This window comes from Lactuca saligna, chromosome 1 (assembly GCF_052625555.1).
Source record: "Lactuca saligna cultivar CGN05327 chromosome 1, ASM5262555v1, whole genome shotgun sequence".
NCBI classification, from domain to species: Eukaryota; Viridiplantae; Streptophyta; class Magnoliopsida; order Asterales; family Asteraceae; genus Lactuca; species Lactuca saligna.
Window position 1 is genome coordinate 14,899,428 of NC_136417.1, and position 71,860 is coordinate 14,971,287.

At 35.3% G+C, this 71,860-nt stretch overlaps 5 protein-coding genes and 3 non-coding genes across 16 annotated transcripts; 2 read left to right on the forward strand and 6 right to left on the reverse strand.

Moving 5' to 3' along the window:
• Positions 1–20,371: 20,371 nt before the first annotated feature.
• On the forward strand, positions 20,372–24,136 carry LOC145014991 (uncharacterized). Of its 2 annotated transcripts, none has more exons than XM_078973531.1 (6): positions 20,372–20,543; positions 21,527–22,760; positions 22,848–22,926; positions 23,048–23,469; positions 23,583–23,681; positions 23,817–24,136. In XM_078973531.1, the coding sequence occupies exons 2-6, from the start codon at positions 21,585–21,587 to the stop codon at positions 24,012–24,014; spliced, it is 1,974 nt and encodes a 657-aa protein (XP_078829657.1). In that variant the 5' UTR covers positions 20,372–20,543; positions 21,527–21,584; the 3' UTR covers positions 24,015–24,136. The 2 variants fall into 2 exon arrangements, with proteins under 2 accessions (XP_078829657.1, XP_078829597.1); XM_078973471.1 differs by having other exon boundaries at positions 21,532–22,760.
• A 557-nt stretch (positions 24,137–24,693) lies between these two features.
• Positions 24,694–24,890, reverse strand: LOC145027872 (U2 spliceosomal RNA). Its single transcript, XR_013675635.1, has one exon. It is a non-coding gene; the product is annotated as a U2 spliceosomal RNA (small nuclear RNA).
• A 3,128-nt stretch (positions 24,891–28,018) lies between these two features.
• On the reverse strand, positions 28,019–28,217 carry LOC145027873 (U2 spliceosomal RNA). Its single transcript, XR_013675636.1, has one exon. It is a non-coding gene; the product is annotated as a U2 spliceosomal RNA (small nuclear RNA).
• A 6,276-nt stretch (positions 28,218–34,493) lies between these two features.
• On the reverse strand, positions 34,494–34,691 carry LOC145027875 (U2 spliceosomal RNA). The gene has a single exon (XR_013675638.1). It is a non-coding gene; the product is annotated as a U2 spliceosomal RNA (small nuclear RNA).
• Positions 34,692–52,542: 17,851 nt separating this feature from the next.
• Positions 52,543–54,151, reverse strand: LOC145002880 (uncharacterized). The gene is made up of 5 exons (XM_078962066.1): positions 53,742–54,151; positions 53,426–53,612; positions 53,033–53,275; positions 52,698–52,947; positions 52,543–52,604 (listed from the first exon to the last, which is right to left on the reverse strand). Exons 1-5 carry the CDS (start codon positions 54,149–54,151, stop codon positions 52,543–52,545), a joined length of 1,152 nt encoding a protein of 383 aa, XP_078818192.1.
• A 3,047-nt stretch (positions 54,152–57,198) lies between these two features.
• Positions 57,199–60,776, forward strand: LOC145015142 (Sec14p-like phosphatidylinositol transfer family protein). Of its 6 annotated transcripts, XM_078973750.1 has the most exons (8): positions 57,348–57,548; positions 57,771–57,870; positions 58,441–58,503; positions 58,670–58,765; positions 59,053–59,229; positions 59,666–59,764; positions 59,983–60,228; positions 60,312–60,776. In XM_078973750.1, the coding sequence occupies exons 4-8, from the start codon at positions 58,688–58,690 to the stop codon at positions 60,597–60,599; spliced, it is 888 nt and encodes a 295-aa protein (XP_078829876.1). In that variant the 5' UTR covers positions 57,348–57,548; positions 57,771–57,870; positions 58,441–58,503; positions 58,670–58,687; the 3' UTR covers positions 60,600–60,776. The 6 variants fall into 6 exon arrangements, with proteins under 6 accessions (XP_078829750.1, XP_078829876.1, XP_078830009.1 ...); XM_078973624.1 differs by lacking the exon at positions 58,441–58,503 and having other exon boundaries at positions 57,199–57,548; XM_078973883.1 differs by lacking the exon at positions 57,771–57,870.
• A 146-nt stretch (positions 60,777–60,922) lies between these two features.
• Positions 60,923–63,721, reverse strand: LOC145015534 (Erythronate-4-phosphate dehydrogenase family protein). Of its 2 annotated transcripts, none has more exons than XM_078974091.1 (4): positions 63,335–63,721; positions 63,113–63,188; positions 61,594–62,318; positions 60,923–61,375 (listed from the first exon to the last, which is right to left on the reverse strand). In XM_078974091.1, exons 3-4 carry the CDS (start codon positions 62,281–62,283, stop codon positions 61,133–61,135), a joined length of 933 nt encoding a protein of 310 aa, XP_078830217.1. In that variant the 5' UTR covers positions 62,284–62,318; positions 63,113–63,188; positions 63,335–63,721; the 3' UTR covers positions 60,923–61,132. The 2 variants fall into 2 exon arrangements, with proteins under 2 accessions (XP_078830217.1, XP_078830164.1); XM_078974038.1 differs by having other exon boundaries at positions 63,113–63,247.
• Positions 63,722–65,630: 1,909 nt separating this feature from the next.
• Positions 65,631–69,183, reverse strand: LOC145015687 (flavodoxin family protein / radical SAM domain-containing protein). 2 transcript variants are annotated; one of them, XR_013666020.1, is made up of 9 exons: positions 68,208–69,183; positions 67,811–67,926; positions 67,521–67,696; positions 67,155–67,432; positions 66,753–66,910; positions 66,407–66,617; positions 66,134–66,289; positions 65,892–66,004; positions 65,631–65,808 (listed from the first exon to the last, which is right to left on the reverse strand). XR_013666020.1 is itself a non-coding variant. In XM_078974195.1 (8 exons), exons 1-7 carry the CDS (start codon positions 69,105–69,107, stop codon positions 66,149–66,151), a joined length of 1,980 nt encoding a protein of 659 aa, XP_078830321.1. In that variant the 5' UTR covers positions 69,108–69,183; the 3' UTR covers positions 65,631–66,004; positions 66,134–66,148. The 2 variants fall into 2 exon arrangements, 1 of the variants encoding a protein (XP_078830321.1); XM_078974195.1 differs by having other exon boundaries at positions 65,631–66,004.
• Between the last annotated feature and the right edge of the window lie 2,677 nt (positions 69,184–71,860).

Here is a 71,860-nt window from a genome sequence, read left to right on the forward strand (position 1 = left end):
CGAAAGCCTCGCAACCCCAAACCTTGATATGTGCCAACAAGGGAGCTTTCCCTGTCCACATCTCGTGAGGTGTTTTGGCAACCTTCTTAGTAGGGACTCGGTTAAGGATATGGGCGGCAGTCTCTAAGGCATACCCCCAAAAGAAGATAGGTAGTGAAGCACGACTCATCATAGAGCGAACCATATCCAATAAGGTTCGATTACGCCTTTCTGCCACACCATTCAACTGCGGTGTCCTAGGAGGCGTCAATTGCGAAACTATTCCACACTCCTTGAGATAATCGTGGAATTCAAGACTTAGGTACTCTCCTCCTCGATCGGATCGAAGCATCTTGATTTTCCTGCCCAATTGATTCTCCACTTCATTCTTGAACTCTTTGAACTTTTCAAGGGTGTCTGACTTTTTCTTGATTAAGTAGATATACCCATATCTACTATAGTCATCGGTAAAAGTCACATAGAAGCGGTTCCCATCCTTCGTGGTTGATCTAAAGGGTCCACATACATCAGTATGTATTAGGTCCAATAGTCCCTCACCCCTTTCACAAGTATTCGTGAAGGGTGACTTAGTCATCTTTCCAAGTAAACAAGACTCGCATGTGTCATCTTCCTTAAGGTCGAATGACTCCAACTCTCCATCCTTTTGGAGTTGGGCTATGCGTTTCTTGTTGACATGTCCAAGACGGCAATGCCACAAGGATGATTTATCCATACTAGTGGAAGAATCAATATTCAAAACATCATTTCCTAAGTTATCAACAATCATAACAGTTTCATATATTCCATTACATGGTATAACTTCAAAGTAAAAGACACCATTTAGATAAGCCAAAATAGAACCATTCTCATTATTAAAAGAAAATCTAAATCCTTGTCTATATAAACCATGAAATGAAATGATGTTTCTAGCCATTTATGGCGAATAGCAACAATTGTTCAAATCTAAAACCAAACTATTCCTAAGCACTAAAGAATACACTCCAATCTTGGTCACAGGCGACGATCTTCTGTTCCCCATGATTAGATTGATCCTTCCTTGCTCTACATCCCTACTTCTTCTTAGTCCCTGCACATTAGAACAAATGTGATAACCACAACCGGTATCAAGAACCCAAGAAATAGCATGATTAGAATCGTTAGATTTGATTGTGTATATACCTGCGAAAGATGGCTTGATCTTTCCTTCTTTGATCGCTTGCAGGTAATCCGGGCAGCTTCTCCTCCAATGTCCTATCTGTTGGGTTTTATACAAACAATCCTATGTGTGCATGCAACCCTAGTATTGGATCTATGTTTTCACTATTAGTTATACAGCTTTATGAACACAAAAAGAAACCTAGCATGCTACTATAATTTTCGAAATTCATATATAAAGCTAGAATACATACCTTTTGTTGTTATATAGCAATAACAACTAGTTCCTTGAATTTCCTTAGCTCTTGAAAGCAAGTACCACAAGTGTAGTACCTCTAATGGAGTCACAAACACCATATGCAACTTGGATGAAGAGGAGAAGTAAAGGAGGCACCAAAAACGGCTGGAAACCCTAATGGAAGTGTTCTCCACGTTTTTGGGGCCTAAGGGGTCCTTTATATACTAGTGTGGGCTTCTAGGGTTTCAGTCAAAACCCTAATGGACAGCTTAAACTCTAAGCAGCCCATGGAACCTTCTGGACAAGGCTATGGACGAAAATATGATGGGCTTCCATCACAATTTCGTTCACTCCTTATTCCTATAGCATTCCTTAGCCCAATAACTCAATTATCCAATAATTGCAGTCCAGTCCCCTATATTTAATTAATCTCTTTTAGCCACAAAATTAATTCTTAATTAATTCTTGACTAATATTAATTAAACAATATGATTTCTCCTTTAATATATTATTCTCATAATATATTAATAAATCATATTTAAACCTTTCTCTCCTTAAATCATCCTACATATTGCTATGGTGAAGGCAACCCAAAAGGACCATGCTCATAATCGGGTCAAGTACATACCAAAATAGTTATGGACTTAGACACTAATCCAACAGTCTCCCACTTGGATAAGTCTAATAACTATTTTCCGTATGACTTCAGAACCTGATCAGCAATCGTAGCTTTCAGAAGCCGCTGTCAACTCTGATCTTATCAGATAACGTGTCCTTTAGATAAGGGATTATATATTCCTCCATTCTCAAGATATCGTATAGACAAAAGACATGAATTTCAATCATTCTCTCTATACTATTTCTCGACTTCCGATTCATGACGACTGATAACAGACTACAATTGAACACATCAACTTAGTCTTGGCTTGGCCAAGCGCTTAGGTGTCATCACTAAATCATCGAGAGGCCCACATATATCGCTTTTATCCCACTTTGGGTAAAAGGAATGGATAAACTTCGACTTAAATGCTCGCTTGCATTTACTGATCGAATCACACACAACAATAAGTTTTATAACACCAAGTTACTGGTGCGTTTATTTATTATCAATGTGTAACCGATTAACAAATAACAACTCACACGTCTCGGTTTCAAGAATATACAATATTATCGTCTCACTAATCACTCGTGATAAATCCATGAAGTGATCCAAGTGAGCGTGGGTTTAATCCAATACTTTAATCTTATCAAAGCACTCACGAACTTTGCAGCAAACTTGTGCCATGTCTAAACACTTCAGACAATCTACAGACAGATTCATGACAGTCTTTATTCATACCTACTCCCAACGTATGACCAACTGTGGATGTTTGAATAACCTAGTTATTCTGGAAGTCAAAACATGCAAATTGAAACATGACAACAATACTTAATCCTATATGGCCTCAAACTTGTGAGAGTAAATAAAACCCTTCTATTTATCCACCATATTGATTACTCATTATTTATCATTTAATGTTTCGGATAATCAACTCATTACTTGAATTATACCAACAATTGTCCCATGCTCTAAACATGCACACTTTGTTTCCTATGGTCCATGCTTTGCGAAATAGATCACCTGAAAACTTTTCCAATGATGCTCATTTCACAATTCGTTAATCCTAATTATTAGTGTAAGAACACAAGGTTCTTGCCACTACTAGAATATGCTAGATTCTAACATTTTATGCAACGATCCCTTTGCAAAATCATAGCACAAAAGTCACCAAGACGTAGCTAATGAAATTACAAAGTACTTTCTTAGAAATTGTTACAAGACAATTCCATAGATGTGAAGTCTCACATTCAAAGTACATTCCTTTGAACATCCTTCTTGCATAAAAGTTTCTAATCTAGGCATAGACTCTCAATATCCAACTCCCAATATGGAAACATTTCCACATTTGCCATATGACAACTCATTCTTAATAGAATCTTATCTATTCATAATAATGTCGATATGGTCCATCCAATACCATACTTCCAACTACTTACAAGCGATCAATCCTCAGCGAACTTTGGATCGTCCTTTGATAGTTGTTAAATTCTTTCAGTCAAAACCAATTCTATTCCTTTTTCCCTCTTAATGCGCTAGACATTTGGAAAATTTTAGAATGGTAAAATACTATAGCATTTACAATCGATCCTATACCCGAAGCGTATGGGACACGATGCATAATGTCTTACATAAAGATATGATACTTTACTAATCTTTTGCCATAATATTTTATGTGTCATGTTCTTACAATTCGAACTATGAAGAGGGATGCCGTAATCATAATCGAATTTTAAGAACACACAATGTATCCTTTGACTGAAAATATTAAAATTTCTTAATCTAAGCTTTAGATTTTGAAATGGAGTATAATATTCTCTCCCTTAATTATAGCAAAACAACTTTTCAACCCATGCAACTTTGCAAATGGAATCTTTGTTTTTCTATAATTAATATTGCTAACTTGCAATACTCGCCATAACAATCATACAAGCATAACACTTATGCTCCCACTATCATGATGATTATCATATAAGCATAACATTTATGCTCCCACTAGCTTTGACATGTATTCAAAAAACAAATGAACTTCCAGAAAACAATGCCTATTGAATCTCTGAAATTCATATTTCTAATACCAGATGCTTCGATAAGCCTTTATCTAAGCTTCTTAACCTTATACACCTTTGCCTTAGATAGCTCATATGTGTGTTTAAACAATTCATAACTTATGTTACTAAGTTCCAAATGTTGAAACTAATTGCGAAATCTCACAATTCGAACTATGGAAAGGGATGCCATAACCATAATCGAATTTGAGAATACAATTTTCACAATTGCTATCTTCTTAAAATCTCTCTTAGTGAAAGCATTTCCTCACAGTCATTTTCATGAAGGAGGGAATCTTATGACACTTAGATTTTATGGTGTATGAGTTCCTATCCATGTGAATTTGCCAAAAACAAGGTTTGCGACAAATCCAAACTCATATGGACTGAACTTTCTTAATCTTGATTTCTTGCCCTATGGTAACACGAGTGCCCACCATGCCTTCCAAGTAGTTTAGTAACTTGTCCTTACATATCAATTTACTTTCCATCGACTAAGGCTTTAGTGTATATTCAAATGAGAACTCATAGAACTCATATACACAATTAACTCAATTGGAATGGCACAGAAACAAAACAATGTCAGCACGATAGGTTGTAAACCTCAAGTCGTGTGCTAGTGATGATCGATAAGGTTTATTCTTGATTTGTTCTTGAAACTTTTCAAGACCATTAAGACTCCCACTGACTTCTTGACATATAAGATTCTCTTGTCAAGAAACAAATATTCAAGAGTTAGTGAAGCATTTATCAAGACAAAACACTTCACACAATTGGTCCTAGTTGGTCTTTGTCTTATCCAAGACAGCACAACTTACCAATTTCAAATGTGCAAGAATAAGAAAACTTTTCCAAATTCCACATTTGATGAGTGTTATAAACCTACTTAAGACTTTTCACTCAATGTCACAATCTTGACTCTAAGACTTGATATTGGAACGAAGTATGATTGACTTCTTGATTTAACCATTTCTACAATACTTGATTCCTCTTCTTAGACATGCAATTGCACTAAGACTCACTTAGAGGATCTATTGAGACATGGTTCTTAATCTTTAAGACTTATCATAAAACACAATAAAAGGTACTCTCCCTTCTTCCTAGAAAAGAAAAACTTTTATCTTTCTGCCTACTCGATTCTTCTTTATTCGTTCTACTATTCATTGAAACTCTTTCAATCAATCTCAGAATTACACTTAATCTTATAAGTATAATCACATTTACTAAACTTTAGTAAATCATGACGAATATCTTTGTCACTCTTGTGGTGGACTTGATCAACGCACAACCTAGTGTACTTGATCTCCTAGTCCTTCAACTGACATTTTGCCAAAGAATTAGTCTAAGTTTCCCAAATGTGAAAGTTTTTCCATTCATCATACAATACACATTGCATGATTCCAAGTTTCTGTCCAATTGAAACTTGGGCGATGAGAAACTCTCCTTACTTGGTAAACTCTTGACACTTCCACAAATAATACAATTAAGAATCAAATCCATTATTTCTAATAATAGAAACATTCAAACATCAATTTTTTCATACATGCCATCGCAAGGATAAACAAATAAGATAAAATCAAAATTTATTTTATTGCGGAAAAATTTGTCCTTACAATGTAATTCAATTGAAAAACTATGTTATTACATTTTCTTAACAATCTATTCTAACTCCAAGTAGTAGCTCAAGAATCCTTTCTTCAAGTAATGCGATCGACATCCATTTCTTCATGATTAGATTCAGCTCACTTCTTTTCTCAAGCTTCCTCTCTTTTCCTCGATCCTTCAAAACATCAAAATGTAATCTTATCACATCATGTATTAAGAATCTAGAATAGGAACTTAAAAGAGTTAGTTAATGGATTTTACCTGAAGCAGAGCCATACGTCTTGACTCTCCCATCTCTTAGATCTCTCAGGTAATTAGGGCAGCTTCGTCTCCAATGCCCCTTCTCTTGGCAATAAAAGCAAATAGACTCCTTTGGCACAACACATCGGACAATCACAGACTTAGTTCTTTCTGGACTTCCAATGTTGCCAGTGTCCATTAAAGTTTGGGAGTTTGATTCACTAGACAAATTTGCTTGACCAGCACGCCAAATCATTGCTGATTCAGCAGCTATAAGCAAACAGGTGAGATCAATTAGGGTCACGTCGTGGTCCATCATATAGTACTCTCTAACGAACTCACTATATGATTCAGGAAGTGACTGAAGAACCCAGTCAACAGCCAACTCACTTGAAATCTCGACACCCAACATGTTTAACCTATCAATGTATGACTTCATCTCTAAGACGTGCGCACACACAGGTTTCCCATCTTCGTGTTTACTTGCCAAAAGGGCTTGAGTGAGCTTGAACTTTTCAAGCCTTTGAACTTGTGGGTCAGGGAGAATAATTGGAGGAGGTGGAGGAAGTGAAGCATGACTCTCATTTCCTTGATCGTATCTCGGAACGTCATCTTCATTTGGAAAGCTTGTTCCAAAGAATTTGGGAAGACCATTGTAAGATTCAGACATCTACAAAACGGGAGAAAATTCAAGTTAAGTCGATTAGAATTCTTGATGCAACACCCAAATGAAACATCAAGCTAGGATCCAACACAATACTCTACAACCTAGAAGAGGGATGCTGTAATCTAGTTGCAGAATATTTGAAGGTAGGTAAATGACGATTTACCAATTTCCACCATGAAAAACGAAAAAGAAGTTTAAGTTTTAAATGAATTGAAACTCCTAGATCTTTTGAGACTCATTGAACTCTTCAATGGCATGTTTAATCTCGATTATGCCCTACTATTCGTGACTGGGATGCCGAGGATCACAAACAAGGTGTGAATAACCATACGAATCACGTGGTGCACCCAATGCTACTATCACCTAATCAATGTGCCGGTTAGCCACACACGCTCCATTGATCTATGACAAACATCGAGTCACCCTTCGCTACCAATGTCATCCCCAAATTAGTGTGCCGGTTAACCACACACGCTCCACTAACGTTTGACAAGGGTACGAAGTGTAATTCCATGGGTTAGCATACAATTTCACATTTTGCCTAAAGCAACTATGATTTGGGAATTTGAAAAAGCATTTAGTTACTTTGTACTTCATTATACTTATAATGGAAGGTTTATGTCCTATCCTACCCGTTCGGCTAACGACCCTCCACTAGTCAAGAGTGCGGTGGGTAAGAGTGGATACCCATTCAATCGCCATTTTATAGGCAATTTCCTTAAACACCCCTTATAGACTAGTTTCGTGAATGAGGCCTACTAACGATAAGACTGACCTTTTAGTTATACATATATAATATTAAACTTTTAATGTTATATATAGTATAAGGGTGTATTTTACACTTTTAAAATACTAGGTGGTTTAAATTATACTTTTAATTAACCAAAATCATTATGGATTTATTAAATCTATTTTAATTATACACTTAATTAATTTAATAAAACCATAAGGGTTTAATTTGAACTTTTCAAAATCAGGGTTTTGGAATTTAGACTTTCAAAATTAACTTTTAATCAACAATTTAAATTCCAAAACTTGAGGGCAAGTTTTGAAACTCTTCAAAACAATTAGGTTTTAATCACACTTAAAATTTTCGAATTTAAGACATTTAAATTAAAATTTTAAATATTAAAACTCTTGATTTAATAATTACCATAAATTAAACAATTAATTTAAATTATTAAATCACAAGGGATTATCTAGATCATGAGGATAATTAACAATTATACATCTAAGATATCCTAATCCCTTGAATCCCTCTCTAAATCTCGAAAATAAGGGATGGGATAATTCAAGATCTTTAATTACCATATTTAACAATTAAAAGATAATTACAAGATATGGGATTATCCAAATCCCTAAAATTTAGGATCTAACCTTGGGGAAGGAGGTAATTTCGAAATCCAAGGGTTGGATAACCCTAGATTTCAAAATCTTGGAGGCTAAGGAAAGGATTTGGGAAACCCTAGCAAAAATCGCCATCTAGGGTTTTGCAACCCTAATTGCGAAAATTACCTAGCCTTTAGGGTTTATTAGCCATAAACCATAATATGTCAAGTTCACAAATTTGAATAAAATCTAATTGAAAACAAGAACCAATGGCTCTGATACCACTGTTGGGTTTTATACAAACAATCCTATGTGTGCATGCAACCCTAGTATTGGATCTATGTTTTCACTATTAGTTATACAGCTTTATGAACACAAAAAGAAACCTAGCATGCTACTATAATTTTCGAAATTCATATATAAAGCTAGAATACATACCTTTTGTTGTTATATAGCAATAACAACTAGTTCCTTGAATTTCCTTAGCTCTTGAAAGCAAGTACCACAAGTGTAGTACCTCTAATGGAGTCACAAACACCATATGCAACTTGGATGAAGAGGAGAAGTAAAGGAGGCACCAAAAACGGCTGGAAACCCTAATGGAAGTGTTCTCCACGTTTTTGGGGCCTAAGGGGTCCTTTATATACTAGTGTGGGCTTCTAGGGTTTCAGTCAAAACCCTAATGGACAGCTTAAACTCTAAGCAGCCCATGGAACCTTCTGGACAAGGCTATGGACGAAAATATGATGGGCTTCCATCACAATTTCGTTCACTCCTTATTCCTATAGCATTCCTTAGCCCAATAACTCAATTATCCAATAATTGCAGTCCAGTCCCCTATATTTAATTAATCTCTTTTAGCCACAAAATTAATTCTTAATTAATTCTTGACTAATATTAATTAAACAATATGATTTCTCCTTTAATATATTATTCTCATAATATATTAATAAATCATATTTAAACCTTTCTCTCCTTAAATCATCCTACATATTGCTATGGTGAAGGCAACCCAAAAGGACCATGCTCATAATCGGGTCAAGTACATACCAAAATAGTTATGGACTTAGACACTAATCTAACACTATCTTGTGGCAGTGGTGGCACTCTGCCTCCTTTGGGTTGGAGCAAGGCTTAGCGGGATCAACTTTGGTCCCACTAGAAGAGGCACCATCTCGGGCTTTCACCTTGCGATAGTTATTCGATGAAGCTTTCCTCTTCTTTCCCTTCCCTTGACCAATAGCCAAGACAGGAGCAGCAGACGGATTGGGAGTAGGTGCAACAGACTTGTCCTTGAAGTTGCTCTCAGCGACCCTCAAGAGACCTTGGAGTTTGCTTAGGGTGACCTCCTCTTTGTTCATGTGGTAGGTCATCCTAAATTGATTGTACATCGGAGGCAAAGAGTGAAGCACCATGTCGATCGCCAAGTCTTCACCAAAGTCAACATTTAACTTGCGAAGGCGGTCGACATACCTTTGCATCTTTTGCAGGTGCACAGTAAGAGATTCTCCATGACCCATCTTAGCGGAGATCATGTTAGTGAAAATCTCATAACGCTCTTGTCTCGCGTTTTGGTGGTATCTCTCCAACAAGTCTTGATGCATCTCGTATGGATACATGTCCTCGTAGGACTTTTGGAATTCGGAGTTCATGGTGGCGATCATGATGCAATGTACATTCGTTGCATCTCGCTCATGAGTTTCAAAGGCGGTGATTTCTTCGGGAGTAGCAACTTCGGGGTTGATTTTCTCATACTCCTTATCCTCATAGCGACCAATGGTGCGAATGTATCTTATCCATTCGCTAAAGTTCGTTCCATCGAAGGTGACCTTTTGGCAAAGGCTCATCAACGTGAAAGAACTAGCAGCAGCGTTGTTTGCGTTCGACATCTTCAATTAGAAAAAGGACAAAGATAGATTAGAACAATAATCCCTAATTATCACCCAATAAGAAAATTAGGGCTAGGATCCAACAATAACATTTACATACTAGAAAAGGGATGCCGTAATCTAACATGCAAATAAATTGAAGGTAAGTGAATGACGATTCACTAATTCTCCATTACAAAACTTAAACTATTAGTCCTAAGTGTTTTTGAGAATTCCTAGGTTCGGATGAGATTCATTGAACTATTCAATGGCATGTTTAAATCTCGATATGGCCCTCTTGTTTGTGACTGGGATGCCGAGGATCACAAAGCGGGTGTGAATTACCATGCAAATTCACATGGTGCCTTCATTGTAACGATCACCTATTCGATGTGCCGGTAAACCACACACGCTCCATCGAACTATGATAAACAATGAATCACCCCTTGCCACCTTAGCTTAGAACCAATTAGTGTGCCGGTAAACCACACACGCTCCACTAACTTCTTAGCAAGGTGCAAAGTGTAACTTCATGGGATTGCATCAATTCACTTTTCCTAAAGTAACTAAGATCGGGAAATTTTTTAAAACATGTAGTTACTTTGTATTTCTTATTATACTTTTAATGAGAAGATGAGGTTGCCCTATCCTACCCGTTCGGCTAACGACCCTCCACCAATCAAGCAAGCGGTGGGTGTGAGTGTACACCCATTAAGCACCATTTTATAGGCCGCAACCTTATACCCACATTATAGATCGGCTTCGTGAATGAGGCCTACTAACGGTAAGACTAGCATTTAGTTATACATATATATATATATATATATATATATATATATATATATATATATATATATTATTCTAGTAATATCATATTAGTATAGGGCTGTATTTTAAAACTTTTCAAAATCTAGGGTTTGAAATTTAAGTTGCCTAAATTAAAACTTTTAATCACAAATATAAATTTCAAAACTTTAGGGTAGGTTTTAAACATTTAAAACATGAAGGATCAAATAACAAATAATTCCAATTAACAATTAATATCCTAATTATCTTTATTTGATTTATCCAAGATTTCTTTTAAGATAATTATCAAAATAATTAATCATTTATCACATAAGGAAATTAAATATTTTATTAGATGATAAATATCTTTAATTAGATCAAGATTATAGTCATATATATCAAAAAACGGATTAGGGTTGATCTAATATGATTAAGGTAAGTTTCCATAAGATAAACATGAAAAAATCCCGGTTTTGCCTAAGCCTGACGCCCGGACTCGCCGAGTACACAAAGAGACTCGCCGAGTCAGGCCTACTCGCCGAGTCCACTTTGGAACTCGCCGAGTCCATGACTCATAAACCCAAAATCGAATTTTGCAGGTTTGTTTCAGTTAATCAAGCAACAATTTAAAGAAAGCCAAGCTAGGCTCTGATACCACTGATGGGTTTTAGCCATAAGAATTTTCCTATGTGCGCATGCAAAACCCTAATGCTTGGATCTAGGCTTTCTAATTAAACATGCTTTGAATCCAAGACTTCTAATGGCTAATTAGGTTAAATAACAACATTGAAATAGATCTAGAATCATACCTTTGGATTCCTTGTTGATCTTGTTGTCTTGGAGCTTCTAGAGTCACAAATGTCACTCCTCTAATGGCTTACAAACACCAATAGCAAACAAGATGATTTAGGAGAGAGGAGAGGGGAGGAATTCGGCCAGAGTATCTCTACTTTAGATGGTGTGTCGAATTCCCTCACCCCTAGGGTCTATTCATACTTGTAGACTCCTTAAGGATTACAGCTTTAACCATAATCGGATAACTTAGACTTTAAGTTGATCCATATCCTTTCCTTGATAACCCTATGGACGATTTTGGCTTATCCAAGCCCTAGAAATCGTCCATCCTATCTAGGATAAGGATTTATAGTCTAAAGTGTAACTATCAAACAATTGACAGTTTATACCCTCTTATTTAATTAATCTCTTTAAGTCACCAAATTAATTCCAATTAATTTATGACTTATATTAATCAAATAACCATATATTATTCCTTATAATATTTACTCTCTCTTAACAAATCATCCATCAAGTTGCTATGGTGAAGGCAACCCAAAAGGACGATGCACAACCGGATCAAATACTTGCCTAATATAGTTGCAGCCTTAGACACTATTCCAACAAAAATGTTTGGGATGTCATCGTCAATACAGAAACATAAGCATAAATAGAACTTACATTTATTTACACTAGTGGTCTACATATTTTTAATCTCTCAGTGTGACTTCATATCAATACATGTGATGTAAATAAACTGAGTGGGTCAGGTTGGGAAACCTGGTGAGTACATAGGGATTTCAATCCCACAATGTTATACCATATATATAGTTTAAAACTCACAAAATATACAATTTCACCATATATATATATATATATATATATATATATATATATATATATATATATATATATATATAAACAACTCTTGTCCCACCCCGTCGATCCTCACAATAAGGCTATACATACTCTCGGACCTAAGATTAGTCGCTTTACCTACTCCATACTCCCGGATCAGAAATGAATGAATTTACAAAATCCATACTCTCAGACTAGGGACGAATGACTAATCCGTACTCTTGGATTAATGATGAATGATTATGCCTAATCCATACTCTCGGACTAAGGAAAATGACTAATCCATACTCTCGGATTAATGACGAATGATTATGCCTAATCCATATTCTCGGACTAGGGACAATGATTATGTCTAATCCATACTCTCGGATAAGTGACATATACTAACTTCTATTCTCTGAGTTTAACTCACTTGTACTCGTAAGAATATACTACCCAATATTCCTCATATTTAATTTAGGTCTACTCTTTATCCTAAATTATCAAATATAATCAGGTATGTTCTTTAACACGAATTTCAAGCAACATCAATTAACTCGCACATAAACATATAATTAATACTTCAATCAATACTTGTATTAAAATCATGTTCATGAAAGGGACTATGCACTCAGTTGATAGGTGGTGACTCAGCACTCGGACAACGCTTCGATACTCTCAAAACAACTTTCCTTCGATAAAACCTAGTACCAATACCACTAGGGTTTAGTCTAACGATAACCGCGACAAATTAATAGTCTGACTATTATTATTATTATATAAGCGTTAAATAACACTCAATATAACTCATAATAATAGCCCAAATAATTATTTTAAGGACCTAATAACATTCCTATAATTATTTTAAAGCTATATTAAAAGTTGCGTAAGCGTAGCACCCTTACAACGAATTTTATCGAAAACTGGAACTTTATTTGGAGCAGTGTTTCGAAACCGAAAAACTCTTTTTCTTGGGACTCCGGGAGCCTCGGGGCTTCCCTCGGGAGCTGGGGGGTTTTCCTAGGGTTTAGGGGGGTTTGGGGAGCTAGAGAGAGAAAGAATATATAGAGAGAGAAGGAGATTTTGGTGTGAAAATGGAGGCAGCCTCGGCCTCCTTTTATAGCCATGAGGTCTTCACTATGCGGGGCGTAGATCCGAAGTACGCAGCGCGTACTTCCGATGCCGTACCGACGTGTCGATGATCTGCTGGGGCGATGTGGGCGAAGCTGGACCGAGGATGGATAAGCGAACGCGGCGCGTACGAGACCGAACGCTGGGCGTAGCAAGGGGCGATGTGGAATTGATCAGAAGTGAGCCTTGTCATCGGCATCGGACGGCTGTGGTGCTGCCATGTCAGCTACTTCGCACCAGGTCTCGCAATTTCACTTTCCGACTTCTAAAAATCATAAATTTCGCATACGAACTCCGTTTTCGAAGTTCTTTATATCCACGCGAAGGCGGGAACGTACTCTACAACTTTTGTTTAGACTTCGTTGGCTAAATTTGATTCGATTTTAAATTTTATATTATTAACAGACCGGGACAGGATTGATCCGTTAAATTCTCATAACTTCTTCATCCGATGTCCGTTTTCGCCCATCTTTTTCTCGTTACGCTACTCTTATCGAGATCTTCGATTCTTGTTTAGGTCATGTTGGCTAAAAACCGCTCGATCTAACATTCGAATTTCGGGTTGTACACTGCTAATCCGAAACTTCGAAAAACCATAACTTCTTCATACGAAGTCAGATTTGGGCGTTCTTTTTATCGATGTTCTTAGTTTAACATATTCTACGACTTTCGTTTAGATCGCTAAGGCTAAATCTCGCTCTATCGTAAATTCACTATTTACGCTTCCCGGTATCGTACCGGTTCCGTCGCGAAACTTCAACGGGTCATAACTTCTTCGTTATAAATCGGATTTCGGCGTTCTTTATATGCACGAAAACCTTGTGACATATTCTACAGCTTGGTTAAGATTATTTATTCTAAATAATATTTTGTCAAAAAGTCATTTTCGACCCCTATTGCCTCTAAATTGACTATCCCGGATCTATGGGCGTTACACAAACCCATGGATTTGAGGGTTTCTTGCATATTTAAGCACCTTAACTCCCAATTTAGGGGATCCTCTCCAGCCTCTATATTTCCCAAAACGAAACCCTAGCCCCTCTTCTATGGTTATGAGCTTGGTGGCTTGATTTTGAATTGGTTCCTATTGTGTTAGTGAAGCTTGTGAATAAAGAACTCCTTATTGGTGCAAAAAAGCATAGAGCAAGACTATATCCATCATATTCTTCAAGTTTATGGACCTTTAGAAGTAAAAAACTTGATCCTTATTCTTTCGAGATTCAAGTTTAAGGTTATTAATGAGTGAAATTGGTCCCTTATTGAAAGCTATTGGAATTTGGAAACTCCATATATTACTATGTGACTATTGTGGTCATGAACATCTTTTAATGGAGAGAAATGGGTATTGACCTGAGTGTTTATGGTCTATTGTTCAAGTTTTGGTCATATTAAGATCTTAATGGACTTAGGGTTTAAGATCTTGTCTTGTATGGATTCCTAATAGATAAAGTTGGAAACCTCATGCATCAAATCATTGAGAATAAGTAGATATGGAAGTATGAGCCTTGATCTGTAAGGATTAAGATCTTAATGGGATAAATGACATTATGCCAATGGCCACGACGTGGCCAATGGATAGCCACGACATGGTGAAGGTTAGATATTCGACTGTTTTGTACTAGCATTGCCATAGTGTGACATCCCCCATTTTTTTCATAACCAATTAAAACATTTTCTTTATGCTTGATAATCTGAGATGCTAAAATTCCTCGTTAAACAAAACATTTTTGAGAAAACAAAAGTAATTGTATTTATTTAAAACTTTGAGGATGTTATCGTTCATATCCAAACATACATTACATCTTAAATATTAAAGGTCCTGAAACTACTTATTAAATGCCCATCTTTTTATTCCACTCAGCATCCTAACTAGACTTCGACAACCTTACATCCGCTGCTTGTGATGCATAAAATGAGTGGGTAAAGTTTGGGAAATATTGGTGAGATGCATAGGAATTTCAAGCCCATAGACCATAGTAATTTAATGACAATAAATTATATCATTCCTGCAAACAATGTTGTCAAATTATATATAAGATCTGACATAAGACCAATTACCCAATCCAACCGATCCTCATATATCCTAGCTCAACAATCATATGGAAGAATCACCTTACTTGATGAATTGTCTGAGTATCCGTTTGACTACACATCCAGGGAGTCCTTGGCCAGTTTAAATCATATATAAGACAACCAATGTTCAAAGATTTGATAAATATGGTATCCTATTTTGTCTACGTTCATGGGTTATAAGTTCATGCTATCAACGTAATTCATTAGACCTCCTAGAATAGTCAAGTTTTATCATCTAATTTGGTCGATGACCCATACATGCTTGCCAGTTGTATGATCTGGACCCACCGTTTATGGTCATCCAAGAAATAGGAGGAATATGACATTCTGTCATCCGACCCCGCACTTTAGTACTTTACCCCATAATTAGACCTATATAATGTCTAACTTATAACCATTCCAAATTTATGCTAAAGGTAATATATATCCAATAAAGTTCCTAACCCAATGGTGCTATCATATTTATACAAGTAGCACATAACATAAATAATACATGTAAGCATTTAATATCGCTCATAAGTACTAATACTTTTAATGCAATATTATGTTCTTGATATTAACTACGCACTCACCTGACAAAATGTTTGGTGGTTGGTGAATCGGGCAGAGCTTTGCCTCATACCTTTTTCCAAAAGTCCTAGATGTACATACCGCTAAGTCTTAGCCTAATTTCATATTTCATGCAACTATTACCGTAAGGGCTTATATTTCTCAATAGTATTAATGAATACTAAGAATTCTATCAAATAAGAATCAACCAGGCAGGAAAGTTGGGAGGCAAGACCATTTCAGCATATAGCCCTTATAAAATCCAACAACCAAGCTAACATGACCATTCTAGACACTTATCTCGTAAGTGGATCAATTAGTATAACAAATTGGAATCACTAATAAATATTATTTATAGGTTCTTAATAACGAATTATAACTATAAATGTAAGTTACACTGACAATACTAGAGTGTAACTTAACTTACAAAGGTTCTTCATGACAAAAGTTAGGAAATTGCACTAGCAGAGCTTATACTCACTAGCTACTACTACTTTAGGGATCACAGGGCTTCGCCAAAGACTAAAACTGAGCAACAACAGGCTAAAACTCAAAGAATACCAAGAGAGTCAGTTTGTAGGGGTGAGGGATTTACACTGGAGACAGAATGTTATTTATAGGAAGGAAAACTGGCTTGTGTGCCACGCACAGACCAGGTGCACGCCACACACCTGACATGGTCGACCTATATGCACCTGACACGTGTTCGGATATGAGTGGGGCTGCGTGGTTGCTTATGGAACGCTTTGCGCGTCACACACGCGTGCCATTTTTCATATTTTCAAAATTGCGTATGTTCTTTATACGAGCATCATTTTTGATATTCTTTATATCCACATGTAGCTATCAATTGTATCTACAACTTTCATTTAGATTCCATCAACTAAATTTGATTTTTTTTTCACACATACTTAAGCTGTTAAAGCCCATATAAATGCATATCTTCCTCATCCGAAGTCCATTTTCGACTGTCTTTATATCGTTGGTATTCTATTAACGAGATCTTCGATTCTCGTTTAGGTTGTGTTGACTAAAAATTAACCGATCTAAAATTCGATTTATGTGCGCACACTGCTGCGTTGAATCTTAGAAAAACCATAACTTCCTATAATAAATTCAGTTTTATACGTTATCTATATGCATGCTCTCGGTTGAACGACTACTACGATTTTAATTTAGACTACTTAGGCTAAAAACAATTTATCAGGATTTCACTTTTTTACGATACGAAGAGTCATGTCGGTTTAATCGCGCAACATCGAATAAACATAATTTATTTGTTCTAAGTCGGATTCGAATGTTCCTTATATATCTAAAATCTTTATTGCATATACTACAATTAGGTTAAAATTGTTTGTTCTAAATAATCTTCTATTTTTTACGCTTATTTTAATCTTATTTACTATATTATTAAATGCTTATACAATTGCATAAGATATTGTATAAAACACATAAGCACATAAATATATGAATAATTATTTCTAATTTATTTATATAAATGTTACAATAGTTGACCAAAATAATTACAAATGATACACGCGACATGGTCCAGGGGGCCCACTATGTGGCAATGTCCTGTATGTTAACTGTTTGTCTTAATATTTTCATGAAGTGGGCAAGGAGGGCCCACTACATTGTTAGAAATTTGGGTTTAGAAAGGTTTGGAAATTCTGAGAATTGTGATTATCACTTTCAAATCGAAGTATTTGGTGGTACTCCCAAATCTTCAATTGGATAAGACTCAGAGAGACAAGAACAAAGAATGTTTGATGATATTTTCGTATGTACCAGAAAATGAGACCAAAACCAACTTTCAACAACTTTGTTTGAAAACTGTCATATGACAGTTTTAAACTGTCATAAAACCATAAAAACTGTCATAAAACGGATATATGGATAAGGGTCAAACCAATGGTCAATTATTTGGAAAATCAATTATTTGGACCCCGCCAGGGGCTGCCGCCCCTTGGACCCCGCTCCCAGGGGCGCTGCCCCCGGACCCCCGTTCGTTCAGGGGTTTCGCCCCTAAATGACAGTGTACTTTGAAACTTGATCAAACTTAAACAAGTGTGTACTCCACACCTTCCTTACTTGTTTAATATTTATCAAGATCATTTTTGGTCAACACAAAGTAATCTTATTACACTTAAATAACATTGATGATCAAAATCACCAACATACATGGAGGTTACTGAAGTTGACTTTAACCGTATAATTTTTGACTTTATTGACTTTTGGTTAAATTGTTGGGTCTAGAATGTAGCCTAAGGTGTGGCATTGTATAATTCGATGGGTGGATTGTAGCACTAGTTTTGTGACATTAAGAAGTGGCTTGTTCGACTTCGAGAGAGAAATACGAGTCTCCCCGTTATACTATGTAGGATGCTAGTTGTTTTTGTGACTTTTGCATTGTATGATGGGTGAGACTCATTATGATGGGCGGGCCACGATATTATGTGATATTTTGGGAAACTTACTAAGCTTTGTGCTTACGATTTTATGGGTTAAACATTTCATGTACTTCTGGTTCCAAAGGGAAGGACCCGATGTGGTCGCACAACATCCCCGTGATTTTATTCCGCACTTTTATTTGGATTTACTTGATGTTGAGAATATCTTTTTTGAATGGCGGATGATGTTGAGAATATTTATATTGTGGTTGGTCTTGAACAATTTAGTTGTATCTTTTTGGATGGTTTGAAAGTGAAATTTTTGCCGATATTTTTTTGTACGTTACAACAACATATTAATTTTGAGTTTGTCTCAAGTTAGATTGCTTTTTGTCAAGGCTAAAGTCCAAAGAGTTTAAGATATCTTAAAGAAACAAAACACAAAAGAATACATTATATAAATATTCATAAATCGTTGGAATAGGTATCAATCCAAACGAGAATACTATAAAGAATGCAACTAATTAACAAGTCATTCTAGATGGTATGTGTTATAAGAAATAAAACGATATTGACCTCTAGAATGGATTCTCAAGGGCTATAAAGTCACATAATTCTACTTTTGTTCCGTAATCTAAAAAAAATGTTACGTGAGACCCGGGTTTACACGTTTGTTTAAAAAAAAACTTCGATAATGTTATAATATTTTTAAGTTAATTTATGGTTTAATCTCAACTTTTATTTTTTAACAGAAAAATCCTGAATATTTTATATTTTGCTAAAATTAACGACATAATCCATATTCTTTTTCAACAAAAAATGACAGATTAATTATCGTATAAAATTAGATAATCGAGATTTTTCTAATTCAAAAAATAAATGTTTGGATTAAATTGTAAGTTGAAATATCGTAACTTTATAGGAGATTTTCCTTAAAAAACCAACATGGAAACATCACTTAATTTTAAGGATGTGAATTGGTTTGGAATCAGTTAAGGAGTGAACATGAAAACGAGAACCAAAATGAATACTTGCAATCCATTCAAATTGGTTTCGGTTCTATTAAGAAATGTGTTATCTAAAAAACTATTTTTTATCAAAGTTGGGCACAATGATGAACCGATGAAACTGAAAACCAAAACCAAATACCACCAATCGGTTTCGGTTCCATTTTAATTTTTGATTGAAAAATTCATCCCTACATCATTTATCTTATTTATATTAAAGAAAGTGATAGGTTAAAGAAGCATATAGTATTAAATGGCTTCTACCCCAATGGTATTCGATGTTGCCATTCATTTTTGAGGTCGAAGGTTCAAAATAGGGGTGTCGAACGGGTAAAACTTTCGGGTTTCGGGTAGAACAGGTATTTCCTTAAGAAAATAATACCTGATACCCGACCTATATTATAATTCGGGTTTTCAGATTTCGGGTTTGAGGGCGGGTCGGGTAATTAACGGGTATACCCGAAAATTTCTTAAATGACACTTATTGATATTATTATTTTTATTTTATTATTATTATATATTTTTTTAAATACATGTTTGTTGGTTTAATAAAGAATCGGGTAGAAAATACTCCATATAATTAATAAGTACATATATAATAACAATACAAATCATTATAATATGTTATGTACTTTTTTAATTCCATATCGTGCCATAGTGAGAAATTGAGAATTGTGATGACGGTTCAGGACTTCAGCTTCAACGTCGACTGTCGAGTCGTCGTTTATAAAAAGGAAACAAAGGGTTTTGTTTTATTTGAAGTGTGCGTACGTGACTGTATTATATATTTGGTATTATTTAAAAAACGAATTCGATGCCGAAAATAAATATTCATACCTAAAACCCAACCTATATTATTATCGGGTTAACCTATTACCCGAATGTTAATACCAGTTACCCGAATTCGAAACGTGTCGGATGGGTAGAATGGTTTCGGGTTTTTTTCGACAGACCTAGTTCAAATCCCACTGTCCACGGAAGTGAAATAATTTAGGAGTAATTAAATATATATTTGTATTAAAAAAAAGATTGAAAAAAAAAACATATAGGTAATGGTGTAACGCTGGTAAAAATGAAAGTGAGGTATAAGTATAACACCCGATAAAAGCGCTCCTGGTCCGCCCATTCAAAACCCTAGTTGCCGCCAAACGTGTTGGCGCCAGATCTAAACCAAGTATATTACTATTTCCTCGTCTTCATCACCGAAGCTATATTCTAACCACATCTACTATCTACCTCTCACTTCTTGCCGGAGATACAACCATTCTGGTAAATCACAAATATTCTATTTAGAAATTCCAGTTTGATGCTTATTTTAGGACTTTAATCGCTTCTTGTTTATACGTCTAGTAGATCTGCCTTGATTTGGTTGGTATGTAGATTTTTTTGCTCGCGTAATTTACAATTTTTGTTAGTTTGTCGGAAGGAGGTTCAAATCCAGTTTTAGAAAAAGACGAAGGGAGCTTGTAGGCGTTCGATTAGCTCTTGCTTGGAATTTATCCCAAGTAACTTCGTGCCAAATACGCTTTACTAATTATTTAGGGTTTCTTTTAGATTCGCTAGATTTTTCATGTTATTTGACTGCATTTAGGTTTGCGCGACTTGTTCATGATCTAGTTAAGGTAGAGTCCGCACATCACTTTCTCTCTGGTCGTTATGGTTTCACGAATCGATATTATTTCGGGCGTTATTGGTTATTAATATATTTTTTTGCTTAATCGAAGAGGAATACTTTTAATCATTCGTCGTAGAAGAGTAGATGGTTGAGTCTTTGGAATTAGTGGGAAACCAATGAGTGTTAGTCGAAAGGGGGCACAAAAGTGATACCATGTACATTTGCATCTGTAAGAAATAGTTGATTCATCCAAATATTTTTTGCTTGTCCAATCTCAATGTAAGTCTATCCCTGAAACAAGGTTTTTAGTTAATAAATGTTTGGTGCTACTGAATGGTGTAATGAGTTCATGAGTTTTGTCTTTTGAGAGCATTACAGTCAATGACATGCAACCATTACTTATAGTTATAATTGTATTTGTTTATACATGCAGATATTGTTGTGGTTTGAATGTTTGGATTGAGTCTTGATTTTAGGTCCTTAATGTATAATCTTTCAACTTATGTTTAATAAGCATTGATATCTTTTAGGTATTTTTAGTTAATTTCAATGTTCAATTTCTTCATATGGTTAACTTATTCGGTACATCTCCATATGAAATCATTCTTTAATTATATCTGCTTTCTTTTTTGGACAGAACAGTTACACCATAATAGAGTGTTCAAGCGACACTCAAAGGGGTTGCTTGTCAAGTAATGAAGTTAAGACCTTGCATTACTTCTCATTTTATCTCAGTTATAGAAGACGGCATGGTGAAAAAAGTTCACAACAGGGATTCAAATGGAAGCCCATTTGTCAGATTCAAGAATCTAAAAGATATATATAAAGCTGAAGATGCTATGCTCCAGAATGGTTATGATGGCACAAAGTTTAATAGTATCAGTACAGGGAATGAACACACAAACCTGCCCTTTGCAGATAGAACAACAAAAACAAGAAATGGTTATGCTTTTGAAGAGGATCAACCAGAATCTTCATCAAATGAAGATAGTTCTGATGAGCTGACATTATCACAGTTTGTTAAGAAGTCTGTAAAAAAGAAAAGAAAAGCTTCAGAATCTGTTCTGACTTTAAAGTCAGATTATGATGATTCGGATCTCAGTCAACCACTGTTTAAATTTAGAGTCAAGGCTCCAAAGACTTCACCCAAGAAGATGCCTGCAACAGAAAGTTTTCCAGGATCTGTTAATGTCAAAGTTGAAGAATCTTGTGAAGTGGAGTCTTTTGAATTCAGAAAGAGTTCTCATTGTAATGGGCCACCATCATTCATTGCATCTGAATCTGGAATCAAAGCTGAAGAATCTTTTGTATGCAGAGAGAGTACTCACAATAATATGCCAGCAATATTCATTGCTTCTGAATCTGGGGTTGTTTTTCTCAATCATGAACTAAAGAGCAATAAATCAGGTTCATCTACAAATGAAGGGGAAATTTGCGAGATCAATGAAGCTTCACTTGATGATTTGGATGACACCAAGGACATGGTGTTGGATGATGAAGAAAACATGGAAAGTTTAACTGTAAGTTCCATGGAAGAAGATTCTCCTGTTGAAGATCTGACTACAAGCACATCTGATTACTCTCAAAGTCAACCAACACCTGAGGAAGTCAACTATATCTGTGATCTTCAAGATTCAGTGAATGCTGATGTGGACTTGAACACTTTGAATTCAGAAAACATTTGTGTTTCTGAGGAGACTGCTATTATTCAGGACCAGCCCTCTGTTATTCCTCCTAATGCTAATGCTGATTCAGAAGAAAAGTTCTTCAATCAAAACTATCAAACTGAAATCATGAAAGAGGCATCAGTGATTAGAAACCCGAATTGCATAGAACCCCGAAATCCTGAAAGGCTTCCTTCAACAAGAAAGGTACTTGCTAATTGTATATTCAGTTATTCATCATCAAATTTCTTATTTTCTACTTTGAAATATGCTTATCATGTGTGTATTTTACAGGCTATTTCTCCAACCTCTCAAGAAAAGCTATGTATGGCAATGAAATCCCCTGAGTTATTAGATGACATGGACCATTACAGTAAGTCAGTAGATACAATAGTTTCACATGCTTTCTTTTATGCTCTTAATTCACAAAGCTGTAGTAAAACACTCCAATATCATGTTTATTCTGGTTTTAACATATGATCTTGACTTTTCAGAATGCAAGGAGAAACTGTCCTTTGAAGAACAATCTGATAACAAGTTTTCATCAACTACTTCAAATATCAACTACAGTGAACCAAATTCTCTTCCTCAACAGGCGAAATCTGTTATCTCTACCAAAACCATGGTTAAAAAACCAAAAAGTTACAAAAAAGGTTCACCTGAAAAAAGCCTTCCACCTAAAGGCTGTCTGGATGGGCCTCGGCTATGCCGCTCGCTTCCCCGCCTTAGCACAGGGTGCACCACCGTTCAAGGGTGTTCTGAAAGTGCCATTGCTTTCTCACAGAGACAGATGCATGACATTGAATCTTTAGCATCAAAGCTGATGAGTGAATTGAACTCCATGAAAGTCATTGTAGAAGAAAAATTGCTCTTTGAAGCTTATCGTTCCCCATCCTTGAAAAATGAGGCAGATGAGGTATTAAAATTTTCAAAACATGCCGGGTTACATTATGAGAGGGGCAATTATGTCTTTTTTCTTACACCTTTTTTGTTCATTTACTTGACTATTTTATTGACACTTTTTGGCAGGTGAAATCAGCCATTAAAAGTGCAACAAAAACCGAAGAATCGGCTAAAAAATGGTTGTCCATGATGACAAGGGATTGCAATCGTTTCTGTAAAATTATGGTTTGTGTTTTTTTCAACATAAACCTTTCAAAGCAGTTATAATTAGATACATTAAAAAAATACATAGATGTAATAAGTAGAAATGAAAGTAGGATGTTATAATATGGCTTTAATGATTGTATATTTTGTTTGCAGAAACTGAATGAGGACAATAATGATTCTGGTAGTGTTGTGAAGAGCGTGATTGAGGAGAAGGCTCCTCCTGTTCAAAAAGAAAAAGAAAGGAAGAAAATAAGTTTTGCAGATGAAGCTGGTGGAATGCTTTGTGATATCAAAGTCTATGAGATTGAGATTGAACAAAATTCCTTGGAATTGAAGCAAAATCCTGAATGACAAGAATCTTGTTGTAGCAGCATTTTTTTGTTGTTTGTTGTTGATACCCAAATGCTTGTTTATGCTCTAAATATAACCACCCATTTAACCATTACTTTATTGAAATCTTTTTTGGTTTTTAAGCAGTTATTTGTGATGGCTTTTCATTGGGATTTTAGATCCTTGGCAATAACATTAACATACATGATGGTCTGTTGTGACTTGTGAGTGTGTATAGTATTAATATGTGAAACTAATGATTTAATCATATACTGAACAAACGCAAGGTTGTTGTCATCTTCCGACTTTGCATAATCAGCTTTGAAAAATCCTACCATAACACACAACTTATATCAAAATTTTCAATTTAGACACATAACCTACGATTAGTTATCTCTGAGAAATCCAATGATGTTGATTTTTAATTTGTATTTCTTCAGCATAACACATAACTTATCTCAAAATTTTCATCTCTTCCTTCCAAGTTGTATTTCATTATGTGGAAATTGTTTTGAACAAGACTTCAATTACGTGGCATTGTAGAGATACGAAGCGCTTTTACTTAAAAAGTAGAAGCCATATATCAAATAAAAAAACCTTAGGTTAGGTGATTCATAATGAAGAGGTTGCAAGTATACATGTTTTCTAAAGAGCTCAAGAGAAATGAGACCCATTGATTTAAAAATTGAACTAGGAATTGGAAGGGTGCGCCAGGCCTTAGCAGTAGTGTAAGACCAAGGCGACGCGTGAAGAACCCCAGCAGCAAGCTACTGTAATGGGCCTTCCCCCATAAAAAATAAGATTAATATCGAGTAGGCCGATGGCCTACATATCAGATATTAAACTGATAAGAACAGATACTACACTTGATCTTAGCCAAAAGGCCGAGAAAGGTATGCCTCTTCCATTCCAGGGCTTTCCATTTTATAGCCATCTTTCTCTTCCTGCTTGCTTCACTAAGCCGATGTGGGATGCAAAGAACTTCACTACCTTCACACTCTTGGCTGTTCCTTCAGAACGAAAATTGTTATGATAATACTGTCAAGCTCTTTGTGTATATATTTAATTTAAATAAAATTTATACAATATATGCTTATAAGGTATAACTGTATTACTTTTGTCATTTGTGTTTAGTATAATTCAGTTAACTTACGTAATATGAAAATAACTTGATGGAGATTAATTATATATGATAAGTTTTTTCAAAGTTCAAACCGATTCTCATTCCAACTACAACCAAATGTCACAACCTAAAAATATAGTTGGCAACCTCTTTCATATACAAATAAAAAGAGGGAGATAGTGTGAAATGATTATATTTTCAGCTTTTAGAGTTGATTTGGTTTTATGGAATAAAATTGTAAAAAAGAATGGATTAATAATATAATTGAATGAGGTGATGAAACGATTCATGACATCAGTTATCATGTCTGATGGAGTATAAAAAAGATGCATTCAAAGATGTTGTTTGGCATGCATGAATAACTAATTAAACGAAATTTAAATTGGTAAATGATGAAAATTTGTTTGTTTAATGTAAATGAATTATGATCCAGATTGAGAATATGTCTTAGATATTTAATACATATGTATTTAATATTGTGATCAATATGTTTTTAGATATTGCTTTAGAAAATGGGATCATTTAAATTGAAAATGAACATAATCCAACAACATAGATTAACACATTTTTAGCAAGATAATTATAACCTACCAAAACCCAAGACTGAACCCCAAAATATTTTATTTAATTGCTGAATCAAGCAACTCAATAGTTTACTTCAAAATCACCAAAAAAACTATGGATGATTTTGTTTTCTCTATTTTCCATGTATCCTCATTTATGACTAATATGCTATGTGATAGACATGATACATTCATGGATTGGTTAACTTCAAACATACAACTCAGGTCTTCAATTTTTTAATGGACAAGTGATTTAACACAAACTATTTTTTTGGACTACTATCGAAAACAATTTTCTCCAAACCGGATCGGGTTTTAACCGAACAACAAAAAATGTTTAAACTTTATAATCATTTACTTATAGTCATAACATGACCTCTTCTTCTATCTCTAACTATGATGAAAATATTATAAGTATGCACATGTACAAAATACAAACCCCATCCTCCTCGACTCCAACATAGTCTTCATTCCTCTAAATCTCTCACATCATGATCATGTTGCTAGCAACATTAAAACCTTTTAAACCATATGGCTAATCTTATTTCCATTTTTCTTGTCGCCTCCTCAGTCCTCAACCCTTGGTGGTCCCATCATGAACATTTTGGAAGACGATTTCAACGACATCACAGAGGCATGAAATCTTTGTACTTAAGAAACTTGTCAATGGCCTCGTGCTTGCTGTCATATGACCCAAGATTCTCCTTCAGAAAATTCTCCACCTCTTGATTGCTCGAGACAAAATTCTAAGAAACTTATGTCTGAAAAAAAAAGCATATAAATTAATAACATTCTACATGTGTAACTAATTTATTGAAATAAAAAAAAGTATAATGCACAACATATGTTACATTTATATTACAACTTTGAACTTTTAGGTATTTATCAATGTTTCAAGACAATTTGGTGTTAAAGTAATATACCTTTTATTTTGTGTTTACTTTATAAGTAAATACTAATAATAAGTTACAATTTATATTACTTTTTTTAAGGACCTTAATGAGATCTTTTAAATGATATAGTATGTACACAAATTGATATTTAAAAACTATGCAAGTTAATTAAAACATGATAAGGTTAAAGGGTTAAAACATGATAAGGTGATAAGGTTCAAGAAGCATGCGTCACATCTGCCACACATTGACTATTGTACATGAGGTATTAAACAAAAAGGTAATATGTTCATTTTTATCATTTATCACAATAGTAGGATCCAAAATGAAGACCCGTTAGCACATTTTGTGTTTTAACTAGTGGCGTCACACCAAAAGTATTGGTTGGAAATGTTTTCATTTGTTGCCCTGTTGGAACCTAAGATTGTTACCGTTTATAATGTTTCGTTAAAGACACATAGAATGATGAAAATGTGTTTGTTTTTGTCTCGTTTTTTGTCGTTGTTTTTCTTGAAGGACCGTTTATGTCATTAACATGAAAATGAAACAAATAACTCTAAATACAAGGCAACCGCTTATCTATTCCAGATCTCTCTATCCCCTCTCCTAAACGACCGATGAAAGGTATATCAGAGCATTATCTCCAGAAATTTAATCTGGCTTACAAGATCATTATGACCCAAATTCAACATGAAGACATACTACATTGACCCAAGGTCATTTGGAATGTCACGTTTCAATTAATTATACAATAGATCAAAGAAGATCATTGAATCGTTATGATTGAAGTTTGGCTTAGTGATCCCTAACTATAGTCTCGTGAAGTTACAAAGATGTCTCGACAAAATCATGTATAAATCGTCTCGTGGGATAGTACCAGTTAAGTAATTTATTGGTGATGACATCTAACCATACCAAGCTCTTACAGTCCCCAATGTCAGCTGGAATGTTTCTGAAAAATCAGTTGTTCCCAGCATTAAGAATGGCAAGGGAAATCCAATTCAAATTGGTGCGGTTGCTTCAACTATTTGGAATTCACATCAAACTGCTAAAGATTGGTGTGTGTGTGTGTGTGTGTGTTTAGTGGTGGTCTGAGATGGTAGTTAGTGATTAACGAGAAATAAAAGTATAACAAAAAGATAAATAGAAAGGCGAAATAAGTACTCTAAAAAAACTACCGGCTTAACTGTTAGAGATTTAATGGTCCAAGGGCCACAGGTGCAATAAATGCAAGCTATATGGACTAGTCATGTAAAAATATCCAACAGTGGTACCAAAAATATAAATGTTGTCATACCACAAAGACCAGATGTGTGCTTATACTCGAAATCTTATTTCTACAACAAAATAACGGTAACCATAAAAACTCGTAAGTTACAATACATCTTCTTTTTAATCCTTTACTAAAAACGAAAGTAGAAAAATTAAATATTAAACTAGGAATTGGTGGGGTGCGCCTGGCCTTGGCAATAGCGTAAGACCAAGGCAACGCATGAAGAACCCCAGCAGCAAGCTACTGTAATGGGTACTCACCCCCATAAAAAATAAGAATAATATCGAGTAGGCCGATGGCCTACATATCAGATATTAAACTGATAAGAACAGATACTACACTTGATCTTAGCCAAAAGGCCGAGAAAGGTATGCCTCTTTCATTCCAGGGCTTTCCTTTTTATACCCATCTTTCTCTTCGCTGCTTGCTTCACTCAGCCGATGTGGGATGCAAAGAACTTCACTGCATTCCTTCACCAAGATGATTTTCATAATAGTGTTACAGTTTTTTGATATATATTTAAATCAAATTTATACAACATGTGTGTATAGTTGTATTATTTTTATTATTTTTGTTTTAAGTCTTATTCAGTTAACGTACATGAAGAGTTAATGTGAGACAAAAAAACAACTTGATGGGGATAATTATAAACTTATAAAAAAATTTATTGCTAGTCTATACTACAGCCAAATATCAAAACCCAAAAGACATAGTAGTTGTCAATATCTCCCTTTTTTGTTGTTATAGTTGATCATCGCCCTCTTCCAAGCCATCATCAAGATTTGTATTTATCCTAGTCCTTTTCATAAGTATTGGCCACCTCTCTCGTATACAAGTATAAAAAGTGGGAGATTGTGTGTTTGTGTGTATTTTGGCTTTTTTTGATATAGTTTTTTGAATTCTAAAAGTGTTTTTAGATAAAAGTGTTTGTTTGCTTATATTGGTTGTAAAATGAGTTTTTTAAAAAGCATTTTGATAAACTTTTATAGTGAAAAAAGTCTATAAGTCAATAAGATACTAAGGGGGTGTTTGGGATTGCGTTTGAAAAATGTTTATTTGCTTATTGGCTTTTTGAAAAGCTACTAAGTCAAAAAAAGTGTTTGGCAATCTCAAAAACTATTTTCATAATAGCTTTTCCATAAGCTTCAATAAGCACTTTTTAATAAACATTTAAAACGTGACTTTTTGAAACTGCTTATGACTTTTCGGTCAAAATAACTTCAAAAAAACAATTTTGAAGCCAAACATTTTTTAACTTGTTGACTTATTGGCTTTTTCACTATAAAAGCTTATCCAAACACTTTTGAAAACACTTTTTTTTACCACCACTATAAGTAAATAAGCACTTCTATCTAAAAGCACTTTTCTAGTTAAAAAAGCACTCCTAAACAACATCTAAATGTTTGACTTAAAAATGTTTTTTGAAGTTATTTTGGTTGAAAGTTTATAAACATATTCAAAAAGTCAAGTTTTACATGCTTATTAAAAATTATTTTTTGAAGCTTATGAAAAAACTATTCTAAAAGTGCTTATGAATTTGCCAAACACTTTTTTGACTTATTAGTTTTTCAAAAAGGTAATAAACCAATAAGCTCTTTTGAAAAGTTATCACAAACACTCATTTTGCTTCTATGGTTGTTTGGTTTATTGAATGAAATGACAAAAGAATGACAAGATAATGAAATGAGCAAATAATGATATTATTCATAAATTTTATACATTAACAATTAATGCATTCAAGTGTGTGTCCACATCGTTCTTCAAGTGAACTATTCTCCATGACTGGTCCTGAGGAATAAAATATTTTCAAAAGTCTAGTACGAGTCAGAAAAAGGGTCATTATTGCTATTATAAGTTTTTATTTTTAAATAAAAATATATAATAAAAAAAATTGGTCATGTGCTGCTTGCCACTTTGTCCCCCAACACCCCCATGCTATTCTTATGTATAGATAGTCATAGTTATCCATCACTTGATCACTGTCCTCATTATTAGGTAGGATATTTGGGTATTTCATCGCACGATCACTACTATCATAACTATGTAAGCTTTTTGGTTAATTGGTTCTATCATTATTTGACAACTATCATCATAATTAAGTAGGATCTTTAATTATTTCATCATTTAGTCGGTATAGTCTCAACATCATCTCTTTCTCAAATAAGACCACCATGTCAAACAAACACTCATATACATAACAATGTAGTCATCATTAAGTCTAGGAAAGCATGGTTACAAATTTTCCTCAAATTGCTCCTTATCACAAATAGTCGTATATATAACAATTTACTCATCTTTGGTTGTTACGTCAGCGTCACATCATTTACATCGTATTCTTCTCACCCCAAAAAACTATTAGAAAACATTATCACACCTACCATACTTTTCTTTTTTATTTTTTTTAAATATAATTTAATAATTATATAACTATTTAAATACATATTTATAATAATAATAATAGAGAAATATTCCATTAATTTAATTAAAACGATTACATAGCTAAAAACGATAATTAAATAAAAACGCTACCAATGACTTCCAGCCTAGCTGGGAAGAGGTATCGGGTTTAATACCCACGTGGGGTCAGAGGTTGGGAGTTCAATCTTTGCAAAATCCAATTTGGATGCCTTTTAAACTTGTGTCACATGTGGCGAAAATTTCCCTGAAAACCCCTACGGGGGCTGGGTTTGCCCTGTAAAGGAGCTCGAACACGAGGTGCTTGTTGAAATATACGAGTAGGCTTCTGTTTAATCATTTGTCGTTTTCAAAAAAAATAATAATAACTACATTTTTGGAGTGGAAAGGGTTGTAGTTTGTATGATAGAATGTATTGTAGTTGTGTAAGATGTTTGATACGGAATGAGGTTTATAGTAGTTTTTTTAAATAGACGTTTATGGCCATTAAGGGTGTTGGTTTTGAGTTTTTCGAGTGGTAATATCTTCAGTCGTGGTATACCCACCGCATCCCTGGGCGATGGGCGATGGGTATCGTGTTCATTGCACCACCACAGTGACACATCACCCGCCATAAGGTGCGGTTTGCCTCCACTCTGTATGGTCTTAACAATTATTATAACCATTTATGGAAACAACTTTTCATTCCTTTTGTCCTTTGGTTACAGTTTTGGCTCATCGCTCTTCTGTCCAACAAAATGAGATCCAACTCATTAAGGTCGGACGGTATACTAAGCATGCATCCAATGGCTTGATGACTTGGCCTTTCATTGCACCAAGAGTACCACACCCTGGGTGCGATGTAGGTGAGAAGTTTTCTCGCGCATAGTAGCCTCCCCGCATCCTCTATCCCTTTCTCTAATTCGTCAACGACTATAAAATGTATTTTTTTTTTCTTTTTTAGATTTTTATAATATATAATTTAATTATATATAATTAAGATTTGGGGTTTTTAATTCTCTACAATAATAGTATAATATTTGTATAAAATATATTTTTTATAAAAATAAAAGGGAATTAATAGTAACAATTTCCTATGTTTTAAAGAGTGCATGAAACATAAAGTAGCGTTGAGGAAAAAAGTGAGGGGTGAAAGATGAGTGTAGTCTTCGGTCTAATAAGATGATATTTCCTTGTTATCTTCTATTTATATATAATCTTAATTAAATATAAATTTAAAATTCGATCTCATAGCCTTACCTTCAAATATACCACATATGAGTTACATATTATCATATTACATTTGTTGTTGTGGTATGGACTAATTTACATCTTATACTAATTATGAAGCTCAGGTGAAGATATAATGCAAGTTGTATAGTTTTCTATCATCATATTAGGGTTTCAACTACAAAGGGTCAAAAGGATTTCAAACCCTAACTACCAATTCATATATTGATACGAATGCAAGCCAATTGAGTCAACTATTATTGCGTTGGGTTAACCCTCACGACCTTACATAAAATGTCTTACCGGTTAGGCCTAGGAGTACTATTAGAACACATAATCTTCCTTGCTTGCGATCGATGTTGGGACAAGGAGTATTAATACACCTTTCTATAAGGGTCCTCCCATAAGGAACATATCAATACTCCTCCAAATTTCTTCGTAAATTGTGATCCGAATAGTTTTCCCCTATAACCATATGAGCGAAAGGTCGCTTTGATACCATATATACGAGCCTGAGCCATAGATATTATTTTATTTGGGGTTAACCCTCACGCCTTTACAAAACATGTCTTTCACGTTAGACCTAGTATCTCCTCTATTTGTGAGGGTTGTGGGACAAAATGTATCAATACATCCTTTCATAAGGGTCATCATCGCATCTTGCTTCACTCAGGCGATGTGGGATGTAAATACCCGCTTCACTACTTGTTCCCTTTGAGTTGCATAAACAAAAACATCATAATCCCATTACCTTTTTACCATACGCGTTTAAGATTGTATGATAATTATTATTTTTGTTAATTTTAATTTATCTAAATTACAAGAAAGGTTAGTTGAGACAGGAAACCAACTTGATAGAGATATTTATATATGAACAGTTTGTCCCCGACCATTCAAAAAAATATGGCGGGTACCTAACCGTTGTCATTAACTCTTACCTTCATAACTATCTGCATGATATTTCATATACAAGAAAGAAAAAATAGAGATATTGTAAGATGAATGTACGTGTTCATTAGAGAATGTTTGGTTTTTCAAATTATAATGATAAAAAGGAGTTGACTGGATAATAGAATGTCAGAGGTGTTAAAATGATCCGTGATATTTAATTGTCATTTTTTATGGATTAGTTTCATTGAATAGAATATACATATAAACATGTTGTTTTGCTTCAATACTAACATTACTTAATTATTGTTGTCAATAGTTAATCACCATTTATTCCTTTTTGCCTCTCGATTGATTGTTGGAAGTTGATGCTCAACTCCCATTGCAAGTATAAATACACATAGATAGATGGTACTAGTTGAGGGTAATTTGAAAGAAGGAAAGATGATATGGGGTTAAAGGATGAAAGAAAGGATTAAGAATAATGCATTATTTATATAAAAAGGAAGATTTGTAATATTTCATATGATAGAAGTGAAAATGATGTCAAATTTGGACACCTTGAAGGCAATAAAAGCAACTATCTAATGCTTATGTTGCAACTAGGTGTTAGACTATTAGGTAAATCAATGTTGTAAAACTTTTTGTGATGCTTTTCTACTTTGTTCATTAACTAGCATAACGAAAAGCTTATTTGAAAATGTCATTGAGGTTTTCGAGAAGAAAGAAGAAGTCTTTCACATTTTCTATAGGAAACAAGTGAAATCATCACAATTCATATTTGATAGTTACATAAACACCAACGCGGTTGATTTTGTGAGTGTTCTATCTCTTTTATATGTACATGTGTGTGGGTGTGTTTGAATTTTCTCATTAAAGCATTATAATTTGAAATTATAATGTTGTAACAAGGGATACTTGAAAACAAACACCCACATATAACACTGTGTTTAAAAGTACAATTCTTTAATATGAAGAAGTTGAAATAAAATTGTAGAAATTGAAAGTAAAGTAAAATTCTAGCATTTTCTTTTAAAGTACTATGGTTTAATAAGAAAATACTAAAATAAAATACAATAAATTCATAAATAAAATTGAAACAAAGATGCTATAGGTTTCCAAAGTACAATGCTACTATGATCCTAATGTTATAATAGTTATAATACACATACACCTACACACACAAAGCCACACACGTATACATTACTTCTTGCATTATAGCACTATGCTTTCAAAGTATGCTTAGATAAGAAAAACATTATGGTATTGCATCATTCTATATCATTTTTTAAGTGCACGAATAGCAACACACTTCCTTGACTTGTTTGTTATAGCATTATACTTTCACTCCTTGAAATTACAAATTTACAACATTTTACTTTGAAAATTCTATCCAATTATAGGAATGTTATTCAAAGTTTAAGCAATTTTCGTTGTTGTAATTGAAAACTGAAATTATTGTGGTTCTAAAGTTGATTGCTCTAAATGATAGTGTGTACGTTGAGGTGGCAACATGTTAGAAGCTCAAGGTTGAATGTAAATGGAATTTCAACTACGGTAATGTCTACGAAAATGGGGTGTTTAAGATTTCACTAAGGTCGCCTTCAACAAGATATGTCATTAATGACTTTTACTTTCAAACAATGGAATGGAAGATGAGAAATTTATAAGAAGTGTAAGAACATGGAGTTATGAAACATGTAGTATTGGCTGCCCCAAAAGACATTAGAATAAACACGAAGCATATTAGAATTGCATATCAATTCGTTGAAGTCCATGGTGGTACAAATATTAATAATTATGTTAATATGCAACTCATTGGTAGAAGTTTGTAGGTTTTATATAATATTTGGTTATCTATAACAAATTTAAATGGTGAATTAATGTTTTAATGGTCTCAAACTGCTTAAATATTGATGTCGTATGGCCTGGTTTGGGGTCATTCATCCGAAAGACCTAAAGTATTGAATGCTTTAGAGGAAATGTTGTAGCATCCTACTTTCATTTTTTTAGTGCCTAAAAGTTGCGTCTTGAAAAAGCCTTAAGTGTATCCACCATATCATTATGAAGAAACCTCAACTTACATATGCATGTAGATTAAATAAAGCAACTGAACAAATATTGAACTGAGAATTGGAGGGGTGCGCCAGGCCTTAACAATGGTGTAAGACCAAGGCAACGCATGAAGAACCCTAACAGCAAGCTACTGTAGTGGGCCTTCCCCCATAAAAAAATAAGATTAATATCGAGTAGGCCGATGGCCTGCATATCAGATATTAAACTGATAAGAACAGATACTACACTTGATCTTAGCCAAAAGGCCGAGAAAGGTATGCCCCTTCTGTTATCGGGCTTTCAATTTTATAGCCATCTTTCTCTTTGCTGCTTGCTTCACTCACCCGATGTGGGATGCAAAGAACTTCACTGTATGCCCCATCTGTGTGCTGCATCTTCCTTCAGTCATTCACAAGACAATTACCATAAATACCTCCTTCACTACCCTTCCACTCTTGGATCACAAAGAAAACCATCAAATAACACTTTTTTTCTCACTTTCGGTGAACAAAAATTATGATATACTTTTGAGTTATGTGTATATATACTCGAATAAAATTTATACTTGTATATGGTTATATGTTATAACTGTATTATTTTTGTTATTTGTGCTTAGTTTTACTTAGCGAACTTACATGAAATGTCATCTTTTGATGTGAAAACAACTCGGTGGAGATAACTTATACTACACAATCAAAGTGCAAACCAATTCTCGTTCCAACTACAAAGTACAACCAAATGTCACAACCTAAAATGCATTGTCGGCAACCTATTTCATATACAAATAAAAAAAGGGAGATGGTGTGGGATGAATATATTTTAGTTTTCAGAGTTGGTTTGGTTTTATGGAATGCAGTGATAATAAATGGATTAATAAGATAATGTGGTGATGAAACAAAATCATAACATTCTTTACGATGTTTGATGATGGATCATAAAAAAATGTGTTCAAGGATGTTGTTTGGTATTTATGAATAGATATAAACACTTAAACAAAATTGACTTGGTAAATGATGAAAAAAATGTTTGTTTAATGTCTTATATTTGATAGATGGTCAAATTAATATGTATTCAACATAGTCATCAATATGTTTTAGATATTACTTTAGAAATTTAAACCATTTAAACTCATAATGAACATAAATTAACACATTTTTAGCAAGATAATTATGACCTGCCAAAACCCAAGACTAAACCCCAAATTATTCCATTTAGTTTTTTTTTTCTTTTTTTGAATGTACGGCAAAATAAAATTAAAAATAAGCACCATGGTAAGGCAACTACAAAGAGAGATACATCTCCATAAGATGAAGTACATACCAAAAGCAATACGTCAATACCAACGATCAGGAAAAATCACCAAAACACTATGTACGATGATTTTGTTTTATCGTTTTATCTACTATATGTATCATGGTATGAGGTATGATAATACCAAGGATCAGGAAAAATCACCAAAACACGATGTACCATGATTTTGTTTTATCGTTTTATCTACTATATGTATGATGGTATGAGATACATCATACACATGATAGATTCTTCCACCAGTTAGTTTAAGACAAGCAACACATGTCTTTAAATTATTTAATGAACAACTGCTTGGCCAATCGCCAAAGTAGGAAGCAGGGCCGACTCTTTGATTCAAGGGTCATGTGCTAAGAAGAAAAATATGGCCTAAATACCATTTTTAATATATATATATATATATATATATATATATATATATATATATATATATATATATATATATATATATATATATAAGGAAAACAAATTTAAGACGGTGAATTATCGTTAACGAAAACTTAAAAGTAAATAAATTAATTAAAAATGAACATATGAAATTTTATAAAAAGTTCAAGAGCGAATTATGTAACTTTTGAAAACCGATTTGTTAAACATATTGGAATGAGTGATTGATTACGAAATATATAGTATAAAGAAATGGCCAAATTTGTAACTTGGAATTTAAAACATCCAAAAATGTTGTGAAAAAACATCGAACCCACATTGATTTTGAATAAAGGAGGCGCCTTTGCCAACTGGGCTATCCAAACTTTGTACAATATCTTGAATAAATTCATATATATTTAGTTATTAAATATATAATTTAATTAAAACTCAGACCTTGTTTTTTTCGGGGCCCTGTGCAGCTGCCCCTCTGCCCCCCCCCCCCCCTTCAAAATCGGGCCTAGCAGGAAGGCTGGTATTCCAACTAATACTTCCACAACTAACACAACAAATGCACAATGCCTCATATTTGCTCGGTTCCTTGCTTTTCCCATCAGGGTTTGTTTGTTATGTAAGAAAACACACCACAAAACAATTGTATTGTGTTTAGATTAAACGGAACCAAAGTATATAAGACAAGGTATAACTTTTAGTTTTTACCAAGAAAGTGAATCATATCATTCTCTTGATTGTTTAAAATATGTAATAGTCTCCTCATCTTCATCACTGAAAATAACCATTAGAAAACTTACCCATACTCACCAAGGTTCACAAAACCGTTCCCCCCCCCCCCCCCAACCATATCAATTAAGCCTATTTTTTTACTACTATTCAAAACAATTACCCCCAAATCCAATTCAATGGTAATAATTCATGTCCAACTCAATCAACCGATTTCTCTGATCTTGTCCAATGTAACAAACACATGAACAACATGTTTAGAAGCAAAAATACGATAAAAATATGTAAGGAAAAAATATAGTCTTGTGACTTTGAAAATGTGACATAAATAAAACCACCCCACCCCCGGGCTAGACTGTGTGTTCAGGACTAAGTTCACGAAATTGATAGAGCAAAATCCAACATCACACAACCACTGTTGTTGCCAGCTCTATTATAACCAAACAACTAAACAAGGTCTAAACTTGATAGTCATTTATAGTCAAAGACATGACCTATTCCTCTGTCTCTTCGAGAATAATATTATAAGTATGTACATCAACAAAGTATAAACCCCTCCTCCTCATCATCAACTACAACCTATTTGTCAATGCTCTGAATCTATCCCATCATGATATTGTTGTTAAAAAATTAAACCCTAACACCATATGGCTAACCTTCTTTCCTTTTCCCCTTTGTTTTTGTCTTATCCTCCACCCTTAGTGGGCTCGCCATGTTTAACTACACTATTGGATCATGTCCTATACCCCATCATAGACATGGTGATTTATGTCTCGTGAAACCTTTTAGAAGGTGATTTTGAGGACGTCACAAGGCATTAAATCCTTGTTATCAAGAAACTTTGTGGATGAACATATGATTGCGATCATAAGAACCAAGATTCTCCTTCAGAAGTATATATGCCTCTGATCTTAATTGCTTCGAATAAAATTCATAGAAACTCATTTATGAAAAATAATAGTTATGAAACTATACCCATGACTTGTTAAAATCAAACCTTGGGTCTACTTGTAAGGTTGGTGTAATAGTCGACCCAGATGGAAGTAACTTTTTGGGAAATTATCAGAAAAATCCTAATATTTTTGGAAAATTTTCATTTTAGTCCATTTTTTTAACATAAAAGTGTAACGCCCCGTTCCTGGTACATATTTATTTTGATTAAATGTTCTTATGGGAAGAGCTACTCGGCGAGTTGTAGCCCTAACTCGTCGAGTAGATGTCGAGTGTATGCGAGCTTTAAGTGATATACTCGCCGAGTCCACTCCTGGACTAGACGAGTAGGCCAATCAGGAGGAGACCCTAATCCTTAGGGTTTGCACCCTATTTAAATGTCCTTACAGACCCATCTCAGTCCCCATCACCCTCAGAGCATTCCTTATCGAAAACCCTAGCCTCCATTGGTAAGTTTGAGTGATTGTTGCCTTGTGAAAGGACTTTTGGTGCACTTTGGAGCAAGTGGAAGAAGGGAGAAGTTGAAGAGGTCAAGGAAGTGAACTTAGATCCAGAACACATTCATTTGTGGTCATCCATTATGGTAATAAAGTTTCCATCTTGGTTATTGATCTATTAGATCTTGTTTGTCCCTAAAGTGTTGCTTTTAAGCCCTAAAACCCCAAATCCTTGAAGAGAAACCTCATGGTTGGGTTATACTTCAGATCTGGACTCTCATTACCTTCTTGAAGTGTTAAGTTTTGGTCATATTGGTGATTAAGGTCCCTCTTGAGCTTAGAACCCCATTAAGAGCTTAGTTTGGACATTTGAAGCCTCTAAAGCTATGCATGCACGTAAAGTTTGCAACTTTATGTGATAAGCATGCCCTAGAAGCCTAGATCTATGGTTTAGAGCCGCTGCATGACTCAAATCAGGTTTGTATAGAAAAAGGACTGAATGAACTCGGCGAGTAGAACGATGGACTCGGCGAGTCCTATGAAGATAGTCGTGGACTCGGCGAGTTGGATGAGCAACTCGGCGAGTCCGATGAAGATTTCCTTAGACTCGACGAGTTGTTCTTCAACTCGGCAAGTCAGATGAACTTGGATTTAGTATGTATGCATCGAGGAAGAATGCATCGAGTCTTCGCTAAGCTCGACGAGTAGAAACGGGTGTAGAACTAGAACATATGGAAGGGACTTGGCGAGTTGGCGAGCCAACTCGGCGAGTCCGGTCAACCAGGAAGTTGAATTTGACCAGGATGTTGACTTTGATCGGGGGGTAAAATAGTCATTTTACCCTAAGATTAGTTATCAGTATCTGACTTAGTGTTTATGGAAATTGTAGCCGGGGAGTTCCGGTTCAGCAGTTAGGCGCTCAGCAAGCAGACTTTCAGCAGTTACTTCGAGGTGAGTTACCTTCCAGTGGCGGTGGGTCTAAGACCACAATGTCGGCCCACTAGTAGGAACTGCATGATTAGATGATTGTCTCTGTGATATTCATCTAGGGTTGCCACTACCTGTGTTATGTTTATGTGTTTGTACGATATGATGCTATGTGCTAGCAATAGTAGGGGAGATGGTCCCCAGGTTACCAATCGATAGGGTCGAAGGGGAAGTCATGCCCAACCATGCTAAATAGATTATGTGATACGTGTTATGTGGTAGTGGTAGGGGTGAAATAGTCCCCAATATCCGGTCGAAATGACCGAAGGGGAGACCAACACCCAAATATGCTAGTCAGTATCTGATCGAAAGGACCAAAGGGGAGACCAACACCCAGATATGCTAGTCAGTATCCGGTCGAAAGGACCGAAGGGGAGACCAACACCCATATACGCTAGTCAGTATCCGGTTGAAAGACCGAAGGGGAGACCAACACCCATATATGCTAGTCAGTATCCAGTCGAAAGGACCGAAGGGGAGACCAGAACCCAGATATGCTAGTCATTATCCGGTCGAGAGGACTGAAGGGGTAGGTCGGGCACCCAGATATGCCTGACAATATTTGTATGTTATATGGTTATTTGGTATGTGGTACGTTGGGGGAACTCACTAAGCTTCGTGCTTACGGTTTTTAGTTGTTTTTTCAGGTACATCTTCAGCCAAGGGGAAGGAGCTGGCGCGGTAGCGGCATATCACACACACACTCTTGTTTTTCCGCACTATGAGACATTATGGGGTTTGTACTCTGATATTATTATGATTTACGTTCTGGTTTACAAATGCAAGACATGTTTTATTAAATGATATGGTCGAATGATATTTTGTTACTAACGTTTTGCAAATCACTTAATTAAAAATGAAATTTTTGGTCCATAATTTTTGGGATGTTACAAGTTGGTATCAAAGCCCTGGTTTGAGGGATTCGGATACACCTTCAGGGGTGTCTGAACTCAAATCAATGATTACCATATTTTGAAAAAGAAAATTTTTTCTAAAAGGCTAAGTAAAGAATCTTAAGAAGGAGCAAAGTGTGTGATGTGCGCGACCGACCGAGCTCAAGTAAGTATTCCCTAATGTACCCATACAAGTTTATGTGTGTTTATCTGTTTTAGTAGACCAGCATGCTAGAATATGACTAAGGATCTAGGAGTGATGCCTTATGTGCCTGCTTTTGTTGGATTAGTGTCTAAGTCCATAACTATTTTGGTATGTACTTGACCCGATGGTGCATGGTCCTTTTGGGTTGCCTTCACCAAAGCAACTTGATTGGAGAAATAAATAAAGAGAAAGAGGTTATTATGATTTATTAATATGTTATAAGAATAATATATTAAAGGAGAAATCATATTTGTTTAATTAATATTGGTCAATAATTAATTAGGAATTGATTTTGTGATCAAGTGTAATTAATTAAACTAAAGGGGCTGAATTGTAATTATGTGATAGTTACAATATATGGTAATGGTTATCCTAAATATGGGTTGAACGAATTCAAGGAGATAAGGATCCTTGAAATCGTCCAAAGGATAAAGGATAAGGGATTTTTAAGACTTATCTTATGGGTTGCTTTGTGGATAAGCAACTAGATAAGGATAATGACTGAAACCCTATCTCTACACCTATATAAAGACCCTAAGGCCTTAGAATTCGTGTACTTGTTCCCAAGGAGTCCTAAGGACGAATTTTAACCTCTCTCCTCTCTCTTTATACCTTCTCCATTTGCTCTTGGTGTTTGTAAGCCATTAAAGGAGTGACACTTGTGACTCTAAGCATTCCAAAGTCAATTCAAGGTGGAATTAGGATTGTTATTGCTACATAACAATCAAGGTATGTTCTTAAACCTCATTATATGTTGATATCAATTTCCATATGCTAATATTAGGGTTTATAGTCTTGGATTCAAAGCATGTACAATAGAGAAACCTAGATCCAAGCATTAGGGTTTGTATGAGCACATAGGATGTCATATGACCAAAACCCATCAGCTTTATGTGCTTAAGTATATGAAAATTGCATGCTAGGATTGAGTAGATACCAGTAGGATAGCCTGTTTAGGTTATGCCTGATATCATGAGCTTAGCATTGTATGCTTGTACAGTTTCCCATTATAAGGATATAATTGCTTGAGTAGTCTCCTACGTCTGAATGCTGCTTGCTTTGTGCTTTGTGGGACTCTAAGTGATGGGAGTTAGTCATTAGGTGAATGCGTCACGTTACATGTGAGCAAGGTTGTATAATCTCAGAGTGCTAGACTTGGCCCTATTGCGCAGCTCTTGTCTGAGTCTAACCGTTGTAGGGACGAGTCTTCTACTTGAAGGATTATCTGAGCCTCGCCGCATGTGATGGTATTCAAGTGATGGCTAATTGGCATCATAAGGAGGCTTTCAGCAGCTGAGGACTGGATCGAGTATAGTCACAGAACTCCCTAGGGTAAGCCTAGGATGGGAGTAGCAGAGATTATTAGCAGTAATAGTGACTTGGTAGAGTCAAGGTAATACTTGAGGAAAGTACGGATAGATGTGGAAGGTAGTATGGCCTCGTACTACTGGAAGTAGAGGGTTCGTATTCGAATCAAGGAAAGTTGAGATGAGATCAGGAAACTTGTGGTAGTAGTGATTCTAATACTAATTAAATAAGATGATTTCATATTAATATATTAGAACTTATGATATATTAATATAAATCACTAGTATCCTTTTTCTCATTTAGTCTATCCAATTGTCCCGATGCCATGCAACCCAAATGGACCATGCCAAGTCGGGTCAAGTGCATACCAATTATAGTTACGGAGTTAGAAACTAATCCAACAGAGTGAATGGGTAGTCACTTTTAGGCTACATTGAACATCCATTCAATGGATTGATTTTGTTGAAATACATGGATTTCCATGTCGATAACCTATTGCAAGGATGGACCCATTCATCAACATGTGGGGCATTTTCTCCATTTTCAATTTTGTCCCATATAGCACAAACAGCATGTCTACATGGGAAACCTATAATCCCCAAAACCTACAATTGAAACTTTGCTCATTCAACTTTACCATATACTGATCTTGCCATGTGCTTGCCACTTGGTACTTTCCTGCCCCATTGTAGTTAGCCACATACTTAGTTGTATTAGTCTTAAAAATTTCAAACACTGTAATTGCAGTAGGGGTTAGAAGTCCTTCACACTTATCTATTTCCTATTGCACCACACATAACGTCTTCATGAGATACTCTCTGATATAATCTAATCAAGTGATAATATGTTTATCCCTACCTTCATATACCTTAGAATTGAATACCTCACAAAGGTTATTCAACAAACAATCTGATGGGTTTTAGCCATACGAACATTCCTATGTGCACATACAAACCCTAATGCTTGGATCTAGGTTTCTCTAATTTAACATGCATTGAATCCAAGACTTTTGAGCAATAGATCTAGGTAATAACATAAGAAAATCAGATCTAGAAGATTACCTTAAGTTACTTGCTTGAATCTTCTTGTCCTTGGAGCTTAGAGTCACAATTGTCACTCCTCTAATGGCTTACAAACACCAACTAGCAAGAGGATGATTATAGAGAAAGGAGAGGGGAGGAAGAAATCGGTCAGGGTTCCTTTAGTGACAAGGGTGCCAATTTCCTTGACCCCTTGGGTCTATTTATACTTGTAAGGCTTCTAGGGTTTCACCCTTAAACCCTAATTGGATAACTTAGGCCCTAAGCAATCCAATACCCTAATGATAAGCCTTGGACGAATTTTAGGTCTATCCTAAGCCCCTAAAACCATCCACCCCTTATCCATAAGGGATTATAGCCTAAAGTACAACTATCATACACTTGATAGTTTATGCCCTTCTTTAAGTCACCAAATCAATTCCTAATTAATTTATGACTTATATTAATCAAACAATATTATTATTCCTTATAATATTTCTTCTCTCATTGTAAATCATCCTATCAATTTGCTATGGTGAAGGCAACCCAAAAGGACCATGCTCAATCGGGTCAATTACTTACCAAATATAGTTGCAACCTTAGACACTATTCCAACAGTCTCCCACTTGGATAAGTCTAGTAACTATATACACCGATTAGCAATCGTAGCTCTCAAAGACGTTGTCAAACTCTGATCTTATCAATCTTTTCCTTTAGATAAGGGATCGTACAATCCTCTGTTTAGATATCATGCTGACAATTATAAGGAAACAATTTGTCTCGCAATTGGTTTCTCGATCTCAGATTTATTCGACATAGAACTTAATCGAACACATCAATTCAGTTCTGACCGGGCCCCACACATAAGTCAAATCAAATCATCGATAGGCCGAGATATCGCTTTTACCCTCTTAGGATAAAAGTAACAGATAAACTTCGACTTATATGCATTTACTTATTCATTAATCAACTATACACAACAATGCGTTTTATAACATCAAGTTACTGATGCGGTTTCGCATTATCAATGTACAACTAACAAATAACAAACCATATATGTTGGTTTTAAGACCATATGATATTATTGTCTTGCGATCACCCTTTTCACCACATTCCATAAGGTGATTCCAGCAAGCGCAGGTTTGTTCCAGTGCTCAAAACTAGTTCATAAGCACTCATGAACGTTGCAGTAAAATTTTGCTATGTCTAATACCATTTAGACAATCTACACACCAATTCATGACAATCTTCATTCATACCTACTTCCAACATATGAACGATTGTGGACAATTCGAATAATTCGATTATTCTTAATAAACTCAATTATTCTGGAAGTCAAAACATGCAAAGTGAAACAATAGTTAAACAATAAACATAAGACAGTAACATTACTCGTAAATAATACTCTTTTATTTAATCATCAAATGTTAATTACATTTATCTATCACACGTTTCTAATACTATCTAATATATACTAATATCATCCTTCAGCCCAATACTCCTAGCATGTTGCAAGTGCTTAACCCTGCTCAGTCCCTTCGTAAGCGGATCTGCTAGGTTATCTTCTGATGATATCATCTTCACCACGAGTTGTCCTTCTTCTACACGATGTTTTATAAAGTGATATTTTCTGTCGATATGTCGGGATCTACCATGATCCCTAAGTTCCTTGGTCAAGGCAACCGCTCCTTCATTATCACAGAAAATCTCCATGGGCTCCTTTATGGTAGGTACAACTCCAAGATCACCAATGAAGTTCTTCAACCATATTGCCTCCTTCGACGCTTTGCTCGCTGCGATGTACTCTGATTCGCACATTGAATCAGCTACGGTTTCCTGCTTGGAACTTTTCCAAGTTACTGCTCCTCCATTCAGGGTAAAGACCCAGCCCGATTGCGAATGGTAGTTGTCCCTGTCGGTCTGAAAGCTGGCGTCACTATACCCTCGCACTTTTAAGTCATCACTCCCTCCAAGGACTAAAAACCATTCTTTGGTCCTCCGAAGGTACTTAAAGATATTCTTGACCGCAATCCAATGGGCTCTGCCAGGGTTCCCTTGATATCTACTAACCATGCTCAAACAAAGGCTACATCAGGGCGAGTACAAGTCATAGCATACATGATTGAGCCAACTGCGGAAGCGTATGGTACTCGGCTCATTTCTGCTATTTCGGCTTCGGTACTCGGACTTTGAGTCTTACTTAACTTGGCATTATTTTGTATTGGTAATTCCCCCTTTTTCGAGTTTTCCATACTAAAACGTTTTAGTACTTTATCTAAGTAAGTGTTATGACTAAGTCCTATTAGTCTCTTACTTCGTTCTCTCACTATCCGTATTCCCATAATATAGGAAGCCTCTCCAAGGTCCTTCATAGCGAAGCACTTCCCGAGCCAGGACTTAACCTCCTGCAGTGTCGGGATGTCATTACCTATGAGCAGTATGTCATCGACATACAAAACGAGAAAGCTAACTATACTCCCACGGGCTTTGACATATACACTTGATTCATCTTCACTTCGTACAAATCCAAACTCTTTGACTTTCTCATCGAAGCAAAGATTCCATCTGCGTGATGCTTGTTTAAGTCCATAAATGGACTTCTCAAGCTTACACACTCTATTTGGATGCTTCGGATCAACAAAACCTTCTGGTTGAGCCATGTAAACATCCTCATCCAATTTCCCGTTAAGGAAAGTGGTCTTGACATCCATTTGCCAAATCTCATAATCATGAAATGCGGCAATAGCTAGCATCACTCTAATAGACTTTATTTTTGCAACTGGTGAGAAGGTCTCATCATAGTCAACTCCAGGAGTTTGAGTAAAGCCCTTCGCAACCAATCGCGCCTTATATGTGTGTACGTTTCCATCCACATCGGTCTTCTTCTTGAAGATCCATTTGCACCCAACGGTCTTACGTCCGGGCACATAATCAACCAAATTCCAAACTTGGTTGTCATACATGGACTGGATCTTGCTGTCCATTGCCTCTTTCCGTTTCGCATACTCCGGGCTTGCCATGGCTTCCTTATAGCTATTAGGTTCATCTAGATTTATTAATGTACCATCACTAATATACGTGTACCCTTCGGTAGTAATATGAAAACCATAAAATTGGGGTTTAACTCCAACTCTTTCAGAACATCTAAGAGGTAAGGACTCATCAATCGGTTCAACCAGAGTTTCCTCCTCGGGTTGAGGGCCGGCGGTAGAGGATCCTTCATCTATCGACTCTTGAATCACTTCAAGCTCGATTTGCCTCCCACCGTCTCCTAAATTATGAGTTCTCGCTCTCGGAAAACTCCTATCCTCGCAACAAAGACAACATTGTCCTTCGGTCTATAGAAGAGATATCCAAAGAATTTATGCGGGTAGCCGATGAAAATACATCGCTCGTTACGAGGTTCGAGCTTGTCGTGAGTATCTCGTCTTACGAAAGCCTCGCAACCCCAAACCTTGATATGTGCTAACGAGGGAGCCTTCCCTGTCCACATCTCGTGAGGTGGTTTGGCAACCTTTTTAGTAGGGACTCGGTTAAGGATATGGGCAGCAGTCTCTAAGGCATACCCCCCGTAATGAGATAGATAGTGAAGCACGACTCATCATAGAGCGGACCATGTCTAACAAGGTTTGATCACGCCTTTCTCCCACACCATTCAATTGTGGTGTCCTAGGTGGCGTTAATTGTGAAACTATTCCACACTCTTTTAGATAGTCGTAGAATTCAAGACTTAGGTACTCTCCTCCTCGATCGGATCGAAGCATCTTGATTTTTCCTACCCAATTGATTCTCTAATTCATTCTTTAATTCTTTGAACTTTTCAAAAGTTTCTGACTTTTGTTTGATTAAGTAGATATACCCATATCTACTATAGTCATCGGTAAAAGTCACATAGAAGCGGTTCCCATCCTTTGTGGTGGATCTAAAGGGTCCACATACATCGGTATGTATTAGGTCCAATAAATCCTCACCCCTTTCACATACGCTAGTGAAGGGTGACTTGATCATCTTTCCAAGTAAACAAGATTCGCATGTGTCATCTTCCCTAGGGTTGAATGAATCCAACACTCCATCCTTTTGGAGTTGGGCTATGCGCTTTTTGTTGACATTTCCAAGACGACAATGCCACAAGGATGCTCTATCCATACTATTGGAAGAATCCATGCATAAAACATCATTTCCTAGGTTATCTACAATCATAACAGTTTCATAAATTCCATTACATGGTATTGCTTCAAAATATAAGACACCATTTAGATAAGCACAAATAGAACCATTCTCATTATTAAAAGAAAATCTAAATCCTTGTTTAAACAAACCATGAAATAAAATGATGTTTCTTGCCATTTATGACGTATAGCAACAATTGTCCAAATCTAACAATAAATGTAACGCCCGGGTTTCAGGGCTAAGCATTTTAGACAATGTAATAGTCTAGGTCAACTCTTGTAACTCTTTTTGAAGTAATAAAGATGAAATATTTGAGTATTATGTGAATTATGTGTATTTATGTGCTTAGTATTTAATTATAAATGTATAATTAATAAAGAATAAAAATAAGCGTCAAAATTAAAGTGTGAGATAAGCCCTATATCTCTACATAAAGTTGTAGTGGTCGAAACAAGGATTCCGGGGATATAAAGAACGCCAAAATCCGAGTTATAACGAAGAAGTTATGGCTCGCCGAAGTTTTACGGCAAAACCGGCACGGCACCGGGAGACGTAAATAGTGAATTTATGATGAAAGACTTTTTATCCTTAGTGATCTAAACCAAAGTTGTAGTATATGTTAAACCGAAAACATCCATAAAAAGAACGCCCAAATCTGACTTCGTATGAGGAAGTTATGATTTTTGTAAGATTCGGCTTAGCAGTGCACGGCCCGAACCTCGAATTTTAGTTCGAGCATTTTTTGGCTTACGCGACTTAAATGAGAGTTGAAGATCTCATTAATAGGAAATCAATGGTAAAAAGACAGACGAAAACAGAGTCCGTATGTAGAAGTTATGAATTTTACGCGGACTTTTAACAGTATAATCTCCTTGTACTATTAAATTTAAGATCGGTCGAGAATTAGCCGACGGAGTCAAAATGAAAGTTGTAGATCTTATTATTACCTACGCGTGGATATAAAGAACGTAAAAAACAGAGGTCGTATGTGAAAGTTACGGATTTTAGAAGTCGGAAGTGTGTTGTGCGAAAATGGGTGATGTGGCACAATCTTGGCCATTGCTTTCTCCCAAAGGCTTGCCACAAGATGGTGACATGTGGCACCAAGTTCAGCCACATTTCACCCTATAAATACCACCTCTCCCACCCTCATTTTCTTCACACCTTTCCCATTCTTTCTTCTCTTTACTCTCTCTCTCTGGAACCTCTCTCTAGCCCTGAAACCCCCCGAAAAGCCTAGGGAACCTCCCTAGCACGAGGCGGAAGCCCTGGAGTGCTCGACGGCTCCAAGAAGAAGAGCTTTTCGACTCGGAAACGTTTCTCCAAGCAAATCCTGGTTTTCTATAAACCCGCTGTAAGTGAGCTACGCCTACATTATTTTTAATATAGCTTTTATTTAATTATAGTAATGTTATCAAGAACTTATAATAAATACTTGGGCTATTATTATGAGTTATATAAGTATTTTTTTTAACGCTTATATAATAGTAATAATAGCTAGACTATTAATTAGTCTCAGCGAATAATAGACTAAACTCTAGGGGTAATAATACTAGGTTTCGTCGAAGGAAAGTATTTTTAAGAAGCGAAGCGCTATCTCAGTTCGGAATCACCACATTTTCAAGTGAGTGCATAGTTACTTTCATTTTACACATAGATATGAAGTATTTTGTATATTACGTGCTATGTGTGCATATTATGTGTATACTTGCTATCTATGCCGGATGAATGTTTTTTTTTTATACAAGTTTTAAATGATTTAGACTGTATATGTATTTTATATCTACAAAAATGTTGGGGTAAAACATGGGTAGATGTAATAAGACGATGTGTGATAAAATTATGAGAGGCCTCAATGTTGTTGTTGTTGATCCAGTCATCTAGCGGAGTATAGATGACGACCACAGACTCTTCTAGACAATCCAGTGGAACGCTGACAGGCTCGCAACCTGTAGGTGTTGTGAACGATGTGTTCACCGATGTACTCCATCCCCCACATGGTTGCCTTTAGGACATTTATTTCTAAGGACCCCCCTTAGCAGTGGTGTCCATCCCGATGATGATCCTTAGGATAGGTCCCTGATGATAGGTGTTTAGGAACATAATGTGAGGATAACGGGAACGGGTAATCGAGTTATTGTTGATTGATGAAATTAATAAACTTATTTATTGTGGGTTGAAAACCCTATGTGCTCACCAAGCTCCCCAGCCTGACCCACTCAGTTTTATGCATTACAGGTAGTGGCGCTTGAGCATAGATATGATGTTTGGACGAGAGATTACGGATATAGGCCTGTAGATATGAAATAATGTAGTAAGGCTTATATTGTGTTGTTTATACTTATGTACTGTATCGAACATGACATCCCAAATCTTTTAATGAAATACATTTCTAAGGAAATGCTTTTGATAAATCTTATCATATTATTGTTTTGGGACAAATTCCGCAGCTCTTTTATTAAAAGATAACTCTGATTTTAAAATAAAGTATAAACAAAACCGGTCTTTTCTGGCCGTGATTTTGGGGATGTCACAATAAACCATTCCTAAGCACTAGAGAATACACTCCAATCTTGGTCACATGCGACGATCTTCTATTCCCCATGATTAGATTTATTCTTCCATGCTCCACATCCTTATTTCTTCTTAGTCCCTGCAATTCAGAACAAATGTGGTAACCACACCCGGTATCGAGGACCCAAGAAATATCATGAGATAAATCATTAGATTTAATTGTATATATACCTGCGAAAGACGGCTTGATCTTTCCTTCCTTGATAGCTTGCAGGCACTCTGGGTAGCTTCTCTTCCAATACCCTATTTGTGGCAATGGTGGCACTCTGCCTCCTTTGGGTTAGGGTTAGGCTTAGCGGGATCAACTTTGGTCCCACTAGAGGAGGAACCATCTCGGGACTTTCCCTTGCGGCGGCTCTTAGACGGAGCCTTCCTCTTCTTGCATCTTCCTTGTCCAATGGTCAAAACAGGAGCAACGGGTGGATTGGGAGTGGGTGCAACAGACTTGTCGTTGAGGTTGCTCTTAGCAACCCTAAGGAGACTTTGTAGCTTACTTAGGGTGACCTCTTCTTTGTTCATGTGGTAGGTCATCCTAAATTTGTTGTAACACGGAGGCAAGGAGTGAAGCACCATGTCGATTGCCAAGTCTTCCCCAAAGTCAACATTCAACTTGCGAAGACGATCGACATACCTTTGCATCTTTTGCAGGTGCACGGTTAGAGATTCACCATGACCCATTTTAACGAAGATCATGCTAGTGAAGATCTTGTAACGTTCCTGCCTCGCGTTTTTGTGGTATCTCTCCAACAAGTCTTGGTGCATTTCATACGGATACATGTCCTCGTAGGACTTTTGGAATTCGGAGTTCATAGTGGCTATCACAATGAAATGAACCTTCGTTGCATCACGCTCATGAGTTTCAAAAGCGGTGATTTCAGCCGGAGTAGCGATTTCAGGATTGATCTTCTCGAGCTTCTCATCGAGGACATACTCCTTGTCCTCGTAGCGAGCAATCGTGCGAATGTATCTTATCCATTTGCTAAAGTTCATCCCATCGAAAGTCACCTTTTGGCAAAGGCTCATCAATGTGAACGAGCTAGCAGCAGCGTTGTTCGCGTTCGACATCTACAAATAGAAAGGACAAATATAGATCATAATTTGAATCCCTAATTATTACCCAAGAAAAATTAGGGATAGGATCCAGCAACAATATTTACATATTAGAAAAAGGATGCCGTAATCTAATATGCAAACAATTTGAAGGTAAGTGAATGACGATTCACTAATTCTCCACTATAAAACATAACTTTAACTCTAAGTGTATTGAGAATTCCTAGGTTTAGATGAGATTCATTGAAACTTTTCAATAACATGTTTAAATCTCGATATGCCCCTCTCGTTTGTGACTGGGATACCGAGGATCACAAAGTGGGTGTCAATTACCATGCAAATTCACATGGTGCCTTCATTGTAACAATCACCTATTCGATGTGCCAGTAAACCACACACGCTCCATCGAACTATGATAAACAATGAATCACCCTTTGCCACCTTTAATTAGAACCAATTAGTGTGCTGGTAAACCACACACGCTCCACTAACTTCTTAACAAGGGTGCAAAGTGTAATTTCATGGGATTGCATCAATTCACTTTTCCTAAAGTAACTAGGATTGGGAATTTTTTGAAAAAACATGTAGTTACTTTGTACTTCCTATTATAATTTTATTGAGGAGATGAGGTTGCCATATCCTACCCGTTCGGCTAACGACCATCCACCGATCAAGCAAGCGGTGGGTGTGAGTGTACACCAATTAAGCACCATTTTATAGGCAGCAACCTTATACCCACCTTATAGACCGGCTTCATGAATGACGCCTACTAACGGTAAGACTAGCATTTTAATTATATATATATATATATATATATATATATATATATATATATATATATATATATATTAATCTTGTAATATTATATTAGTATAGGGTTGAATTTTAAACTTGTAAAATTCTAGGGTTCTAAATTAAACTTTTAATCACAAAACATAAATTTCAACACTTGAGGGCAGGTTTTAAACTTTTCAAAACATAGAGGATCAAATAACAAATAATCTAAATTAACATTTAATCACATAATTATCCATATTTGGTTTATTTAATTATTTCTTGCAAAACAATTTACCAATTTAATTAAAATAATTAATCAATTATCACATAAGGAAACTGATATTTAATTAATTGATAAATATCTTCAATTAGGTCAAGAATATACTCAAATATATCTTAAAATCGGATTTATATTGACCTAATATGATTAAGGTAAGTATCCACAGGATAAACAACAAGAAATCCCAAAATTAGCTCTTTCTGACGCTCGAACTCGCCGAGTACCACAATGGACTCGCCGAGTTGAGGCCTACTCACCGAGTCCACTATGGAACTCATCGAGTTCATCAGGCAGGGTGACAAAATTCGAATTTTGCAAGCATCAAACAAGCAACCAATGCATCAATTCAATAGAAATTAATCTAGGCTCTGATACCACTGATGGGTTTTGGCCATATGAACATTCCTATGTTCGCATACAAACCCTAATGCTTGGATATGGGTTTCTCTAATTGAACATGCATTGAATCCAAGACTTTTGAACAATAGATCTAGGTAATAACATAAGAAAAACATATCTAGAAGATTACCTTAAGTTACTTGCTTGAATCTTCTTGTCCTTGGAGCTTAGAGTCACAATTGTCACTCCTCTAATGGCTTACAAACACCAACTAGCAAGAGGATGATTATAGAGAGAGGAGAGGAGATGAAGAAATCGGCCAGGGTTCCTTTGGTGACAAGGGTGTCGATTTCCTTGGCCCCTTGGGTCTATTTATACTTGTAAGGCTCCTAGGGTTTCACCCTTAAACCCTAATTGGATAACTTAGGCCCTAAGCAATCCAATACCCTAATGATAAGCCTTGGACGAATTCTAGGTCTATCCTAAGCCCCTAAAACCGTCCACCCCTTATCCATAAGGGATTATAGCCTAAAGTACAACTATCATACACTTGACAGTTTATGCCCTTCTTTAAGTCACCAAATTAATTCCTAATTAATTTATGACTTATATTAATCAAACAACAATATTATTATTCCTTATAATATTTCTTCTCTCATTGTAAATCATCCTATCAAGTTGCTATGGTGAAGGCAACCCAAAAGGACCATGCTCAATCGGGTCAATTACTTACCAAATATTGTTGCAGCCTTAGACACTATTCCAACACAATCAATGTGTGCCCTACCTGTATAATATATATTAAAAGAAGACAATTACACATATAGTAATCACACAGCAAGAAATATTAACATTTATCATTAAATTTTTACAAACATACCACTGAAGTGAGATTTAGACCAAGTGTTTGTTGGGATCTTACACACCCAAGCATGAGCCTCCTCATTGATATTCTTCAACTCATCCATTGCCATGTTAAAGTGATTGAACCTTGTTGCTATACCACACTCCCAAAGTTGGTCTCTTAAGTCTTTTCCTTTCCACCGTTTCTTCATATTTTCTTGGATATGCCTCAAACATAACTTGTGTTCTGTACTGGGGAATACCTTCTCAATTATTGGTATTATTCTCTAAACAAAACTCAGTATATGCAACATCAGTTACCCAAATGTATATAGCAATAGTAATAAGAAAAAAAAGTTAGGTGATACATACCTTTTGTATATCAGAAATGGATGTAAAGTTTGTATTTGCTCCCATATCCAAATATTCTCCTAATAGTTCCAAGAAGCAGGTCCAACTACTTGTTGATTTTGTCTCTACCACTGCATATGCTACAGGGTATATGTCATTGTTTGAGTCCAACCCTACAACAGTTAACACTTGCCTAGGGTAAGGGCCTTTCATGAATGTACCATCCACGCCTAGAAAATCTCTTAACCCAACTTTGAATCCCAACTTCAATGCACCTAGACAGACACATATTCTTCTAAAAGTTATTGTGGCTATACAGAGGGAGGTTTTTTATTTAAAATCAATCCGAACTGTTGTACCAGGATTAATGTTTAGTATCTCCAACCCATAATCCCTAAAAAATCCATATTATACTTGGTAGTCCCCACAAATGATACGTTCAGCCATTGTCTTTGCCCTAACAACCTTTTTCAGTGACATTCCTAACTCTAGTTTCTTGCACAATTCTTCATGTAAAGCTTTCACTGGAATTCTAGGGATACTCTGAATTTGTTGAACAATTAAGTTTGCTATGTATCTGGAAGTGCAGGCTTTAATCGCCCTTGTTTGCAAAAATTTATGCTCATCTTGTACTATTTTCACCAACCAATCCTAATTTTCATTAGCCCTCGAGATTTGGATTGCCCATGGACATGTACCTTTATTGGCAATTACATATTTACCTTTTCACTTTTCCCTACTTCTAGTTGAGGGCCCACTACCATCAACTGCTTTAGATGGCTTACTTACAACACCTTTACATTTCACCCTAATCCTAATTTTGTCATCTTTTGCTAGGTATAGATACCTCCTTGTTTCTATAACATGTGAGTTCATGAAGTTTTTAACATCAAGCTTGGTTTTGAAGACCTGGCCAATCTGAAATGGTTTTATATGAGCCTCTCCATGTGAGCATCTACTCAAAATACTCAACTCTTTTAGCAGTCTCTTCCTATTATCTCCATGAAATCTTGCAAATTGATAATCATCAGTCATAATAACTTCCAACTCATTATCAACCATGTCATTCCTTTCATCTGTTGAATGATTGTTTAAGATTCCATGTTCATCTACATCAACAACATTATGGAATTCACTCATGTCTACATCTACATGAAATTGTATGTTAGACTCATCCACATTGTATTCACTATCATTAGAGTCATTTCCACAACCCTCGGAACCATGTCTACTCTCAGAATATAAAGTATCTCCACTATCATCACTCACCGTACCCTCTGGATAATTCACTTGTGGTTGTTGTTCACATGAAGTTTAAACATTAAACTCAACATCATAATCAACATAAAATGAATAATCCTCTACAAATGGTTCAAGGTCATAGACGGTTGCAGTATGAACTCCATCATCAACTTGGCAACTTGGTTCCTCTACATGGTAAGTTTCCACTGGTTCTCATGTTTCAACTACACTAATGATTACTTCTTCTTGAGTTTCAATTTCATGATTGACTACTTCCTCTTGAATGACATGACTTTGTTTGCAAGCTTGTGATCTTATATATATGGCAGAATATTCTTCGAGTAATCATGCCCTTCATCAACATCTAATACTTGTGACTGCTCATAATCAGGGTTCACATACTTGTTTAAATCAAGCTTTCTAATACACGATCCTGCTACTCTCTTACAAGGCTTCTTTCTATTCATTTCAGATGACACACTATCAAGCTCAAACTCTTCAATAACAACTTTAGAAGGAGACTTGTAATAACTAGTTACACTTGTCTGACCATTTTCAATATACACCCTTATAAGTTTGTGTTTAGGGACATATGATACCATTTTAAGTACATATTGGTCACTAACTAAAGGCATTAAGCTATAGTCTAAAGGGTATTCATGGATACATAAATGGTAGTAAAGGGTTTGATCAATTTTGTACTCTAGTTCTCGGACCATGTCATCCAGCTCATGAACTAAAAATAAATCAGTGTCAACATCATCTACATATGCTACAACACCATAAACGTATTTCCTTCCATGTGCTTTGGTGAAGACATCACTGTAGTGTATCTTCAACGTGAAATAGTTGTCATATCCTTCTGCAAACACAAAAAAAGAAAGGGTAAAGTCAATGATTTCTTTATGTGAACACAATTGACCAAGAAAAAACAAATTTTGTTATAGTATTGTACCATATTTTTTCCCAAGTCCTGCACGGTTGCAATTTTTTCTCGAAAACACTATATTGATAGCAATATTGCAATTCCTTCTGCTTAAACCCTAAATCCCAATTTATGTTCCTGCTACGATGGGAATGAACCCGATGATTACAAATGTAACTGGTTATGTTCTTGGGAGAAGGACGGTTAGTGGAGTTGATGTGTACAAAATAGGTAATAATTTCATATTAAAAAGAGAATGTTACAACTGAAATGATGAAATTGCCCCTGCAATATAATAATGAAAAATGAGTTAACGGTGAAATGCTTACGGAGTTAGCCGAAATGACCAAATGTTAAAAGTTTTGAAACCACAGGGACGATCCGTGAGGTTTTTGTAAATTAGGGACCAAACTTCAGATTTTGTAAAACCACATGGACCATTTTTGAAGTTTTATCTTTAAGCAATAGTATAAAAGTCAGCAAGCACTATACATATTGATCGAAATTAGACATATTAAAGTCAATCGGTTACCCATTAGCTAAATTTGTAAATCACAAAGCATAAACATGTTCTTTCTTCACACATCACAAGTTGCAATACAGTGGAGGAACCAAACGACATTATTTACTAACTTAACAACACAAAATGCTTATGGCACCGTTTGGTATGTGGTACAGAATTGGACTGGACGGAACACAACCATTTCATAAGTTGTTTGGCATTGATGGAACAAAAAGTCAATGGAACAAAAACCCAGTCAATGGGACTAATTTGTTAAATTGTAGTCCCATCTAAAATGATAGAACTCAGTGGAACAAAAAAGAAAATGACAAAAAACCCCACGTTGTATCCTCGTCGATCCCTCTCTTTCCAGTGTCAAGAAACACTCCAATGACACCCACCCGTAGAGATACCCTAATGACCCCCACCTCTTCCATATTAAAGCTCCCCTTTACTAGATCTGCTACTCGATCTATTGCTTCCCTTTCTATCCATCTCAACTGCTCGACTTGCTCCTCTTTCTCTCCTGGTCTATGCTTTCCTCTTCTCACTCCTTCTTGCACACGATAAGATCTTATTGATTTTACTTGTTCTTTTCTTGAACAATTTAATGTATGTATGTACACAACTGCTTCGTGATTTGTAGAATGATAACTTAGAAAAGAGATTAATCAACATCGATTAATGAGACTAAGACCTTAGAAAGTAAGATTCAACATGAATCAAGATCAAAATTGAAAATATAAGAAAAAATAAACACTGAGAAGGAGATAAGAAACCCTATGGATTTTTTCAATGTTTTGGGTGTGAATGTGATTGTGAGAGACAACCCATGAAAAGGAAAAGGAAAATTGGTAAGACGAATAATTTTAAATTATATATGTATGAACAATATATATTTTTCATAGTGCCTTCATGATTTCTTTTTTCCTTTATATTCTTTGCTTATACCCGTGTTTAAAATAATAATATAAAGTTATTCTTCAACAAATATTTTTAATGTTTTTTTGTTTAATTTAGGTTTCAATATTTTGTGGTTTCAAGATTTATATTGACGTTAATTATAATTTTGGTTAGAATTCATATTATTTGGTAATTATGAAGTTATGTTATTTATTTCGTATGAAGGACAATATAGTAATCTTAACTGTTTTTTGTTACCGCATACTAGTATTACCAAACACCATATTGATAATATATATATATATATATATATATATATATATATATATATATATAGTTCCGTCCGTTCCAGTTCTATTGAGTCCTATCCAATCCTATGTAATTTTAACTATTTTTTGTTGTCCCGTACTAGTATTAACAAACACCATATTGATAGTATATATAGTCTCGTCGAGTTAGTTCTGTTGAGTTCTATCCGATCCTATTCCATTTAGTCTCACTATCCCGTCGAGTTAGTTCTGTTGAGTTCTATCCGGTCCTATTCCATTTAGTCCCACTATCAAATGCTACCTATAAGTTATTTCACCTTTCTAAGCAACCAATGACAGGCGTACAATATATATTATGTGTATGTGTATATATGTATTCTTTTTTATCAATTTGAGAGATTCTTACCTCAAAAGAATTCATAAACTTATTTACTAAAAAACAGAAATATGTTATTGTTTGAATCAGCAATGTGAGTTTTCTTAACATTAAAACTGCAATAAAGAAAATCCCATGATTCCCACGCATCAAATTAACAAATTTCAAACGCACACACTCTCTCTCATTCACGATTCCTACACATCTGTTCTCAATTAACACAAATATCTCATAATTCCCTTAAATCGTCTCAGCAAAAGATTACTTTTGATCATTTTGAACACCTTTCCCTAGTCTAGCAGGCATTTGTTCTATCAAAGGTGCGTACAAATCGAGAATCCTGCCTCTCTGCGACACATTTTGCTGTAAATATTGTCGAGTCTATTTTACATTTTGATTTTTTTTGTCTATATGTCTGTAACTACTATATATAAGTATGAACATCGAGATTTTATCTACAATGTTGAAGATTCGTCGATTTGTTGTTTCGTAGTGATGTTTAGCTGTCTGTTTTCAGATTGTTTGAATTTGGGGTTTTGTAGGTTAAAGTCGGTTCAGCATCTACTTGATTATTGTTTGTCTCATGGAAATTACACATTAGGGCATTTTTGATTAAAGGAGTCACGTAGGACCAGGAAGAAGGTTCGTGTGTCAGTTCTTGCTTTCGTTTAATTATGTGATGTCATTCGGATTGATTTGATACATATGACGTTAATTTTGCTAATGCATGTTTCTGAAATTGAACTGGATTGAGCTAGATCAGGTGCCCATACACCAGATTCTCCTGAATAACACAAGGATTCTCTTTGTTGTTAGAATTTATCATATATTTTAGACCCGTTTTGTGAAACCTTTATGCAAAACCATGGAACGGTGTTCTTACACGAAACAACAAAAATCCAATTTGCAGGGGTTAACAAGATTTCCACTTCCGTTTTCTTATCAGCATCCCATATTGGATCTGGATACATTCTCTTAAGTTATCATGTCGTGGCTTCCTCAAAGGAACGCTTTAACTTTAAGCTTTAATTTGGATATCAGAAACAATAAACATTGTTGTGGATTATTTTGTTTGCTTCTGTACATTAGTATCTATATGACGATACATGGATTTGATACTAAACAGATTTGGTTCAGTAAAGTAGCTTTATTTGTTTACCTATATCTGCGTTGTTAGTTTTGCTTATTTTATTCTTCTTCTCTTTACCAAAGATTATATGCACTTTTGCACTTTATGAGCTGGATTTCACTTCATCAAACTAGCTTTGTTTATAGGTACTTCCTCTATTTAATAAACTTTTTTTAAACAGACGTGTGACCACTAATACATCTGCATTTGCATACCCATTTGGAAGTATAGACTATAGAGACTATGAACAAGTGCATTTTTATTTAGTCATTTTATACAAACATAATTTACTTTTTTATTGTTTATTTGTAGTTGCACTATTTTTTCACCATGTCCATCTTTCGTCGCCGTGGATCTTCTCACCAACAGCTAGAGCAGGAGCACCCTGAACTACAATCTGAGTCCAAGGTAACAATTAGTTGTAAAAGATTTTGATGATGAGAATGAAGATGGGGAGGGTATTTACGTCTTTTGTCATCTTGACATTTGTCCCTTTCCCAGTTCTAATCCCAGACCAATGCATGTCAAATGAAGTACAACCTGTCATGTTCTGTGTTGTCTTGTCGTATCATGTGTAATAAAAGATGCCTAGTAGTTCATTTCCCATTTGTTTTTTGCAATTTCTTTATAATTTTTTTTTTTTTCTGAATGATGAAAACCTTGTGATGGCTGATGTGGGACTTTGGTCAATGCAGGTCAATGAGCTTAAAGCTGCTATTGGACCACTTTCAGGGAGAAACTTACTGTATTGCACTGATGCATGCTTGAGAAGATATTTGGAAGCTAGGAATTGGAATGTAGACAAAGCAAAAAAGATGTTGGAAGAAACACTTGCCTGGAGATCAACCTATAAACCTGAAGAAATTCGTTGGGTTAGTAATTCGATGATTCATTTGTCTTAAAGATTCATATAAAGACCAAAAAAAACACAACTTACTTTCACCATTTTGTCGATATAGTCACTTCAACCATTTTATGTAGTGATTAAACCATTATAATTCGTTTACAGTTAAGGTGAACCATTTATGATTATATAATAGTTTAGTGGCTAAATCGATAAAATATGAATCATTCAGTGGCTGAATTGATAAAATGGTGAAAAGCATGTTGTGCCTTTTTGTATTTTCATAACCAAGAAAAATGGTCTTTCTAAGCACTCAAGAAAAGTATAATGGTTTTAATCGCTACCAAAAATAGTTAAAGTTACTAAATCGATAAAATGAAAAGCAAAAGTGCTTTTCTAGATTTTGCTCTTCTTATAATATAAATAAATTGTGTCAAATCATATTAAGTTTCTTGACTTGGTAGCCTGAAGTCGCAATGGAGGGTGAAACAGGGAAATTATTCAGAGCAAATTTTCATGACCGAGTTGGAAGAACTGTTCTGATATTAAAACCAGGACTGCAGGTGATTCAGCATACTTTTTAAAAACTAGTAGATTATTTTTCTTATCAAGACATTGACCTTTAAAATTTCTACCCAATTATAGCTATATGTTTTTGAATAACATTGCTATAATCAGGGTAGATTTTTCAAATTACAATGCCGTAACAAGAAGAAATGAAAGTAAAAGTAAAAGTAAAAGTATGTTGCTTTTGTTTCTCCTAAAACTTATGTGGGTGCAGAATACAAAATCAATGGAGAACCAGATCAAACATCTTGTATACCTAATGGAAAACGCGATGCTTAATCTTCCGGAAGGTCAAGAAGAAATGGCATGGTTGATTGACTTTACTGGGTGGTCATTCACCACCAATGTTCCAGTTAGAACCGCTAGAGACACCATCAATATACTACAAGACCATTATCCTCAAAGGCTAGCTGTCGCTTTTTTGTACACCCCTCCCCGCATTTTTGAAGCTTTTTGGAAGGTCCATCTACATTTTCATTTTCTCCCCCTCTGGTAACTGGTAATTGTTGTATGCATTGTTTATGTTTTGTGATGAATGTGCAGATTGTTAAGTATTTCATGGATCCGAAAACATTCCAGAAGGTGAAATTTGTGTACCCAAAGAACAAAGAGAGTGTGGAGCTGATGAGATCGTATTTTGATATGGATAACCTCCCGACTGAGTTTGGTGGAAAAGCAACCATGAAGTATGACCATGAGGATTTTTCAAGGTTAATGGCTCAAGATGATGTCAAAGCTGCTAAATTTTGGGGTTTTGATGAAAAGACTGGTTCTATGTCTTCAAGCCATGCTGTTGGAGCCACAGTTGCTCCAGAGCCAGCTTTGGCTTAGCAGCATTCGGGCTGAACCAGTCAGCCCGGATGTTAACTACCTTATTATAATTGTAGTCGTGTGTGTATCCGAGATCAACTATTAACCCCTTGATTTTTATATTTGTGTATGACATTTGATGGTTATACTTCGTTGTGGAACCGAGTTTATGAAAGAAGGCTTAATTTTTGGCACCAATGACATCTTATTATCATATAAGATGTAAATCAGATGCACTTTGGCATGTTAAAAGCCCAATGCTTACAAAGAATCCATTCCACATTGAAAGTGAAACTCTCTATACTAAAAAAATTAATATTTAATGGATTGAAAGAATCTATATATAACACAAAACCGTTTAATCTTTATAATGTTTATAGATGGAAACAAAATCTATTTACACAAACCAATTACAACAAGAAGCAAAAAACAACTAATTGAATGTTTGCAGTCTACATAGTTTTACTCATTCCAATCGGCTATCACACTCTGTATTGTATCATCAAACGGTGAAAAAGAAGGGCAAAAAAAAAAAAAACTTTGATAAGAAGGATCTACAAAAGCCGCCTTCTGAAGTTTCGGGTGGTAGATTGATACGTACGAACTAGAAGCCCAACTCCGATTCCGACCCCGAGGCAAATTCCAAGGCCTAAGCCAACTCCGACCCTCACACCGGCATTGAACCACGTGAGTTCTCCATCTTCACCTTCCATGTACTCTGTTTGGTTCCAATGAAGACTGTTTTCATTTTCATATTCGTACTCGTTTTCACTCTTGTAAGGCCCGTATTCCGATTCCTGCATTCCCCGAGAGATTGTCGTTAGCATAATACGGATTTAAGAGGTTTTAAGATATACCTAAGAGGTTAACATATGAATGTTTCTTTTTGACTTAATAGAGATTTAAAAGATTGGAATCTCGAATTCCAATTCCGTTGGAATCCATCAACCATTTTTTTCAAAACATCGTTTATCCAAACAACACGGAATTAAAAAAAATAAAAAATTATGAGTACCTGAAGACTAAGTCTATCCGGAACATCCTTGCGTGATTCCGTTGCCTCACCCTCCGGAATCGGATCCAAGGCCCCTTTTCTACCTTGCTTCCTTCTAACACTAATCTGCAAAGTCTTGGTCAAAATAACAGGTTGACCAACAAAGGATCCCGCAACATAAACTTCAATCATGGGTGGCATAGAATCCGAACCCGCAATTTGTTTCCCTTTCAAAACCCGACTACCACCACTAACCATGGATTCACATTTCATACTCCATCTTTCAACATCATTATTCTTCAATTTACCATTCTCATTTTTACACATCTCCAAAACCCCAGAAAGAATAAGATCATCCCCATCAAAAACCTCAAATTTAACACTTCCAGTCAACCGAATACTATCCGTGCTTACAAAAGTGGCCTCTTCAAACTTTTTATCCACTCGGTTTCTTCTTAAACGACATGCACATCCGGTTGAATCAAGGGTGCATCTTTTGTTATTGACTTCAAGGATAGTATCGGGGTCTAATGGTATATGGGTAAGAGTTAGGTATTCGGGGGTGTATCCATCCACCATGAAATTACTAATTCGGACATAGAATACACGGATGTCAAACCAAGCTAATAGTGGTTTAGTGTATGGTTGGTATGCAGGATACTTGATGATTTGAAGATTGTTCTTCGTTGTTGTTCCATTTGAGTTTTCCATTTAATCTCATGGAAGTAAGGTATGAAGAATCAATCCTGTTGTGAAAACCAAACATTTGAAGTTCAATGATTGATCCCAATAGAATGCTTTGTAAAATCTTACACAATTATAGCATTCAAATTTGCTTTGTTGACATTGCTATAATAGGTAGATTTATCAATATTGCTATGGGAAGAAATAAAAGTATGATAATATAATAAACAAATCGATAGAAGTAAGTTGCTATTTCTTGCATCGAACCTTAAAAAGAATTACAAAGCAGAAATTTAGATCATTGAGAGGGTGTTTGGATGTGCATATTAACTTTCAAAGTGACCATTGGGAGTTAAAAATCATCACTTGATTAAAAGTTAAAACAAGGGATCTTTAGTAATTTTATGTTTTTCTCAATAATCATTTTTAGCACACAAGTACACAACTCCTCCGAATTTAATTATTTTGACCACAAATGATTATAAAAACATAAGCATAAATATTCCCTTTAGGCTTTAAAAGCGCATCCAAACATGGAATTTAAGCACATGATTATAGAAATGGGGACACTTTATTGAAGTAAAGATTGCACAAAATTAAAGTGGAATGAGAGAAACTAATAACCCTAATAAATCAGAAGCTACCCACTTAAGAAATTTATGTTTCCGATTTGCAATTTACTCGATTTCAAAAATCTTGAAATACTCATCGGGGAATTCATATGCAAAGCTCAAATCTTATCTCCAGTCAACCATACTTATGAAGCATGAAAGCACACACTACCACACAGAAAAATAAAAGAAGCAGACAAAGAGATAACCACTAATAAATTAGGGGTAAAGAGAAGAAAACACACCAGAAATCAAGAATCCAAAACCAACATCTGTGATTGATTGATAATCCAAACACCTTCAGTGTGTTTAGATGTGTTCCTGTGTTTAAGAGATATAAAATTGAGACCACACGATGCTCAATTGATGGCCGGCAATCGCTAATATTGTAAGTGTCACAAAGATCCAAAAAAACTGTAAGTAATCAAGACAAAAGCCACAAACAAATTATCAATAAACTAACTTACCCTCCACAAAGTCTCTCTCAACACCCACTTTCGTAATACCCAAATCGAATAGAAGCCGCAAGTGATTTTATTAATCGCTTTCAAACACCCCACAAAATCGGTGTAGATCTCCTCTTTGAAACCCTAAAAAGATTCAAACTTTTTTCGGTGGAAATCAAAGAAAACAGAACGACTGGAAAGATTGATTTGATATCTTCAAGGCCCAAATAGCGAAATATCTTCTCACAAGTCTTTAATACGCATATGCTGATATGCATATGCATACACGTCGATCGATGGTGACGGGTTTGAGGAAGTTAGAAGTTTCCCTTCCTTATCCGGAAGAAGATGGGGAGTTCGGAAAAATCGAAGTAACGAGGTCAAGAAATATGGTATTGGTCGGTATCTTAGATAAAAAATGTTTGTCATTAATATGACCGAATAGGATAAACTAGAAAATCAAGAATCGAGTTGGTAATCGACATCCTACTCTTTTGTCTCATTAAATTTGACTAGATATTTAATACTTTCGATTTGTTTAATAATAATTTTTTTAAAGAGGATTTTCTTTAATTGGTGTTTATAAAAAGAGAAAACGAAAATGAAGTTGATTTTGTAGTTACAATTTGTGAGCTGTATATACCTAAGAATTATGTATTCATCGGATCGACGGTATCTATATAATGGTTGATTTATAATATGATTTAAAATCATTATCATATTATCTTCCATTAATTTTAACTATAAATATCTTTTTAATTTCTAGCTACAAAAAGACTTGCTTGTTGTATGTTTATGTATATTAATAAGATCTTTGTTTAAACTTCAAAAAAAAAAAAAAAAAAAAAAAAAATTCTAAAATATTCTATAATTTTTTATTTGTCCTTTTTAGATCTATATTACATTCTAATATGAATTGTTTAAATAAAAAATATTATTCGACATTTTATAAATAAATTATTATTAAATATTTACTAACAATTAGTAAAAAAAATATTTAGATTTAAATATAATTTAAATGATAAAACAACATATCATTTAATGTGAAAGGGGTAAATAGAAACCTAAAAATAATTTAAACATTCAGGATATATTAAATAATTAGTGGAAAAAAACCTACACATTTCAATAATATTAATGATGTTAAATGGTCATATAAATAATAAGTGATCCTAAAAAAATCATTTGAGATTCTTATTAATGATGTTAAATGGTCATATAAATAATAAGTAATCCTAAAAAAATCATTTGAGATTCTGTAAGCTAAAGTTACATGATTAGCCCAAAAAATTACAATAATTGTCAAATTACGTATAAAGAAGAAATATACAGATATAACAAGAGTCAAAAGAGGCGCATTAACTGAAATTAAAAAAAAAATGATAAAATAATAAAATGACAAATACAATAATAAAAAGGACAACGGAACGAGAGTGTAGTGAAATGAAGCATCGCAACTCTATGATAAATAATGAGTTTTCATATCATTTTCTATATGCTATCTAAGATAAATCTTTTATATATATATATATATATATATATATATATATATATATATATATATATATATATATATATATATATATATCCACAATATATTTTTTGATGGAGATTTTTCATAAAAAACCTTAAAATAAAATAAATAAATAAATAAAAACTTATTTTATCTCTATAATAAAAGAGTTTTTTTTTTTTAATTATTTTTTAATTATTTTTTAAACAGTACCCTTATAGAACTTGTATATTTATCATTAGTTGGAAGTCTATGAGATTCACCAAAACAATGCAAATGCTCTGTGTAACAGTTTATTAATTAAGTTAATTAAAAAAGCTCTTTGAAAAAGTTTAGGCTTTTAAAAACTCATCCAATTGTTTTTTTTCAATTTTTGTGAGTTTTTTAAGATGAAAAAGCTATTGCAATCCCAAAAAAGCTTCTATTATAGATGTCCAACAACCAAAATTAATAAAAAAAACGACACATTTAATTAAGTATTGAAATATTTTGGATTTCATGGTTTGCATGTGCTTGAGGTAACAAGCAAAACCCACCTACAATGCTTTGATTTTAGATCTCATGTTATGCATGTATAATGCATTTATCCTTTCTACTTTATAAACATATCATCTTTTGGAAAATAAAAGATAAATAATAATCAACCATTTAGTCCTTTCATACTTTTGGTTTTCGCTTCTAGGTTCAAACAATGGTTTTTTTTTTTTTGGGTGTGTTCACATTAATCATTTTAATAAAAGTTCAAAAAAGGCAAACGATACACTGTTCATACATATCCTTGTTAACGCAATAATCAAGCAAAAATCAAAGGAATGATGATGGCCACCTCTTATTCCTCATAAAAAAGGTCCATTTCTATTTCAAATGCTCAACAGTTGCTTTTCTCTCAAATGTAAATCCACAATATCATTTTATTTAAAGTTCACATACCTATTACTATTATAGTTTTTCCCTAAAAAACACCTCCTTCAAACAAAACCACCTATAGAATTATGAATTATCCACACATTAAAGATCGAAACGTAAGCTTTTCAATAAAACCTAAAAGCTCTACCAAAATTCTACCTTCAAAAAGCCTTTAACCAAAATTTCACCACACAAGAATGAGGATGAATGCTCTTTAGTTGCTGTGGTTGGCAGCTTTCAAACCCACAATATCTCAGCAACAATGTGGAAGCCTAGTCAAAATTGTAAGCAAAATTTTCACAATATTCATCAATTTTAACATGAATGTGGGGCAAATATGTTAATGAGGTAAAAAAAAAAAAAAAAAAAAAGAAGGAAAAGATATGATGATGAAACCAAACCTGGTGAAAGAAAAGTCAACGGGTGGATTTGTGATTCCTCTCTTTCTTATATCGCGACTGGTCCGGGTCAAATCCGCCTTCATTGGCTCCATAAACGGTCCAAGATGGAGTAGGGGCCATGTAGTCATTACTGCCAAAAGGTTCTCCCGAAGCCACCTAATTTTAATTTTTCCACAAAACCAAACTTTTATTTAATAAGATACATCATGAAAAATGAAAAACACACACACCCATTTTAAATTTTAAATGAAATGACAAAACTAGCCTACCCACCAAGTCATGAAACTTGTCATAGTCTATCCATGTATGCCATTGACCATTAATCTTGAACTTATCCACTTTTGCTAAAAGAACACAGCACGAATGCACATGCTCACAAGCAATCTCATAATCCCCATTGCTTTTTTCAGCCAAGGCTTCAGAAAATGCTTTCACATCAACATGCCATGGCACGTTTTCCATAGTCAACTTTGATGTAGCTGACCTGTTTGTTATCAATCATAATAATTATGTTAATTTGATGTAGAGTACCCAAATGATAATAAATATATAAAGACTGTGTATGTCATTTTCCTAAAGGGTAAAAAACAAACAAAACAAATGGCATATATGTACTTACGTTCCACAATATGTAACACCTTTGATTTCAACAAAATCAGGGTTTCCAATGCCAAAGAGGGAAGAATAAGCATCCACATCCTCTGTGTTCCATCCTTTAACAAGTGTCAAACGATACACTGTTCGTTGTTGCTTATCTTTCAGAGCTTTCAATGAATCCTGAAATTCACATTGTGTAATGTAAGACAATGTTTGTTGACAGCATAAATATAAAGTTTTGACTCTTTGCTTTTTTTGATATACAATCACAGATAAAGTTCATTTAGATGGATGAACCTTTCATCAGATATGATTTGGAATTTGTTGTTGGTGAAAAGGGTGAAAGAACAGTGATATAGGGACAAAAAATGTAATTTAGTCAAAGATCAAATTAAAAGATTTTATAGTGAGAGAAGGTACATACACCAAAGCGCTCCCAGAAGTCCCCAAAAAGTGGCCTATCAATAGCCTTCATGCTGTCCTTTGTTGCAGCATCTACACTAACATACAACTGTGTGATGGGTTTTAGTGACACAATCTTTTCTGGAAACTGTGCATTTGTCACTAAAAAAGTGGAAATTCGCCTTTTGTGAAGCTCATCCACAAGTGAATTGATCTCAGGATACATAATAGGCTCCCCAACAAGTGACAACGCACAATGCCTAGGTAACAAACCCTCTGATAGCCGCTCTGCTGTAACACCTACAAGAAATAACAATAAACTTTCTCATTTATTTCTATGGTGAGATTTTTGAAAGAAGATGATTAGAGAAAAGATGATAAAATCCACCTGGAACTCCTTTCATTTGTTTTATCATTTTCTTATGTTCTTCTATGGCAGAATTCACAATCATCAAAGGGTCATCCATCTTCCACTGCCAGCTTTTTCCAACAGGGTTAGTGTGATGTCTCCAACAGAAGACACATTTATTTGCACATGCCAAACTTGGTGTTGCTTCCATGCACCTGTTTCCATAAAAAGTGATAGTTTTAAATGTTTGTTACAATAATAAAGACTAAAGAGTAGAGAAAAACACTCATCTTTATAATATGTCTATTCTATAACCACAGAATACTCACCTGTGACTCTCGATTCCATAAAAAGAGTGCTTATAACAACCTCCACGCCCTCTGAGTTGAGATTTAGTCCACCGACATATTTTAACACCACTATGTGAACCAATAATCTTATAACCCTGCAATTCATAAAATAGATAGAATCATTTAGCTTTAAAGCTACCATTGGTTCTTAAAATCTGAAGAGTGTATTTTGCAAGTTTCAGATTAGATCATACTTGCTACTCGATCTTACTCATCTTAGAACTAAGTTTATGTTGAATATAAGTATATAACAGCATGGCCTATAAAAGTTGCCAAATGTGATCATTTAGGAATTTCTAGAATGGAAAGATCTAGAAAGCAAGATCATCTTTAATTCTTTACCCTGGATTAAAAGCAAGATCAATTGGGGATATACCTGCTTTTTCAAGCTAGCCCTGATCACTGGAGTTACCATTTCTTTCTGCCCATTCTTTTTTCCATTACTTGTGATTGCTCCCATATCTTTCTTTGAAGGTGCTTTGCCTGCAATATCTTCTAAATCAACAATATCAGATTCCATCCCATTTTCTTCATCTTCATCCTCGTAATCATCATCATCATCTTCGTATTCTGATCCATCGATCATCTCATAACCATTTTCCTCAATTAAATCATTCCCATTTCCCTTCAATTCACCTGCTTTTAAAACTTTAATCACTTCTTTACTCCAAATACCAAAGGCCTTATCTAATTCACCCTCATCAACATCCCCTTCACAAAGAGGCAAAATCTCCGATGCTCCAAGAGATCGCATTTTCGTTGATAACCCTCTTCCGACTGCATTAAAATTATCTCCATAAGCTCGGCTGCCAACCCCAAATACAGCAAATTTGCACTTGCTAAGCAACAGTGACCCCACTCTGAAGTCCTCAGCGCTCTCCGACAACCAATTCGACAAGAAAACGCCGTTGGATGGAGGATTTCCGTCTTCCCATGTCGATGCAATGATCAAAACTAGGTTTTCTTGGTGGAGGTCTTCGGGCTCATAGACGTTTGGGTCAACAAGTTCAAATGGGATGTTATTTGAGGTCAATAGGTTGAAGAGACGCTGAGCTAGAGTCCTAGAGGTGCCTGTTTGAGAGATGAAGAATAGTTTTCCTTTTCGAGTAGCAGAAGAGAGATTAGGGTTTGTGGAGGGGGAGGATAGTTTAAGGTGGCGGAGGCGGCTGGATTTATAGAAGCAGTAGACGGTGGTGGCGGAAAGGAAAGCGAGGATAGTGAGATGTGTTGTGAGAGACGTGGTGGATATACTGGCAGTGGCGGCAGTGGAGGACATTGTTGTGGGGGTGGCGCGTGGTTTGGATTCTGAAAGTACAGTTCGTTCAAGTGTTATAGCCTAAAAGGTAGTGGCGAACAGCATTCAAACCCGTAAAGAAGAAAATCTAATTTTAGAATATAGAAAACTTCAAATTTGGTCCCTGATTTACTGTTTTTTTATGGTTTTGGTCCGAATAGTTTTAAAAGTGTAATTTTTTGTTTTTTTTTTAGTCCTTGAAGATAACCCCATTTTCTCTCGTTTGTTAACTCACCCCCATGCCCCTCATATGAGGGTATTTTAGTCATTCTACATATCATCACTCTATCTTTCTTTCATTCTCCTTCTCCCCTAATTTATTACATTCCCTCTCCTCTTATTCTATTTCAAGCTCATTGTCTTCAATCTCACTCTATTCTCTTTGTGATTAGAAAACTAATTTGAGATGGCATCCTCATCTAATCGAAAGTGACAAAACTCTTTTGTTTGTTTATGTCAGGATAATCACGATGATGGCTACACAAAAATGTTTATAATAACATTAGATGATCTTATAAAACATCCAAAGATTTAACCTTTGGTTAAAAAACTACATCCAAACATATAAAACAAATAAACATACAAACTACATCGTGCTAACCCCGATATCAGACCTAAGTCTGGTATATGCTAACATACATAAATGGGTCGGCATTGGTGCCTTTCGACCCGTTCCTACTGGAGGAAAACTCACATCTCAAACAAGCTGCTGATATCTTAAATGAGAAATCTCCGATGGTTGCTCCAACGACTCACCAGCTATAAATTCACAAAAACATTTAGTCAAAAACTGAAAACCCTTCTAAGGATAAAATGACCATTTTACCCATTGGTAAAAGTCAACGCTCTTGTTAAATTTAACATTCTGGGTTGACCAACTTGTCGAGTCAACCTATCGACTCGCTGAGCTCTTTAACTCAGAAATCCTTGAATCACGACCCAACTCGCCGAGTCGTTCTTCCGACTCATCGAGTCCTATCGAGCTGCTCATAGTCGCAGCTTAGCGAATCAACTCGTTGAGTCCCTCTACAAACTCATCGCGTAATACCTTAAATTGGAACGGGACAACACGATCCGACTCACCGAGTTCCCTTATGGACTCGACGAGTCCCTGTGTGTAACGCCCGTAGATCCGGGCAAGTCAATTTAGAGGCAATATGGGTCGAAAATGACTTTTCGGCAAAAGATTATTTAGAATAAATAATTTTAACCAAGCTATAGTATATGTCACAAGGTTTCTGTACATATAAAGAACGCCGAAATCTGAGTTATAACGAAGAAGTTATGGCTTGTCGAAGTTTTATGGCAAAACCGGCACGACACCGGGAAGCGTAAAAAGTGAATTTATGATAGAAGACTTTTTAGCCTTAGTTATCTAAACCAAAGTCGTAGAGTATGTTAAAATGAGAAAATCCGTAAAAAGAACGCCCAAATCTGACTTCGTATGAGGAAGTTATGATTTTTCAAAGTTTCAGCTTAGTAGTGTACAACCCGAAACTCGAATTTTAGTTCGAGCGGTTTTTGGCTTACGCGACCTAAATGAGAGTTAAAGCTCTCAATAATAGGAACTCAACAGTAAAAAGATGGACGAAAACGGAGTTCGTATGAAAGAGTTACGAATTCTTCACGGTCATTTAACAGTCTAAACGCCTCCTACTGTTAAATTTATGATCGGTCGAGAATTAGCCGACGGAGCCAAAATGAAAGTTGTAGATATTATTTTTACCTACGCATGGATATAAAGAACGTCGAAAACGGAGATAGTATGAGATAGATATAGACGAAGCTTAGTCGCTACTTTTCGAGCGCGGCGAATTCGATACAGTTTTGTAAATCCGAGATAGAATGAGAATTAGCCAACGAGGTCTAAATGAGAGTTGAAGATCTCATTAATAGGAACTCAACGGTAAAAAGACAGACAAAAATGGAGCTATGTATGCGAAAGTTATGGACGAAGCTTAGTCCCTACTTTTCGAGCGCGGCGAATTCGATACAGTTTTGTAAATCCGAGATAGAATGAGAATTAGCCAACGAGGTCTAAATGAAAGTTGAAGATCTCATTAATAGGAACTCAACGGTAAAAAGACAGACAAAAACGGAGCTCGTATGCAAAAGTTACGGATGAAGCTTAGAGACTACTTTACTATAAAACTCCTATAAATACAAGGGTGAACTCCTCATATTTTCTTCACACCATAAGCCTCTCTTTCTCTCTCTAACTTCTCTCTAGCCTCCCTAAACCCCTCCCAAGTCTACGGAACCTCCCTAGAACGAGAAGAAAGCCCCGGAGCGCCCGACGGCTCCGAGAAGAAAAGCTTTCGGCTTGGAAACGCTGCTCCAGCGAAGCCCGATTTTTAATAAAAACTCGTTGTAAGTGAGCTACGCCTATACTATATTTAATATAGATTTTATTTAATTATAGTAACATTATTAGGACCTTAAAATAACTATTTGGGCTATTATTATGAGTTATATTGAGTGTTATTTAACGCTTATATAATAGTAATAATAGCTAGACTATTAATTAGTCGTGGTTAACGTTAAAAACTAAACCCTAGTGGTATTGATACTAGGTTTTGTCGAGGAAAATTGTTTTGAGATAACGAAGTGCTGTCTGAGTTCGGAATCACCACCTAATCAGGTGAGTGCATAGTCCCTTTCATCTTACACATAGATATGAAGTATTTAATATAAACTACGTGCTATGTGTGCATATTATCTGAATACTTGCTGTC

Bases quoted from the DNA above. Each gene is read 5' to 3' on its own strand.
- LOC145014991 (XM_078973531.1), top strand. From the start codon at position 21,585: ATGAAGTTAAGACCTTGCATTACTTCTCATTTTATCTCAGTTATAGAA. The intron at 22,761-22,847 runs GTACTTGCTAAT...TGTATTTTACAG, and splicing joins GGCTTCCTTCAACAAGAAAG to GCTATTTCTCCAACCTCTCA. The intron at 23,470-23,582 runs GTATTAAAATTT...ACTTTTTGGCAG, and splicing joins TGAAAAATGAGGCAGATGAG to GTGAAATCAGCCATTAAAAG.
- LOC145002880 (XM_078962066.1), bottom strand. From the start codon at position 54,151: ATGAGTGAATTCCATAATGTTGTTGATGTAGATGAACATGGAATCTTA. The intron at 53,276-53,425 runs GTATAATATGGA...GGTGCATTGAAG, and splicing joins TCATTTGTGGGGACTACCAA to TTGGGATTCAAAGTTGGGTT. The intron at 52,605-52,697 runs GTATGTTTGTAA...TATATTATACAG, and splicing joins GTCTAAATCTCACTTCAGTG to GTAGGGCACACATTGATTGT.
- LOC145015142 (XM_078973624.1), top strand. From the start codon at position 58,688: ATGTCCATCTTTCGTCGCCGTGGATCTTCTCACCAACAGCTAGAGCAG. The intron at 59,765-59,982 runs GTGATTCAGCAT...ATGTGGGTGCAG, and splicing joins TATTAAAACCAGGACTGCAG to AATACAAAATCAATGGAGAA. The intron at 60,229-60,311 runs GTCCATCTACAT...ATGAATGTGCAG, and splicing joins TTTTTGAAGCTTTTTGGAAG to ATTGTTAAGTATTTCATGGA.
- LOC145015534 (XM_078974091.1), bottom strand. From the start codon at position 62,283: ATGGAAAACTCAAATGGAACAACAACGAAGAACAATCTTCAAATCATC. The intron at 61,376-61,593 runs GTACTCATAATT...CGGGGAATGCAG, and splicing joins CGGATAGACTTAGTCTTCAG to GAATCGGAATACGGGCCTTA.
- LOC145015687 (XM_078974195.1), bottom strand. From the start codon at position 69,107: ATGTCCTCCACTGCCGCCACTGCCAGTATATCCACCACGTCTCTCACA. The intron at 67,433-67,520 runs GTGGATTTTATC...TATTTCTTGTAG, and splicing joins ACAAATGAAAGGAGTTCCAG to GTGTTACAGCAGAGCGGCTA. The intron at 66,618-66,752 runs GTAAGTACATAT...GATAACAAACAG, and splicing joins GGTGTTACATATTGTGGAAC to GTCAGCTACATCAAAGTTGA.